The sequence below is a fragment of the Morus notabilis genome, unplaced genomic scaffold, assembly GCF_000414095.1.
Source record: "Morus notabilis unplaced genomic scaffold, ASM41409v2 Scaffold54, whole genome shotgun sequence".
NCBI classification, from domain to species: Eukaryota; Viridiplantae; Streptophyta; class Magnoliopsida; order Rosales; family Moraceae; genus Morus; species Morus notabilis.
The window spans coordinates 237,161-308,977 of record NW_010365453.1 but is presented as its reverse complement, the minus strand read 5'-3'; the positions used below and the strand labels follow the sequence as shown (position 1 = coordinate 308,977).

The following is a 71,817-nucleotide window of genomic DNA, read 5'->3' as shown; positions in this document are numbered from 1 at the left end:
AAAATGAAAACACCTTTTTTTCGTTTTCTGATTTCCACAAAAAGACAAAAACGTTTTTGGTTTTGTTTTTTAAAAAAAATTGCACCAAACACGTTTTTAACACCCGTTTTCATTTTTTTGCTTTGAAAACCGTGAAAAACGAAAATGAAAACGGAAACAAACAGGCCCATTAGTGTATCATCCCCATAGGATATCCATAATTGACTTGAGGTCAAGTTCCGTTTTACCTTCTCGATTACATTTATCTTATGTTCCATTATCACACCATCGGAAAAACACTATTCGTATCATTACAAATAGTAAACCATTAGATAACATAGAGTAGTCTAATGGCCGAGTGCTCGTATTTTTCAATCCATTGATAATGCATAAGACGATATCATTGACTCTTTATAGGAGCTATGGATTCCACTATCTCTGAATAACAAATCTACGCATACACGAGTCATACCCCCAATGTACCGGCAAGTGTACCTTTACATAATGTCAGGATGTCTCCCTTTAGTACATCAAAGGATACAAGTCAAGAATACGGGTTCATCATACATCTCAAGATTAAGATGACAACATGTAATTCGTCAAAAGTGAATTATTTTATTCAAATAGAATTATTAATTAAAACAATTCAACTTTGGTGCGATCCAATATAGAGTTCACCATTAGAAACTATATCAATGTCTCCACCCATGGAGTCCCACCTCTGACGACCAAGACAAGCCGTCTCTGTTAGGAAGTAGACAACATAACAATTTTAACATGAATAAAGCGCCTAACTTTATTCGCTCGATTGTGGATCATAAGATTTAGACTATTATCTTTAGATTCTTATCTTCCACATGTTCTTCACATTACATGAATGACCTAAAAATTTAGAATGACAATCTCAGACTTTCAGTTTGTTTATCATACATTCAACTATTATATGTCTGTGACGTGCTTTTATCTTAGAAGTTTCAAAAGTCATTTGCCAATTTTACTGTACATGGACCAATGGTCATAAATCAAAAGTTCGGGCAGTAAATTCGGGAATCAAAGGGAAGATACAATGCACATAATTCGAGGACTAAATTACCCTAATGATAACATTACTTTTTGTAGTATAGTAAACACTAGAATGGAAATTGAAGTGTTTCTCATAACACTATTTAATATTGAAGTAAACACTGAAAGGGGAATTGAAGTGTTTATCTTAACTTTTCTTTCTAATTCTACCTTTCCATTTGCATTCCTTTATGGTCAGTAAATGTGCGCTAAGATCATGAAAATAGCAGTGACAAAAAAAAAAAAAAACGCGTTTCTAGTTCTTGATGTCTCTGCTTTAATGGTAGTATAAGTTCGTGAATAACTAACAGCCTATTGACTAGGATGCAGGTCTTCTGCTCGGTGTAACCACTACAAGAAAACTAACTTTCTGCAACTAACAAATCTAAAACAAAAAATTATTTGGTCGCAAAAGTGGCTTTCTGCAACCAAAGATTGGTTGTCAAAAATCAATACCGAAGCTAAAATATCAGCAACCAAATTTGCTCACAAAAACATAAGAAACAGCGACCAAAAAATATTTGGTCGCAAACAAGAAAAATTTTGCAATTAAATAAAATTAGGTCGCCGATAATGAATTTTTTGCAACCAAAATTTGGTTGCAAAAAATATATTTTTGCGACCACAAATCCTTTGGTCGCAAAATGTTAGTGTGTGCAAAATTACTATCTCCCACTTGATAATTTCTAGATTTGCGACCAAAAACTTAGTCGTTGATTGAACGTTTTCGCAACCAAGATAAATTTGGTCACAAATATTATATATTTTTTTATTTTTTATTTGTTCTTATCTTGCACTTTAATCATATTTCCCCTTAATCTAATAAATCAAAAAACATATTTTAAAACAATCGAGTGCTGTTTTGGTGTAAAATAAATAAATTTTACACTAATAGGCGCGTAAAATAAATACTAAAAATTATAAATTTCAAAATAAGAAGACAATTAAATTGTATTCAAATTTATTAGTAACATGTTACAATTTACGACCAAAAGTTTATTTGGTCGTAGAAACTCTTTTTCTGCGATCAAACTTTGGTCTCAGATGTCCATTATCTGCCAGCAAAGAAAAGTTTGTGCAGAAGGGCATTTGTTTGTTTGTTTTTTTTTTTTTTTTTTTTTTTTTTTTTTTTTTTTTTTTTTTTTTTTTTTGCGACCAAATACTTATTTGGTCGCAAATTCTCTTCAAATGTGTTTTTTGTTGTTGTATTTTTTGCTTATTTATGATGTTTTATATTGCTAATTGATTTAAAATAGTGAAAGTCACCTTTTAAACATAATCATCTATAATTGTTTAGTACGATTTTAATTTAAAAATAGGAGTTCAAGTAAATGTGTTGAAGAGTTTATAAGTAGTAAGTAGTTAGATACATGTTATAGTTATAAGATTAATATGTTTTATGTAGTCAACGCTTCTAATTGATTTCAAATTATCATGACTAATTATTTTTTGAGTAATGAGTGTAAAATAACTACTAAAAATTATAAATATCAACATACGAAGACAATTAAATTGTATTCAACTTTATTAGTGAAATGTTACAATATGCGACCAAAAGTTTATTTGGTCGCAGAAACTCTTGTTATCGACCAAACAATTTTAAGGTAGAGAACGTTTTACTTGGATTACACGGCTAGCTATCGATTAGTATGGTCTTTGGCTAGGACTTGTCACCTTCATCAGAAATATTTGATCAAGTGTTTGTCAATGTTGAACATATATGATCAATCTGATCACCCTTATTTTACGATATAATTGCTTAGATTACTCTATTAGTTAGTTTGAAAATTGACCAAGACTTTCCTATTCCTTTTAAGAAATTAACTCAATAGTCAATTATGCTCTAAAACACTAATTGTAGGGACAACATAAACTATAATAGAATAGGTGCATGGTCAAATAATTAAGAACTAAAATAAGAAGTGATGTGTACAGCAACATGTTTTTTTTTTTTTTTGTTTTTTTAACTAAACAGATAAGGCTCTCCAACGAATTCTTGCAGTCTAATACTTCTTCCAAGTCAACAAATTAAGGCGTCTAATATCAGCTAACCAACAATGGGATTAATTCATTAAAGGACTCCAATATTTAGCCTTTTTAATGAATTTTGTCTAAAAAATAATTGTTGAAATGCAAAAGGTATATCATTTTACATTCAAAGAAAAAAAGTATCTCTTTCAAGGTCTCTCTGTTAAATACGACAGAAGATGGTAGCCTAACAGTAAAGGACGACCGTGATTGGGTCTCTCTGTTAAATACTGCTTTTTCCTATTAAGCAAAGTTTTCAAGAAAAAAATGCTTTCTTTTAAAGAAATTAGTGGGTTATCAAGCAAATCATTCTGACGGGCACTTACGAGCCCAATACGATAGGCCCTTAGAATTTCAAAGATCTAATGTGGGTCCAATGCCCGCATTGATTTAAGAGACTCCGTTGGAGTATAAATTTCAGAGGCCTAAGAGTTAGAAGGCCATGAATAAGTTTCTAGGCCGAATTGGACCTTAATATCATAATAAGTCCAATAAGAAAAATTATAGAGAATAAGTTACTAGATTGGGTAATTAATTTTCAATCTAGACATAAGTATGTTAAAGGGCAATTAAGGAAAATAAGATTTTGAGGATTTAATAAAATGATCCTTATAATAAATTATCATTCAATAAAGGTTAAGGAATACATGCCTTAAGTAAAGGGCTAGATTTCCTTCATAACCTGCTAAAATAGAATAGCAAATGACAGATAATCTCACACTCTCAATGGGTGTTCATTTTCAGAAGTAAGCAAGTAAGAGAATAGGCTGTTTGGCGAAAAGTGGATTCCAGCTCTGTAAAATCAGGTAAGTAGGAATCTCGTCTACACCATGAATAGATTTTAAAGAAAAAAGTTACGCATGTTATATGTGCATGTTTATGCTTTAAGTATTGTATGCGATCCCATGTCATACTGCATACACCTTAATAAGTCCAGAGGAACTTATAAGAATAATCTCAGTTGAATGCTGTACCAGCCTCTAAGAGAGAGGTGACTCAGGCTCCCAAGGGAGAAGAAAAAAAATATAATAATGTCCTCTGAGAGGGAGGCATTCAGTTCAGTTATAATCACGGTGTCATGGGGGACCTTGCAAACCCTCACGTCCTGATGATTGCGCGCAAGTGGTACGAACACTCGGACCCATCAGTAAGAAAGATAAGATAAGATAAGATAATAAGACACTGATAAGACATCATAATTAAGTATAATCAACTCATGCATATTTATTCATGTGTACTTACAGTTATTTTGTGAGAGATAGTTCCTAGTTGCTGAGCGAAAGCTCAATCAGATATGTTCATGCTGTAGGTAAGAAACCTATAAGCAATTCTTGAAGGGCAATGGCGAGCGGCGGATGAATGGTGGAGATGGGAATAGATACCGCTCACACTTAAATCTTCCGCAGTAAGTTTAAGTAAAATCATGTATATGTCTATATGATTCAAAGGTTTCAAGCATGTATGTTTAAAAAGTCTATGTATATATGTATGTGAAGAAAACCGAGGTTGTAGCTAACAACCCTAGTCTTGAGTATTTAAGTTTTAGAACGTTGCAATAGTGCATGCAACAAATAAATGAATTTTAAACATAACGATTTAAATGATTAATTTTAAAAGGACTTTAAGATGTACGTGAATTTAAGATTTCTTACGAAATCTGTTTTAAAGTCAAATTAGACGGCCCGATTGAATTGGCTAGTTTTAGAAAGGCTTTTAAAGAGTATTTGAAACAAGAGTTCAAATGCTGCTCCGTCTGAAGGATATTTCTAGATGGTTTTATCTTAATTAAAATTAAGAAAAGCTTTATTTAGTGATTCATTCTTTTGAAATTATTGTTACGAATTATGAAATTATTCCTTCTTATATTAAAAAAAGAATGTTCCACAAATTTTAAGAAATTTCAATAAGTACAAGTTAATTTCAGCTACAATAGCGGCCTCTTAAGAGGGTCATCACAGTAATAATGTGGGAGTTCTTGCAAAAAAGTTTGCTATAATTATACCTTATCGGGCTAGAAACAGTGAAATGCTCATATCATTTTTTGAAGATGATGCAAGCTCTGTAAAGGGAAGGTCGCCTTTATCTGAATCCGTCTCTAGGAAATAGCCGGGTGGTAATTTGGGCTGAGGTAACTCACTATCACTTCCCAACATCACAACCACAGACGAGATGTTTGGTCTATCCACCGGACTTTGTTGTACGCATAATAGCCCAACATGAATGCAACGCAACACTTGTTTTACATTGTGTTCTGCTTCCCTTAAGTGCTTATCAAGCATGTCAATTGACTTTCCTTCTTTATGCAATTTCCATGCCTGGAAAATTGCAAAAAAAAAAAAAAAAAAAAAAAAGTGTCGTTACTGATAAATTTAGATAGTACTTTCACGTAATAAGTTGTAATGAAGCTTTTTGAAAATTACATGTCCAATGAGGGTAAGGCCATGATTTTGAAGGTGAAAGCCTGTGCTCTTTTTTCCACTTACAATCTCCAACACTAATATACCAAAGCTAAAGACATCTGACTTTACTGAGAATAAGCCATGAATTGCATATTCGGGTGCCATATAGCCACTACACAATATCATTAGATAGTGAGACAAAAGAAGATCATATTTTTGTCGGACTGTAATTTGTATTTATTTTTTTAAAAAAAGGAAAGTAAGAAGAATACTAACTAGGTTCCGATTATTCTGCTTGTCTTTTCTTCAGTTTGGTTTCCTCTAAAACTTCTGGCTAAGCCAAAGTCTGAAATTTTGGGATTCATCTCATTGTCAAGCAAAACATTACTGGCTTTGAGGTCTCTATGTATTACTCTCAATCTAGAATCCTGGTGAAGATATTGAAGTCCTCCAGCAATTCCGCATATGATGTAGAAGCGCTTTGACCATTCGAGTCCTTTTCCTTGCTTTTGATCTGTCAATGATTTTTCCAGTTTAATGAAGCAACACTATAGAAAAAAATTCATTATGTGATCTAGGTGGATTCTGTTTCTGACCAAAAATGAAAGAGTCGAGGCTTTTGTTGGGCATATATTCATAAACCAACAATTTCTCTTCTTCCTGAAGGCAACAACCAAGAAGCTTCACAAGATTTCGATGTTGAAGCTTGGCAATTAGTTTTACTTCATTTTTTAGCTCTTTTACTCCTTGTGCAGAACTTATTGACAGCCTCTTGACTGCAATTTCTTGTCCTTTTTCTAGCTTTCCCTGTAAATCACAAATATTAGCAAAAGAGTAACATATTGTTATTTTATCTTGGATTAATTTAACTGGCGCCCTTAAACTTTAGAATCATTCCCAATTTACAAACTGAACTTTAAAAATAATCACTTTACATCTCAGATTTTAAATTAATTCCATTTAGCCCCCTCTATTGGAATTCCTGTTAAAAAGATACAAAAAAAAAAAGGAATAATGTAGTCACATAGTATTTTTGTTAAAAACAAATTGAAAAAGACCACATGACCACACTTAATTCCCACTTTCTCCGTTTGATTTTAAGTGAAATTCTAACAAAAGGGGGAAGGTCATAGATTTTAAAGTTTGGGGTGTAAACAAGGAATGACCCCGAAGTTCTGCAGGTACCATCTAGCCCTCTCTATTGGAATTTTTGTTAAAAAGATACAGAAAAGATGGGATAATGCAGTCACATAGTATTTTTATTAAAAACAAATTGAAAGAGACCACATAACCACATTTAATCACTTCTTTCTCCGTATGATTTTAAGTGAAATTGTAACAAAAGGGGCAATGTCATATATTTTAAAGTTCGGGGTGTAAACAAGGAATGACCCCTTTTTTTTTTCAGCAGGTACCGGTGAGATTAACCCTTTTTACTTTTAGTACCTGTAATATTTCAGACAAACTAAATACGAAAAAGTCAAACACTCAATACACCAGGACTAGATATACGTCATTTTTTTATTCTATTATCAAATTTAGATATCAGAAGCTTACTCTATATACGGGTCCGAAACCGCCTTCTCCAAGCTTATTGTCCATTGAAAAATTTTCAGTGGCAGCTATTATAGAAGATAGGTTGAACAAAGGAAGTTCCAGGTCTTCATCTTGGTCTCCATCCTGACTTATTGTTTGAATTCTATCTGTTTTGTCAAACATAATTATACGAATGGCTTGAAAATTTGATTTTCATGTTAGACGACATATGCATGTACATGTACACATGTATATATAAATACACACACATATATATATGTGAAATTATGCTAAAAACCCGTGTAAGACATATGAGTTATGAGCTTTTACACATAAAAGAACATGTAGAAGACCTCACTTTCCATTTTTTATATTGTTAAAGATTAAAGATACCATGGAACTAAGGCAAGGTGACTCAAACCAAAATTGGAATAACAAATAATCATACTCTAACTGTAAAATAAATAATCTTTAAAATTTGCAATAGTTGTTTTTTTATGAATTGTTCAAGTAGAATGCAAGATGAGTTGTCGTAGGCAATCCAATTTTCATTGCTGTTGAAGTGCACACAAGAGACTCTCTTAGGGCTCGCGCGCACTCTGTGAGCAGTTAGAAATAGTCAAACGCTTCGGGGAAAAAAAAAAAAAAAAAAAAAAAAAAAAAAAAACTCAAAAGTCCAGCGGTAATTTTTTCAGAGTTTATGCATGTATTATTTTATTTTATTAATTATATTTAAATTAAAGCCTGTCTTAGGTGTATTTCTTGAAAAACAGAGTAAGAATTAACATAATCCAAATAACGATTATTACCTTTTGAGACTCTCCTGCAAATGCAATAGCCAAGTAGGACCATCCCAGAAAAACATCCAATGATAGCTACCATGATCACAGCTCTCTTCTTCTTACCAGCTTTTCCTTTTTCTAAGTTATTTTGAAAATAAAGAAAATCAAATCTAACTGTAGCTAGAAGATTTGAGACTGAAGACAATATTGAATATATCTATAATTATTGTCATATCTGAAAATAATTACGCTCATACCTAGCTCTAAATGTGACATACGTATAAATAGATCTTGTCCACCATCTGAACATGTCCTAATATCCATCAGATCACCAAACCAGATGGCACAACCACTGCCTCGCCCTCTGATATCGGAGTTTGTATACGCTGTACAAGAACAGTTGCTTAAACATTTGGCCCTGCATTCCTCTAAATTCATACTCTTATTCACCCAAGAATGTGTTGTATCTGGCACTTTCAATTCCGAAAATTTGATGAACCCATCTTCATTTTTCTTTGTACAGTTCAATGGATTATTCCGTACACATCCCTCCGACCAGTCCATCAAATTCCATTTCTCTTGAGACTTGGGCTTGAATCCTCTTAGGCATTGACAGATCGGATTGTTGTTTATAATACAATTCGCATTGGCTCCACAGACACCATACTTATCACAGTCATCTCTAGGTACTGATGAGTAAAGCTTCCAAGTTTGATCCGCCTCTATGTAGATAATGCGCTCACGAAGACTTGTGGTTTGGTTCATAACTATTATTGAGATCACGGACCTATTCTTGAGGTTGTATGTGTAATACACCTCATCATCATTATATACAAACTCGAAACTATAAAGTGGGTTTTCCCTTATTTCCGGTGAGCCGCTAAAACGCATGCCATTCCAAGGTCCGGTGCGGTAGAACTTTGCTGAGCCTTTCCGGAAATAAGCTTCAGGGAACGTATGAAGTTGTGGATCAAACTCAAACCCAACAGTGAAATCTCCAGGACAAGGGTCATCCCAGCTATTCCAAGCCGAGAGACGCCGATTAAGAGCCGTCCTCAAATCCCACCCGAATTTGAAGTTTGGCAACATTGTATCTGAGGGATAGTCAAAGCTTTGCCACAAATAGGTCTCCCTATTTCTATCTTCCCCATCTCTTAGTACAAGATTTCCAGAATCTAGAAGCTCTACTATTGGTTTTTGGGCTTGTTTCGATGAGTTTGTTGACCACACAACACTCTTATTCTGAGACAAAAGCACAAGATTGCCTGTGTTGCTTATGGTCAACAAGCCAGAGGAATCATTTATGGGGTTGCAGCGGTTTGCGACCCAAACGACTCTTTGAACTGGGATGTTCTTGTACCAAATTCCCACATAACGGTTCGTAGAATTTCCTGGAGTAAAGAAACCAAGCTCAAAGGTTCCTTCTTTAGAAACCAAAGTCGTGCCATCGCTTATAGATTCCGATGGATCAATTCTATTAACTGCCGTGGAAATTGTGTGGAAGAGAAAAAGGAAAACAACAGCAATTCTAAACATTAAAGTGGGAAAACTGGCCATTTTGTTCTATTTCTCCGACTTCCTACATTAGGTGATGTAAATTGAAGGCAGAAAACATCTTGTGATGTAACTTTGAGAAGGTAGCTTGGAGCACAGGGGAAGGCAGGTGTCAATTTGCAGTATCCAGTCTTCTTCAGGCACCATTCACCAGCGCATTTTTTATTCGAATGATTAAAGAATGGTTGACAAGTTCATTTTTTTCTTCTAATTTTGATTTATGAAAGAAAATGCATGCTAGTGTCCACTTGACCGCCGAAAAGTCACATTTGAACATTTCATTTCCAAATATTAAATCTTCCTCAATGTGTACATGAAGTAAACTACTATGGTATATTATATAGGATTGGCGACAACCCTTTAAAATTCTAACGTTTTTAAACTACATAGACATCACTATCAACAATGACATCTTGCATAACTTACTACTTCTTCCAATTCAGATAAGGACTACTGTGGGACATACAGGTTCTAGATGTATCATGAAAAGTAATGATATAAGTTTATTAGCTAAATTTATGAACAGGGATGTTATATTGTACAATTTTTGAAACACCCCCCACTGATTTAGTGCATCGTTAGTCCCTGAATTATGTGTATTCTATCACTTTGATTCCTGAAATTTTAATTTTGACAAATTACTCTCTAAGCTTTTGATTTTTGACTATTTTGGTCCCTATATAACAAAATTGATGGTAGATTTTAGAAATTTCCCATGGATAATTGCTTATACACGAATAATAACTGAAGATTGCACAAAAATAGTTATATTAAATACAAAATATTCTCTTTATTGTTATTATATCTTAGAAGTTTCAAAAGTCATTTGCCAATTTTACTGTGCATGGACTAAAGTGGTCATAAATCAAAAGTTCGGGCAGTAAATTCGGGAATCAAAGGGAAGACGCAATGCACATAATTCGAGGACTAAATTACCCTAATGATAACATTACTTTTTGTAGTATAGTAAACACTAGAATGGAAATTGAAGTGTTTACCATAACACTATCTAATATTGAAGTAAACACTGAAAGCGGAATTGAAGTGTTTATCTTAACTTTCCTTTCTAATTCTACCTTTCCATTTGCATTCCTTTATGGTCAGTAAATGTGCCCTAAGAGCACGAAAGTAGCAGTGACAAAAAAAAAATAAAATAAAATAAAACCGCGTTTCTAGTTCTTGATGTCTCTACTTTAATGGTATAAAATGAGTATAAGTTCGTGAATAATTAACATGCCTATTGACTAGGATGCAGGTCTTCTGTTCGGTGTAACCACTACAAGAAAACTAACTTTCTGCAACCAACAAATCTACAACAAAAAATTATTTGGTTGCTAAAGTGGCTTTCTGCAACCAAATTTTGGTTGTCAAAAATCAATACCGAAGCTAAAATATCAGTAACCAAATTTGCTCGCAAAAACATAAGAAACAGCGACCAAAAAATATTTTGTCATAAACAAGAAAAAATTTGCAACCAAATAAAATTTAGTCGCTGATAATGATTTTTTTGCACTCGAATATATTTTTTATTTTTTATTTTTACTTATCTTGCATTTTAATCATATTTCCCCTTAATCTAATAAATCAAAAAACATATTTTAAAACAATCGAGTGCTGTTTTGGTGTAAAATAAATAAATTTTACACTAATAGGCGCGTAAAATAAATACTAAAAATTATAAATTTCAAAATAAGAAGACAATTAAATTGTATTCAAATTTATTAGTAACATGTTACAATTTATGACCAAAAGTTTATTTGGTCGTAGAAACTCTTTTTCTGCGATCAAACTTTGGTCTCAGATGTCCATTATCTGCGACCAAAGAAAAGTTTGTGCAGAAGGGCTTTTGTTTTTTTTTTTTTTTTTTTTCTTTTTGCGACCAAATACTTATTTGGTCTCAAATTATCTTCAAATGTTTTTTGTTTTTCTTTTTTTTTGTATTTTTTGCTTATTTATGATTTTTTATATTGCTAATTGATTTAAAATAGTGAAAGTCATCTTTTAAACAGAATCATCTATAATTGTTTAGTACGATTTTAATTTAAAAATAGGAGTTCAAGTAAATGTGCTGAAGAGTTTCTAAGTAGTAAGTAGTTAGATACATGTTATAGTTATATGATTAATATGTTTTATGTAGTCAATGTTTCTAATTGATTTCATATTATCATGACTAATTACTTTTTGAGTAATGAGTGTAAAATAACTAGTAAAAATTATAAATTTCAACATACGAAGAGAATTAAATTGTATTCAACTTTATTAGTGAAATGTTACAATATGCGACCAAACAAGGTAGAGAACGATTTACTTGGATTACACGGCTAGCTATCGATTAGTATGGTCTTTGGCTAGGACTTGTCACCTTCATCAGAAATATTTGATCAAGTGTTTGTCAATGTTGAACATATATGATCAATCTGATCACCCTTATTTTACGATATAATTGCTTAGATTACTCTATTAGTTAGTTTGAAAATTGACCAAGACTTTCCAATTCCTTTTAAGAAATTAACTCAATAGTCAATTATGCTCTAAAACACTAATTGTAGGGACAACATAAACTATAATTGAATAAGTGCACAGTCCAATAATTAAGAACTAAAATAAGAAGTGATTGGTACAGCAACATGTTTTTTTTTGTTTTTTTAACTAAACAGATAAGGCTCTCCAACGAATTCTTGCAGTCTAATACTTCTTCCAAGTCAACAAATTAAGGCGTCTAATATCAGCTAACCAACAATGGGATTAATTCATTAAAGGACTCCAATATTTAGCCTTTTTAATGAATTTTGTCTAAAAAATAATTCTTGAAATGCAAAAGGTATATCATTTTACATTCAAAGAAAAAAAGTATCTCTTTCAAGGTCTCTCTGTTAAATACGACAGAAGATGGTAGCCTAACAGTAAAGGACGACCGTGATTGGGTATTTATAACGTGAAGGCTTTTTCCTATTAAGCAAATACTGCTTTTATAGCGTGTGAGACAACCCCTTTAATAATGCCCGGGGCATGTGCTGACGTTGGTCATCACCTATAAGTAATGCCATCGGATCATGCTTGTTCTAGTGGACTATTTATTTATTAGGAATATAGTTAACTCTATGGAATATAGTTACTCTACCATTTTTTGTGCATTTAAAATGGCTATGTTCTTGAGATTTTCATCTTTTTAGTTTAATTTTTTGTATTTTAACGTATTTTATTTTATTCAAGTTTAATTTTTTTATTCTAGTTTAATTGCATTTTAATTTATTTGGTTTTAGTTTATTTTATTTTGTTAGTTTGACATTTACTTTATTTTCTTGTTATTTAATAATTTCCCTTCTAACCATTTTATTTCCTTAATTTCTATATTTTAATTAAAGTGGGACAAATTGGAAAGGTGTAGCTTGTCCTACTAACCCTCACCTTATTTGTGCATGGTTTGCACATTTTCCATGTAAAATTTTTACCAGTACACTCCTTCCATTGAAATTCAGCCACAATCATCATGGCCCTTGATTGCTAACCACCGTGTATCTAGACCATTCAATTTTATTCTACCTATTTATCCTAATTGCTTTGATCAAATCTCTTTTGAACTTTATCGTAATTGCAGTCAAATTGCATACTAACAACGAATTTACTTATATATACTGAATATAGGACATGTATAATTTGTTTGGAATGAGAAAGATCATAATCAACACAACAGATTTTATCGAGGTTCGGGCAAAGAATTTACCCTACGTCCCCGTTGAGCTCTCTCACAAGAAGCTCTTCCAATATTAGATCACAGATTACACCCTCACAACTCACAATCTCAGAGAGACAAACAATCCGCTCAAAAACCAATTACAAGAAAGAATCCCAAGAACGTTTACAGGACAAAAACCCTAGAAACTCTCTGTTTTTCTCTCAGCACCCAAAACGCCCAAATTCTCTCTTTCTCTCTCTACAAGTTGTTTTCGACTCTCTCTCTAGAAGTGAATAGAATTCTCTCGAAGAAGCCAAAATGAACTTACACATTAGAAGTCGAAATAGCCAGCACCGACTCATTAAGCCATCCACGTGTGAACTGTGATTGGCTGTACACTAGCTCTCTCTCTTGCAAAACGGCAAGTCGATTTGATCTAATAGTGAAGCTGATAATTGGATTGATGTCGTTTTATTTGGAATTATTCCTTCAATATTCATTATGAAAAATGAATGTCAAAATTACAATACAAAAGAAACACTAAAAACTACTAATCAATATAAATTTTCATTATTTAAATGATGATGTCATTATGAAAACGTATTGCTGTAAACCTACTGAGAAGAAAGCATTTTCATTATGTTAATGATAATAACATTATTGTTGAGGGTGAATTTTCGTCAACAAAAATAGGCCGGGTTACCTCTAGGTTTCCCGTCGGATTACCGGCTTTAATATAGGTTATGTGTAAGAGTTTTGTACCGAAGGTGTTTGATGTTTTTAGAAGGATGAGTAATTTGGGAGAATAATGCTTTAAAGTAAAGGAACACAAGAGATTTTATAGTGGTTCACTCTATAAAACCAGAGCTACATCCACTGTGGTTGTATATTCCTTTTGAGGTGATTACAATTTACATCAATTGCTTTTTTGTTCTTTTTTCTCTTTATTGGACGTGAACCCCCTTTCTGTATGGGGCTTTGCCTCTTTTATATTGGAGTTTCCTTCGCTGGGTGGGTTTCTTTTGTAGGCAGAAGCACTCAAGTGCTCTTCCTTTTTAGGCCCGGACGTAGCCCACTAATCACTTGGAGTACTGTTCACTCCGCAAATTTACTCTCCTATTACGGCTTTGTGTGTACCTGTAACCCTTTTCTGTCCCCCGTGGGGCGGCTCAAGGGTTTGTAATTAATGCTTGCATTGCAGACATCCCCCGTTACTGTACACAACTTGCCATGTTAGGCTCTCCCCCAAGGAGCATTCCCTTCGTCGCCAGAGTTGTTTAACCCAATTGTCCCTCTTGGCAGTCGATTTTATGACGAGGGATTTTTATGTTGATAGGTCGACGGTGCGATCTGTCGACGCCAGATGAAATCGACGCCCTAAGTTGGACTTAAGTTGGAGTTCTTACTTGGACTCTTCACAACGGGATGGAAGACAGTCCCAGACGTCAAGGGTTGTTGCTATGCGAGGAGAAGTTAAGGCCACATGTCATATTGTCATCCTTCCACGTGTCCCCCACATTTTCCCCCACAACAGCTACCCCCCAGGTCGAGGGTTTCTTTTAGACAGCCTCAAGCTTAGGTTCGGTCATTCTTCTGTGCTTCGGGTGTGGGAAACTGGTCCCGAGCCTTTGTCCGCAATGATGGTCTGGATGCTTTGGATTTTCTTAGGGAACGCAACCGTCGCGTCGGTCACTTTCCTATGCTGACGTGAGGCCTTATTTTGAAAGGACGTATGTGAGCCTTTGGATCGCGCCCCTTCATTTTCCCGCCTTCGTCTATCATCGTCAGATCTGGACGGGATTCCCTAGCCGTTGGATTCTATGAATTTCATCCGACGGTCAGGGGTCAAGGATTTTCTTCCCCTTAAATACCTTTCTGAACCGAGACCATTTTTCTCAAACACAAACATATTTTGTTTTCATTGAACTGCCGTTTGCTCTGCCGGAATTCTTCCCCGTAAACCCCCTAACTCGCATTCCTTGTGCTGCTTGGCATGTTGCGAAGCTGTCTTAGTCCCAGACTTTGCCCAGAATCCTTCTTACTGGTAAGCCTTATCACCCTTTGCTTGTATCGTTTCTTTACGGGTTTTTCCTATTGACTCATATGCATGTGTAAATATGGAAATTGTAGAGATGCATGTGTAAATATGGAAATTGTAGAGGTTAAAGAGACTTACTTCGTGTCATTTTTCTGCATAGGATAGTTCTTTTTCTGACTTTGTGGTTGTATGTACGCTTCTAGCTCCTGAGTTCTAGTAAACTTGGGCTATCATGAATACTCGCCGTTACCATTCTTATATGAATGGTCGACGTCACGTCGAGGCGTTTGAGCAGTCGTCGTTTAGAATGGCCGTCTTTTACTTCTTCCTCTCGACTTTAGGGTTTTAACTCGGTTCCTTGTCAATCACCAGAATAATGGCCCAAAACTCACCCCGTCGAGAGGATCCCTCCATCGTCCGTCCAGACTCCCTTTCTGTGGTCGAGATTTCATGGTCTTCTTCCTCTTCAGGCGTCGACTCCTTGCTGAGGGATGTAGAAGACGCCGAGGCCATGTATGGACCAGGCGACGATTTTGGTAGCGAGTTTGGTAGTGTAGAACAAATGTTAGATGAAGTGGTTGACCGAATTCCGTTTACAGGGGGCAGTGTAAGCGGGGTGGCTTCCTTGCGGGTGGATGCCCCCTTGGCTGCCACGAGCGGTGATCCAGACAGGCCTTTCTTTACAGCCGATGTCGTGACGTCGAGAGTCCGGAATAGGGACATTATCCGGGCGATGAAGGAAGGATGCAATGATGGGAGGTGGTTCGAATACCTCCTCCCGGACATGCATTTTAGGACTAGTATGCCTCCGACCAGATACCTTCTTGTTTACACCAGAGCCGTCACAGCGGGGATGACCCTTTTGGTTCATCCCTTTGTAAAGGATTATTGCCACTTCTATGGCATTTCCCTTGCCCAATTGGTGCCAAATTTCTGGTACTGCTTCGCCGGCACCTAGATTTTGTGGAGCCAGTAGTATGACATGGATCTTACTCTGGATGAGTTTAGATTTATGTACAGACTGTGTCATGTCACCAAGTGCGAGGGTGGTACTTTTTGAGTGGGCATGGGAGATCTCAGCCCAGATTTGACAAGCTAATACTGGGTATTTCCTCGTCGTCACATGGGTGGAAACCCATGTTTTTTATGATACGTGGGCCTTTTAATTTTCATCCTGACGACCGCTTGCCTCGCCGAAGGAAGGTGCAGGCATCGTTTGGGAACATGGGCGAGACTTTGATTCTCTTTCTTTTACCTTAGTTTGCTTCTTCCTTCTTTTTCGTCACGGCGGGGATAACCCTTCCGGTTCATCCCTTTGTAAAGGATTATTGCCACTTCTATGGCATTTCCCCTGCCCAATTGGCGCCAAATTTCTGGTAGTGCTTCGCCGATGCCTGGATTTTGTGGAGCCAGCAGTTTGACATGGATCTTCCTCTGGATAAGTTTAGATTTATGTACAGACTGTGTCATGTCACCAAGTACGAGGGGTGGTACTTTTTGAGTGGGCATGGGAGATCTCAGCCCAGATTTGACAAGCTAATACTGGGTATTTCCTCGTCGTCACATGGGTGGAAACCCATGTTTTTTATGATACGTGGGCCCTCTAATTTACATCCCGACGACCGCTTGCCCCGCCGAAGGAAGGTGCAAGCATCGTTTGGGAACATGGGTGAGACTTTGATTCTCTTTCTTTTACCTTACTTTGCTTCTTCCTTCTTTTTCGTACGCTGACAGTCTTTTTACTCTACAGTCAGTTAAGACCGGCCGAAGTTCACTGGAAATAGTTTGGCGAGGATTGAGAAGGCCTTCTCATTCCCGTCTGAGGTTCGCCACATTGACACCCTCCTGACCAAGGTCAATCTTCGAGGCGCTGGGTTAATTCTCGATCTCCCAAACCCTACTGACCTTGACACTGTCCATGAATATTTCCATTTAAGCGACGAAGGTAAACCTCTGATCCTAACGCCTTTCTTATAATGGCACTTGTCTATCCAAACATTGACTATATTTTTGTCTCGTCGTTTCTGTAGAAATGGCATCTTTGAGGATCCAGCTTCCCAGCAGTCAGCAGTCTCAGCCAAGTCAGCAGCCCCCACCAAGCTGACAACCCCCTTCTAAGGGAAAGGAGAAAGCTAGTTCTTCTTCCCAGGCGCTGAGGACAAAGAAGGCCACAAAGGGCCCTACGGTGTTAGAGGTGGACCATGTGCCGAAAAGGAGGTGCAAAGAGAAGACGTCGGTGGCAGAAACTTGGATGCTGACGATCCCCATTCTTGATGTTAATGTTCCTCCGGCGCCAAGGGAATGTGTGCTTATCCCGAGGGCAAAAATCATGGATCCCAATTTCCAAGTCCCAGATATCTCTGATGCCGAGATTGGGGCGATGCTGAAACTTCCCCCTCACTTCTCCCTTGTCTTCCAGGCTCTATATGAGTCTTTTCTCAAGCCGCACTGGATTGCTGCCACTCAATCTTCTTTGGTTGATCGTCAGCGGAAGCAGATCTCTTTCCAAATTCACTTAAGACTTGATCGAGCTGCCTTTCATTTTTACTGCTTTCACCGCTTGTATTTTTATTTTCTGACCTCTAATTTTTCAGGGCCTAATCTTCGCCATTCTTAACCTCCTCGACCTAGTGAAGGTTGAGGAGCATGATAAAGAGATGGATAGCGTAGAGGCCAAGCTTAACTCTCTTCCCGATGATGCTAAGACTAAGTGCGCTAATACCGCCAAAGAGAGAGATGTGGCCGTGGCCCAGCTGAAGAGTTTGAAAGGTAAACTGGCCAAGCTAACTACCTCGGTTGAGGACCTTACAAAGCAGGCAGATATATCTGAGATGAAGTTGGCAGAAGCAACTGAGGCGGTGAAGAGATGTTTTGCTGAGGGAAAAGCTGAGGGGAAGAAGGAAGTCGAAGCTGAGGCTGCAGCAACATTTGATGCCAAGTGTGCAGATATTATTGAGGAGTTCAAGTCTTCTCCGGAGCTCATCGACATTCGTACCAAAGATTTTCATTCCGCTGGTCAACAAATCATCGATTTGATAAAGCAAGAGCATCCTGAGTGGGATTTCAGCTTCCTTTATCATGCTCCTCCTCCTGCTAGTGATGACAACTCCTCCCCGCCCGGTGATGGTGATGACTCGGCGGCTGGCGGTGAGGCCTGAGGATTTTTTTTTTGTTTTACTACTGCCTGTAACTTATATGACATTGGATTGGACCTCCTTTTTATTTCATTTGTGTTTTCTAAAAAGACAGTAGATTTCATACCTTGCTCATTGTTATTATGCATTCGCCTCTCCCTCTTGAAGGAGTCGTTGTCGTTGTTGATTTTACCCCTTGGGGTCGTTTGTCTTTAGAAAATTCCTTAGAATTTTGCTAAGTGTTCGCCTCTCCTCCTTGGAGGAGTCAACGCTGATTTCACCCCTTGGGGTCGTCGTCTCATTTTTTAGTGATTCGTGGACCTCTGCCCCCATGTCTGTTTAATATACCTTAGTTTTTTAAGCAGACATGTTATTAAGGGGTGAATTCCTTTCCTTCTGCAAACACATCAATTTATTTAAACTGTAGAGAATGTACAATTGGGATGCGTAAGAATTACATACACTATTGGTAGTACAGCCTTAGCTGTTCTACATTCCATGGGTGTTGAATTCTCTTGCCGTCGAGACTTTCCAAAATGTAGGTGCCAGGACGCGACACTTTCCTTATGCGGTAGGGCCCTTCCCAAGTTGGGCCCAGGGGACCGGTATTTTTGGGCTTTGTACTCTGCGTTACCCTTTTCAATACTAGGTCTTCTGGGATGAACCTTCTTTGTCGAACTCTCTGGTTGTAATATCGTGCTGCTCTTTGCTGATAGGCGGTGAGACGTAGTTGGGAGTCGAGCCTCTTTTCTTCCAACAAGTCGAGTTCTCCTTTCATGCCTTCTGCGTTATCATCATCGTTGTGGATGACGGTTCTTAGGGTCGGCGTTTCAATTTCTATAGGGAGTACGGCCTCGACGCCATACGCCATGGAGAAGGGTGTTTCACCCGTAGTAGTTTGACTCGTCGTTCTGTATGCCCATAAGACCTTGGGGAGTTCCTCGGCCCATTTCCCTTTTAGATCGTCGAGTCTCTTTTTTAGGGTATACTTCAATATTTTATTGACTGCTTTGACTTGCCCATTAGATTGTGGATGGAGTAGCGCCGAGAAGTCTTTTTGAATGCCCAGGCTGTTGCAGAATCTGCGTGTTGAGGTATTGTCGAACTGTTTCCCATTGTCGGATACTATTGAGTGGGGAACCCCGAACCTGCACACAATGTTGTTCCACATGAAGTTGGTGCAGGCTGCTTCTGTGGTTGTAGTCAGAGCTTTTGCCTTTGCCCACTCTATATAGTAGTCTACTGCGACGATGGCAAATTTAAAGCCTCCAGGTGCAAGGTGTAATGACCCGATTAGGTCAACCCCCCATTTGGCGAAGGGCCATGGACTGAGAATGGAGGTTAAATTTTCTGGGGGTGCTCTAGGAATTGTGGCATACCTTTGGCACTTATCGTAACGTTGGGCATACTGGAAAGCATCCTTTTTGAGCGTAGGCCAGTAGTATCCTTGCCTCAAAACCTTAAGAGCTAAAGACTGCCCCCCAGTATGATTACCGCAGACTCCTTCATGGATTTCTCGGAGGACTTTCTGGGCTTCGTCATCATCCAAGCACCGCTGTAGAGGTGTTGAATAGCCTCGTCGGTAAAGCAAACCGTCGTATAATAAGTATCTGGCGGCTCTATACCTGATCCGTCTGGCTTCGTCTTTATTGTTTGGCAGTTGTGCATCCATTAGGTATTGGATGAGTGGCGTCATCCAATTTTCACCTATTTGGATGATTAGTGCCTTCGCTATTTCCTCAGTAGTCGGCCGCTCCAGTTCTTCGATAGGAACGACCCCTAGTGCGTCGAAATCTTTTGAAGATGCTAGCTTTGATAGATCATCGGCGTTTGCGTTTTCGGCTCATGGTATTTGAAGTATCTCGTAGTTTTTGAACTTGATGATTTCTTCCTTCACCTTTCTCAAGTACGTACCCATTTTCTCGCCGCGTGCTTGGTATTCTTCTTTCACTTGCCCGACGATCAATTGAGAGTCGCTGAAGATGCTGAGCCTCTCAATCTTTAAGTGACTGGCCAATCGCAACCCTACAATTAACGCCTCATATTCTGCCTCATTGTTCGACGCTTTGAATTTAAATCGAACCGCCGAGGTGATCTTGTGGCCTTCTGGGCTGATCAACAAGACGCCGGCTCCCGATCTTGTGGCCGCGGCACGTCTGGGGGCGGGACTTCATTTCTAACCGGGGGTGGACCTTCCTCCACCCCGTCATTCATTGGATGAGTGGCGGTCTCGTCCATCTGGCTGCCTTGGTTGATGGCCTCAATTCTTCTTCTCGGAGGCATGCTTGCTGACTATGTTGTTGTTGGGGGTCAAACGCGTTCGGTCCCCAGCGGAGTCGCCAATTGTTGACGGTGAATTTTCGTCAACCAAAACAGGCCGGGTTACCTCTAGGTTTCCCGTCGGATTACCAGCTTTAATATAGGTTATGTGTAAGAGTTTTGTACCGAAGGTGTTTGATGTTTTTAGAGGGATGAGTAATTTGGGAGAATAATGCTTTAAAGTAAAGGAACACGAGAGATTTTATAGTGGTTCACTCTATAAAATCAGAGCTACATCCACTATGGTTGTATATTCATTTTGAGGTGATTACAATTTACATCAATTGCTCTCTTGTTCTTTTTTCTCTTTATTGGACATGAACCCCCTTTCTGTACGGGGCTTTGCCTCTTTTATATTGGAGCTTCTTTCGCTGGGTGGGTTTCCTTTGCAGGCAGAAGCACTCAAGTGCTCTTCCTTTCTAGGCCCAAACATAGCCCACTAATCACTTGGAGTACTGTTCACTCAGCCAATTTAGTCTCCTATTACGGCTCTATGCGTAATGTAACCCTTTTCTGTCCCCCGTGGGGCGGCTCAAAGGTTTGCAATTAATGCTTGCATTGCAGACATTCCCCGTTACTGTACACAACTTGCCATGTCAGGCTCTCCCCCAAGGAGCATTCCCCTCGTCGCCAGTGTTGTTTAGCCCAATTGTCCCTCTTGGCAGTCGATTTTATGATGAGGGATTTTTATGTTGTAAGGTCGACGGTGCGATCTGTCGACACCAGATGACATCGACGCCCTAAGTTAGACTTCTTACTTGGGCTCTTCGCAACGGGATGGAAGGGAGTCCCATACGTCGAGGGTTGTTGCTATGTGAGGAGAAGTTAAGGCCATGTGTCATATTATCATCCTTCCACACGTCCCCCACATTTTCCCCCACAACAATTATGAAGAAAACATTTTCATTATGTTAATGATAATAACATTATAAAATAGAACCAATATATAGGTCGCAATAAATCTGAAAAAATTAAAATCCACAAAAAACAATTCGTCAAACAATTATTATTATAATACTAATAAACTCGGCTATGAACTAAAAAATAACGATTTTTTCATTTTTTTTTAATGATGATGTTATTATTAAAGAGAATGAATGTAAATCTTGCAAGAAAATTGAAAAAACAAAAAATAAAATAAAATAGAACGCAGTAAAACATTGCAATCTGCCAAAACCCCCCAAATAAGTGAATCAGATGAATAAAAAAGCAAAAAATTATGGCAATGTCAAAAAAAAAAAAAAAGACAAAGAAAGAGACAAAGAGATGTATAGAACCTTACCAACAAATGTTGTACAAATCATTTGTTTTTGCAAATCACTATTCACAGAGACGCATAGAACTTACCGACAAAAGTTGTACGAATCTTTTGTTTTTGCAAATCACTACCAACGCAGCTAATGTATTGATAAAATCAACAAGAAGACAAAACCGACTGTTATCTCCTAGCACACCCAACAATTTTATCCCTTACAACTATTCAGGTTGGAATCAGCAACTATTCACACCTAACTTTAAAAAAAGAGTGGAAAAAAATTTGATAATTTAGAGTAGAAATATTAAATCAAAAACTTATTATAGAATATTAATTGAGGTTAAAATGGAAAGTCAAAATGCACTATATTATCAGAAAAAATCAGCCACATAATAAAAAAATGACCATATAAAATCAGCCCACATAATAAAAAAAATCACCATATAAAAAACATGCCTATGAGTGCATCCGGCATTAGATGTGTTTTATATCTAGAAATAGACATTTTTGTAATATTGTATATAAGTGAGTATTTTTAGATTCAAGACTTTAAAAGTAGGCATTTTATGTAATTAATTTAGGAGAATATTTACAATGGAGCATGTTATTTACTCTATCAGTTTTTAACTGTAGTACATCCGGTATTAGATGTGTTTTATATCCAGAAATTGACATTTTTTTAATATTGTATATAAGTGAGTATTTTTAGATTCAAGACTTTAAAAGTAGGCATTTTATGTAATTAATTTAAGAGAATATTTAAGGTGGAGCATTTTATTTACTCTATTGGTTGGAACAATTATTTTTAACTGTTAGATTAGCTTTTTAACTGTCAAATCTCTACAAGTCCATATTAAAAAATTATAGTGCACCAAATAAAATTATTCTTATAAATCTGACCATTAAAAAATTAATCTAACAGTAAAAATATCATTCTGACTAATGGTGTAAAATACCCTGCTCCAGTCTAAAACTCCCATATTACAGGGACAATCCAACGTTTACGCTGCAAATTCTGTGAGGGATAATACTCTAATAGTAACCCATCAGGCCCAATAGGGTGGGCTCATCACCCCTTTGCGAACACGCATGCCATGAGTTTTAGCTTCATCCAAACGAGTTGTTTTATGTGAGAAGTACAAAAATATCACTCAAATGATGTAATTTTTACATTATTGCGTCCCAAATACCACTCAATTCACTAAAAGTTTTAATATTTTATCAAACTATTTTTTTTTTCAACAAAGATATACGGATTTCTTCGAAGAGTATTCTGATAGAATATTATTCTTTTTAAATCATCAAAAATAACATAAATGTAAAGTTATTGGATTTTGATGATATAACACGTAATTTTCTCTTGTTTTATATCCTATTTTGACATGTCTCCTGAACTTCATATTAATAGGTTGTTTATATCCTGCAATTCTATTCATAATTTAGTAGTTATAAGATTGTTTTTTATTTAAAAAAAATCCCCTAAATTATGGTACTTATACCAATATATTCAAATATCCAATCAAGTGGACCACAAGTACTTTTGCATTTTGATCACAATTTTGCATGCTCAAAAAAATGAAAATTCAAATCAAAGCTGCAACCTTTGGTATTATCATTTTACTATGAAATGATTTACAGTTTTACACACTTTATATCTCCTTAACTACTGTTCCAATTTAATGGAGAAAACCAGTTTAACTCAATTTGAGTAGTGATCACAGTTTGAACTCGTATTTGGTATGCACGTAGTCCGAATTATATTCCTGTTTGAACTGAATTAAAAAATTCAAACCATTTTTAGATAGTAAAAATGTGCCATTCTCTCTACTTTTTATACCTACCAAACACAAATTCGAATTTTGTTTCCTATCAAATTAAAATTTTAACTGTACATCTAAACGCCAATTCGAACTACAATTTAGATTACATAGTTCAAATTCTTCTGTCAAAATAGAAAAGCTCAAATAAATAAATTTCGAATCAACGAACTAAACGGGGCTATATAACTAAATGATACACATATTTTATACCCCTTTCATAAGTAAGTGCAATATAACTGAATACATAAATAATTATATCTAAATGAGAAAACAAGTGTCTCCAAACACTTATCTAATAAAAAAAACCATCCTAAAACTTTCTCCTTATTCTGGAGAAACTTGTTTTCTTATTTAGTTATTTATGTATTTTATTTATAGTGAATGGTACAGAATAGTAAACTGGAGACACTTGTTTTCTTATTTAGGTATTTATGTATTTTATTTATAGTGAATGGTATAGAATAGTAAATGGTATTTAAAGTGCGAACAGTACTTACTATATGAAATGCATAATATTTTATACGAAATTCTTTCCATTTTGTACTGTTTTTTTTTTTTTTTTTTTTTTTCTTTGTGGGTAAGCGTACTCTGTTGAGTTATTAGATACTACACGGCACTGCTTAGTAAATATAGCATATCCAGTTGATCACCAGTCCCGATCTTTTCATGATTTTATCACTATCACATACAACACGACAAAAACATGTTGCTATGATCATGCAATAGGCCTCAAGTGTTGTTGCGGTCACTGTTTTTAGAAAATAAATTAGGCATAATCTCTTGAGAATCTATTTCCATGAAATAGCCTGGTGGTTTTGGCTACCAAAAACATGAGAACAAATAGGTAATATCATTGAAATAGCCTACTGTGAATCAAGAGAGAACGGATCATTCATCAGTCAGACATTATATATAATAATGTGGTAGATCTTGCAAAAAAGTTTGCTATAATTGTACCTTATCGTGCTACAAGCTGTGAAATGCTCATATCATTTTTTGAAGATGATGCAAGCTCTGTAAAGGGAAGGTCGCCTTTATCTGAATCCGTCTCTAGGAAATAGCCGGGTGGTTTGGGCTGAGGTAACTCACTATCACTTCCCAACATCACAACCACAGACGAGATGTCTGGTCTATCGACCCGACTTTGTTGCACGCATAATAGCCCAACATGAATGCAACGCAACACTTGTTTTACATTGTGTTCTGCTTCCCTTAAGTGCTTATCAAGCATTTCAATTGACTTTCCTTCTTTACGCAATTTCCATGCCTGGAAAATTGCCAAAAAAAAAAAAAAAAAAAAAAAGTGTCGTTATTGATAAATTTAATTACTACTTTTGCGTAAAAACTTGTCATGAAGCTTTTTGAAAATTACATGTCCAATGAGGGTAAGGCCATGATTTTGAAGGTGAAAGCTTGTGCTCTTTTTTCCACTTACAATCTCCAACACTAATATACCAAAGCTAAAGACATCTGACTTTACTGAGAATAAGCCATGAATTGCATATTCGGGTGCCATATAGCCACTACACAATATCATTAGATAGTGAGACAAAAGAAGATCATATTTTAGTCAGAATGTAATTTGTATTTAATTTTTAAAAAAAGGAAAGAAAGAAGAATACTAACTAGGTTCCGATTACTCTGTTTGTCTTTTCTTCAGTTTGGTTTCCTCTAAAACTTCTGGCTAAGCCAAAGTCTGAAATTTTGGGATTCATCTCATTGTCAAGCAAAACATTACTGGCTTTGAGGTCTCTATGTATTACTCTCAATCTAGAATCCTGGTGAAGATATTGAAGTCCTCGAGCAATTCCGCATATGATGTGGAAGCGCTTTGACCATTCGAGTCCTTTTCCTTGCTTTTGATCTGTCAATGATTTTTCCAGTTTAATCAAGCAACACTATAGAAAAAAATTCATTATGTGATCTAGGTGGATTCTGTTTCTGACCAAAAATGAAAGAGTCGAGGCTTTTGTTGGGCATATATTCATAAACCAACAATTTCTCTTCTTCCTGAATGCAACAACCAAGAAGCTTCACAAGATTTCGATGTTGAAGCTTGGCAATTAGTTTTACTTCATTTTTTAGCTCTTTTACTCCTTGTGCAGAACTTATTGACAGCCTCTTGACTGCAATTTCTTGTCCTTTTTCTAGCTTACCCTGTAAATCACAAATATTAGCAAAAGAGTAACATATTGTTATTTTATCTTGGATTAATCTAACTGCTGCCCCTTAAAATTTGGAATCATTCCCAATTTGTGAATTGATCTCTAATTTTAAATTAATCCCATTTAGCTCCCTCTATTGGAATTTTTGTTAAAAAGATACAAAAAAAAAAAAGGGATAATGCAATCACATAGTATTTTTGTTAAAAACAAATTGAAAAGACCACATGACCACAAAAAATTTCATCTTTCTCCGTATGATTTTAAGTGAAATTCTAACAAAAGGGGGCAAGGTCAGAGATTTTAAAGTTCGGGGTGTAAGTGAAATTCTGTGAAAAAGATACAAAAAAAAAAAAGGGATAATGCAGTCACATAGTATTTTTGTTAAAAATAAACTAAAAAAAGACCACATGACCACATTTCATCCCCTCTTTCTCCGTATGATTTTAAGTGAAATTCTAATAAAATGAGGCAAGGTCACAAATTTTAAAGTTCGGGGTGTAAACAAGGAATGACCCTTAAATTCAGCAGGTACCAGTGAAATTGACCCGTTTTACTTTTAACACCTGTAATATTTAAGACAAACTAAATATGAAAAAATCAAACACTCGCTACACCAGGACTAGATATACTTCATTTTTTCATTCTATTATCAAATTTAGGTATCAGAAGCTTACTCTATATACGGGTCCGAAACCGCCTTCTCCAAGCTTATTGTCCATTGAAAAATTTTCAGTGGCAGCTGTTATAGAAGATAGGTTGAACAAAGGAAGTTCCATGTCTTCATCTTGGTCTCCATCTTGACTTATTGTTTGAATTCTATCTGTTTTGTCAAATATAATTAGACGAAATGGCTTGAAAATTTGATTTTCATGTTAGACGACATATACATATACATGTACACATGTATATATAAATATATATATATATATATATATATATGAAATTATGCTAAAAACCCGTGTAAGACATATGAGTTATGAGCTTTTACACATAAAAGAACATCTATAAGAACTCACTTTCCATTTTTTATATTGTTAAAGATTAAAGATATCATGGAACTAAGGCAAGGTGACTCAAACCAAAATTGGAATAACAAATAATCATACTCTAACTGTAAAATAAATAATCTTTAAAATTTTCAATAGCTGTTATTTTATGAATTGTTCAAGTAGAAATGCAAGATGAGTTGTCGTAGGTAATCCAATTTTCACTGCACTAATGAGTGTGCTGTTGAAGTGCACACATGACACTCTCTTATGGCTCGCGCGCACGCTGCGAGGAGTTAGAAATAGTCAAACGCTTCAGGAAAAAAAAAAACTCAAAAGTCCAGCGGTAATTTTTTCAGAGTTTATGCATGTCTTATTTATACCTTGAAGACAAAGAATCAAGGCATAATTGCACACCAAGCAGAATTTTATTTTCTAGAAAAAAAAAAAAAAAACCAAAAGCAGTTTCCGGCTAATTAAACTGATTTTTTGAGGATTCATCTTGTATTCTATTTTCTTTAAAAAAAACCAAGCAGGTGATTGGGATGTGCTTAAGACTTCGGTAATGCTTAATATTGCTACGTTTGTTCAAAATAAATAAATAACAAAGCACAAAAACAAAATTGTCCAATCAAAGGTGTATCAGAAAACTTGAACCACATTTAAACAATAATTAGATGAGGAATACGTGTTAGGATAATTGTTTCTGGAGTGACTGTTGCTCTTTTATATGGACTCTTCACATGTTGCCAAAATAAAGTGTCACTTTCATTTGGGTTGGTCCAAAGTCAACAAATGTGGCCATATTTCTCTCAGACACGACAAAAATATTTTTTTTTTTTTGTTTTTTTTTTTGAAGGAAAACGAAAACAGAGTAAGAACAAAGGTTATTACCTTTTGAGGCTCTCCTCCAAACGCAATAGCCAAGTAGGAGCAACCCAGAAAAACCACCAATGGCAGCAGCCACTATCAGCACTGCTCTCATCTTACTATCAGCTTTTCGTTTTTCTAAGTTATTTTAAAACCCAAAAGAAAATCAAATCAAATTGTAGCAAGAAGATTACCAAAAAAAGAAAAATTGATGACATTTTTATGAAATAATTACGCTCATACCTAGCATGCGTATAAATAGATCTTGTCCACCACTGGAAAATTGCCTGATGTCCATCAGATCACCAAACCAGATGGCACAACCACTGCCTCGCCCTCTGATATCGGAGTTTGTATACGCCGTGCAAGAACAGTTGCTTAAACATTTGGCCCTGCATTCCTCTAAATTCATACTCTTATTCACCCAAGAATGTGTTGTATCTGGCACTTTCAATTCCGAAAATTTGATGAACCCATCTTCATTTTTCTTTGTACAGTTCAATGGATTATTCCGTACACATCCCTCCGACCAGTCCATCAAATTCCATTTCTCTTGAGACTTGGGCTTGAATCCTCTTAGGCATTGACAGATCGGATTGTTGTTTATAATACAATTCGCATTGGCTCCACAGACACCATACTTATCACAGTCATCTCTAGGTACTGATGAGTAAAGCTTCCAAGTTTGATCCGCCTCTATGTAGATAATGCGCTCACGAAGACTTGTGGTTTGGTTCATAACTATTATTGAGATCACGGACCTATTCTTGAGGTTGTATGTGTAATACACCTCATCATCATTATATACAAACTCGAAACTATAAAGTGGGTTTTCCCTTATTTCCGGTGAGCCGCTAAAACGAATGCCATTCCAAGGTCCGGAGCGGTAGAACTTTGCTGAGCCTTTCCGGAAATAAGCTTCAGGGAACGTATGAAGTTGTGGATCAAACTCAAACCCAACAGTGAAATCTCCAGGACAAGGGTCATCCCAACTATTCCAAGCCGAGACACGCCGCTTAAGACCCGTCCTCAAATCCCACCCGAATTTGAAGTTTGGCAACATTGTATCTGAGGGATAGTCAAAGCTTTGCCACAAATAGGTCTCCCTATTTCTATCTTCCCCATCTCTTAGTACAAGATTTCCAGAATCTAGAAGCTCTACTATTGGTTTTTGGGCTTGTTTCGATGAGTTTGTTGACCACACAACACTCTTATTCTGAGACAAAAGCACAAGATTGCCTGTGTTGCTTATGGTCAACAAGCCAGAGGAATCATTTATGGGGTTGCAGCGGTTTGCGACCCAAACGACTCTTTGAACTGGGATGTTCTTGTACCAAATTCCCACATAACGGTTCGTAGAATTTCCTGGAGTAAAGAAACCAAGCTCAAAGGTTCCTTCTTTAGAAACCAAAGTCGTGCCATCGCTTATAGATTCCGATGGATCAATTCTATTAACTGCCGTGGAAATTGTGTGGAAGAGAAAAAGGAAAACAACAGCAATTCTAAACATTAAAGTGGGAAAACTGGCCATTTTGTTCTATTTCTCCGACTTCCTACATTAGGTGATGTAAATTGAAGGCAGAAAACATCTTGTGATGTAACTTTGAGAAGGTAGCTTGGAGCACAGGGGAAGGCAGGTGTCAATTTGCAGTATCCAGTCTTCTTCAGGCACCATTGACCAGCGCATTTTTTATTCGATTGATTAAAGAATGGTGGACAAGTTTATTTTTTTTTTCTTCTAATTTTGATTTATGAAAAAGATGTATTTGACCGCTAAAATGTCACATTTGATCATTTCATTTCCAAATATTAAATCTTCCTCAATGTGTACATGAAGTAAACTAATATGGTATAAACTTCAAAATAAGAAGGCAATTAAATTGTATTCAAATTTATTAGTAACATGTTACAATTTACGACCAAAAGTTTATTTGGTCGTAGAAACTCTTTTTCTGCGATCAAACTTTGGTCTCAGATGTCCATTATCTGCGACCAAAGAAAAGTTTGTACAGAAGGGCTTTTTCATTTTTTTTTTTTTTTGCGATCAAATACTTATTTGGTTGCAAATTCTCTTCAAGTGTTTTTTTTCTTTTTTTTTTTTTTTTTTTGCGATCAAATACTTATTTGGTTGCAAATTCTCTTCAAGTGTTTTTTTTCTTTTTTTTTTGTATTTTTTGCTTATTTATGATTTTTTATATTGCTAATTGATTTAAAATAGTGAAAGTTTAAACACAATCATCTATAATTGTTTAGTACGATTTTAATTTAAAAATAGGAGTTCAAGTAAATGTGCTGAAGAGTTTATAAGTAGTAAGTAGTTAGATACATGTTATAGTTATATGATTAATATGTTTTATGTAGTCAACGCTTCTAATTGATTTCAAATTATCATGACTAATTATTTTTTGAGTAATGAGTGTAAAATAACTACTAAAAATTATAAATATCAACATACGAAGACAATTAAATTGTATTCAACTTTATTAGTGAAATGTTACAATATGCGACCAAAAGTTTATTTGGTCGCAGAAACTCTTGTTATCGACCAAACAATTTTAAGGTAGAGAACGTTTTACATGGATTACACTAATTGTAGGGACAACATAAACTACAACAGAATAGGTGCAAAGTTCAATAATTAAGAAGTGATTGGTACGGCAACATGTTTTTTTTTTTTTTTTTTTTTTGACTAAACAGATAAGTCTCTCCAACGAATTCTTGCAGTCTAATACTTCTTCCAAGTCAACAAATTAAGGCGTGTAATATCAGCTAGCCAACAATGGGATTAATTCATTAAAGGAATCCAATATTTAGTCTTTTTAATGAATTTTGTCTAAAAAAATAATTCTTGAAATGCAAAAGGACGACCGTCATTTTACATTCAAAGAAAAAAGTATATCTTTCAAGGTCTTACTGTTAAATACGACAGAAGCTGGTAGCCTAACAATAAAGGACGACCGTGATTGGGTATTTATAACGTGAAGGCTTTTTCCTATGATGACAGAATTGATGCGCTTTTCGTTGAGGGGTAGGGCCTGCCATCAATGACTTAAGCAAATACTGCTTCTTTAATAATGCCCGGGGCATGTGCTGACGTTGGTCATCACCTATAAGTAATGCCATCGGATCATGCTTGTTCTAGTGGACTATTTATTTATTAGGAATATAGTTAACTCTATGGAATATAGTTACTTTACCATTTTTTATGCATTTAAAATGGTTATGTTCTTGAGATTTTAATTTTTTTAGTTTAATTTTTTGTATTTTAACGTATTTTATTTTATTCTAGTTTTATTGCATTTTAATTTATTTGGTTTTAGTTTATTTTATTTTGTTAGTTTGATATTTACTTTATTTTCTTGTTATTTATTGATTTCCCTCCTAACAATTGTATTTCCTTAATTTGTATATTTTAATTAAAGAGGGCTAAATTAGAAAGGTACTGGAGCTTGTCCTACTAACACTCACCTTAATTGATGCATGGTTTGCACATTTTCCACGTAAAATTTTTACCAGTACATTCCTTCCGTTGAAATTCAGCCACAATCATCGTCATCATTTTTTTACAACCATCATGGTCCTTGATTGCTAACCACCGTGTATCTAGACCATTCAATTTTATTTCCCCTAATTATCTACCTATTTATCCTAATTGCTTTGATCAAATCTGTTTTGAACTTTATCGTAATTGCAGTCAAATTGTATACTAACAACGAATTTACTTATATATACTGAATATAGGACATGTATAATTTGTTTGGGATGCTTAAATTATTGTTACCGTAGTTTCATTGCACCAGAAGAATATCCGATGATGGCTATTTCTTAAACTTTCTATAAATACCATAGATTATCTAATCACGCATTTGGATTTGTATATTGCAATGTCACATAATTAGAAATCTATCATTTCTGTTATTATATCTTGGTGCATCATAAAAAGTTATTTCACTTCATAACTTCATATAACCGGATTCATTGAATTTTTTTCATTCCGTGATTCATTGCATTAAAACATTGAACGCATTTCATGTAATTTCACCGACTGGAATTTAATAAAACATGACACACGATATATATTTCATTAATTATCGTCACAAAATACATTGATAGAGTTCAAATGAGTATCAAGAAATTCATTGTCTAAATCTTGATAAATTTCTAACATCTATACTAATTGATTTCTTAGAGATTACAAGTTCATATAAACTAATAACGTTAATGTTTGGATTTCTTACCTAAAGTTTGCTATAGTTAGACATTAATCGAGCCTTATCTAGGGCTGAGAAGGGAAGTGCTCATATCATTCGTCGAAGATGATTCGGGGTCTCCATTCGCCGAATGCATCTCTGTGAAATAGCCGGGTGGTTTGGGCTGAGGCAGCTCACTCTCACTTCCCAACATCAAAACCACAGAGGACATGTTTGGTCTATCCATCGGACTTTGTTGCATGCATAAGAGACCGACATGAATGCAACGCAACACTTGTTTTAGATTGTGGTCCGATTCCCTTAAGTGCTTATCAAGCATTTCAATTGAATTACCCTCTTCATGCAATTTCCATGCCTAGAAAATTGAAAATTCTATAAGTGTCATTATTGACAATTTGAATTTTGACAATTTGGATGTAATAACAGCTAGTGAAGCTTTTTGACAACTTACATGTCCAATGAGGGAATTTCGATATTGAAAGCCTCTGCTTTTCTTTCCACTTACAATCTCCAACACCAATATACCGAAGCTAAAGACATCTGACTTTATTGAGAATAGCCCATCAAATGCATATTCGGGTGCCATATAGCCACTACACAACATCATTAGATGGAAGCAAGAAATGAACAAATGTTATTGGAGGTACTTTATATGCAATGTTTTTTTTTAAAAAAATAATAATAAAAAGTATGAAAGAATAATACTCACTAGGTTCCTATAATTACTCTGGTTGTCTGTTCTTCTGTCTGATTTCCTACAAAAGGTCTTGCCAAGCCAAAGTCTGAAATTTTAGGATTCATCTCATCGTCAAGTAAAACATTACTAGCTTTGAGATCTCTATGTATCACTCTCAATCTAGAATCTTGGTGAAGATATAGAAGTCCTCGAGCAATTCCGCAAATAATTTTGAAGCGCTTTGACCAATCTAGTAATTTTCCTTGATTTTGATCTGTCAAAGTGTTTTCAAAGTTAACGAAGCAAAATCAGAGTAAAAGTTATTATGTAATCTAGGTGGATTGGGATTCTTACCAAAAATGAAAGAGTCGAGGCCTTTGTTCGGCATATATTCATAAACCAACAATTTCTCTTTTTCATTAATGCAACAACCAAGAAGCTTCACAAGATTTCGATGTTGAAGTTTGGCAATTAGTTTTTCATTTCTTAGCTCATTTAATCCTTGTAAAGAACTTATTGATAGCCTCTTCACAGCAATTTCTTGTCCATCTTCTAGCTTACCCTGAAAATCTCAACCATATATATTTTTATTGTCAATGTGTTGCCATGCAACATCCATACTTTTTTTTAAAGGAACAAAATTATTTCGGTACCCTCTGCTATCACAGAACATCTCACTGGTACTTTTTGTATTTTAAAACACATTCTTCAGTACCCTAAAACCGATTTTGGAACATTAAATGTCCACTATACGCTTCAAACTGGACAACACACAAATATATATATATATATATATTTAAAAGTTAGGAAAATACTTAAAACATTTAAAAAATAATCAAAATAAGTTAAATTATTTTTAGAAAATATTTTTAAAGTTATTAATTTCTATTTAGTTAATGAAAATTGTAGTTTAGACATTGTATGTGTCAAAAATCAATCTCATGATACTAAAAGAACGTTTCTTTAAAAGTGAAGGTACGTTTTTATATTATTAAAAACACATGGTACTAATGAGATGTTTTTCTGTAACAGAGGGTACCAAAACGATTTTTTCTTTTTTAAAAATTGAAAAAATGCTGCAGAATTTCTTAGGCGCGCAACATCTTATGGAGCTGCTGGAGCTGTTAGCCCGCTCTTGGATGCGAAGAAAACAAAAAAAATGAAACATTTACGGAACAAGGCCTAGATATTTCCCTTTTTTTGTTTTGTTCTCAAATTTGCGTATCAGAAACTTACTCTGTATACCGATCCAAAACCACCTTCTCCAAGCTTATTGTCCTCTGAAAAATTTCCAGTGGCAGCAATTATAGAAGACAGGTTGAACAAAGGAAGGTCCAGATCGTCTTCTTCGCCTCCATTCTGACTTATTGTTTCATTTCTAGCTGTTTTGTCTAACATACAATTAGACGAAATGGCATCATGAAAACCAGGGCCAGCTCAAAGATCATATGGGGCCTTAGCCAATTAATAATTAAGCATATAGGTAATATTTATTAATATATACCATAAAGTGTGAAATTTATAGAATCTTATTCTTTTTAATACAATGTTCAATTTTAAAAATACAAAATAAAGAAATTGGTTACTCTAAGTTTTATTAAGGATTTTTTTTTTTTGGCTAGCAAACTTCTTTTATTTCAAAACTTTCTCCAGGATAGGCTATGCTTTAAAAGTTAAAAAAAACTGCAAGATTTAATGCATGAGAGATAACCAATATTAGTTGTGAAGTGCATCAAATTAACCATAATCATTGGGTAACAAAACGTGTAATGATTTTTCAAGTTTTTAAGTCTGTAAGTAATATTTAATTAAAAAGTTTTTGTTTACTATAATTTCTACTAGTTATATGTGTGTGTATTATGAATGTATCTTTTATAGTTGCATAAGTGTAGACACAGATGTATAAAACCTTAAAAGAGTAAGGACAATCTTAGGTAGAAATCCAATTTTTCAAGTTTATGTTTTTCACAATATTTATGTTTTTGTTTTTATTTTGCTGAAAATTCCATTACACTCTTAATACACATAAAGCTGAGATCCTTAATTATCTGTATAAATACACATTTGAAATTTGACACACATGTACTGCTGGCCTTAATTAAAAAAGAAAATGAATAGAGGCCTTTATAATTATCATGTGTGAACCATTATATATAATGTGGTTAAAAATGTGGGACCTTGAGCCTGCACCGATGAAAATATGATATTCATGTCGAACAAAAGATATATATGAGGACCATTTGTCCTTAGGTAAGGACAAAACCAGAAGTTTTAATTTGTTCGGAGGGCTTGGTTTAAATGGAAGTTTCAAACTAAATTAATTGTTGTAAATATTGAGAATCTCATCATTTTTCTCTTACTATTTGATTCTTTATTATCTAATTTTCCATTAATCCATGGATTTTTTTTTCCTCAAATATATGAACTCGAGTCATATTGTATGGTGTTTTTGTTTGTTTGGGTTTTTTTATTTGAAATTATAATGGATACAAGCAAACAAAATTACATAATAAGATATAATTAAAAGTAAAATACAAGTGTAAATGAAGTTTTTTAAACATTTACATATAATTTCAAATCATTAAAAAAAAAAGGGAAGGGGAGGCAAAATATTAACATGTCTGGGGAAGGGGGGAACTAAAAATTTTATAAAATATACTAGTTGAACTCCACGTGCTACGTATGTAGGGAGTAATCTATATGTTAAGTTTTAATTACCAAGTTATTATTAAAAAAATATAACATCTGAGTATATAAATCTCAAAAAGGAACCAAAATGAAAAGAAAAATAAAGTTTTTGCGTAAGAAGTTTAAAAAAAGGTCACAAAAGGACAAAAATGAAGAAGTAAATATGCTTTAGGGCAAAAGACACCAAAACAAAAAAAAAAAAAACAAAAAAAGCTTAAGGACAAAAATTAAAAAAAAGGGCAAGAAAAGGACGCAAATTGAAAAAAATAAGTATTAGGGCAAAATGGACAAAAATGAAAAACAAATCAAGTTCGAGGCAAAAATAGAAAAGGGTAAAAAAGGATAAAAGCGGAGAAATAAAAATGTTTCGGACAAAAGGAACTAAAACCGAAAAAAAATAAAATATTAGGACTAAGACAAAAGAAGGGTAAAAAAGGAATACCAAAACGACAAAAAAAATTAAGTTTCAATGCAAAAATAAAAAGAAAAGATAAAAAAAATGACCAAACTGAAGAAGTAAATAAGTTTTACGGCGAAAGGAACTAAAATGATAGGAAAATGAAATTTTAAGATAAAAATAAAAAAAAAAGATCAAAAGGACTAAAATAAAGAAATAAATATGTTTTAGGACTCCATTGCTGAAAAAAATATCTAGGTATGATAACATCGGCCAAAAAAAATTAATTTTGGTAAACGAATCAGAAAAAATTAAAAAGGGAAAGAACGAAAACTATAAAATTTTGATTGAAAAAGTGAAAAGGCCAAAGAAGAGATTGAAAGTAAAAAAAAAAAAGAGAAAAAAAAACCATCAGAAGAGATGAATAAAAAAAATGCTCAAGGGGCCAAAACGTGCGTTTCAATCAGAACGCATGTTTCGGTTGACGTTACTGTTCATTGAACAGTAACGGTTTTGAAAACTATTATGTATAGTTAGATAATTGGGACTACTTTGATACGTGGTCACTTTGAAATTATAAAAAGATTGAGCGTTAAATAATAAAAAATAGGGTATAAAACTATTAATTGAAAATTATATAATGGGACACTTGGGCTGCGGGCCATGAGCCCCCCCAAGTGGAGAATTTACCATTGTACAAGTCTAGACTTTTCTCTTTAAAAATTCTTTTGTTGTTGTAATTATTTGACTAAAAAAGTTATAAATCAAAAATAAAGAATAAAAATCTTGACTCATGTATTTTTAAAAAGTATTTATCAAGATTACTCCGTCATGTCCTGTCAACAGATTGTTTCTTTTTTCTTTAACATATGCACAACTCATATGTATATCAATTCTTAGTGTAGTAAATAGAAAGTTTTTTACACTGTTTTTAAATAAATAGAATATTTTTAAAACGATTAACCTAATAAATACCATATTTATTTACCTGGTGTAAATCTAATATTTACCATAGTATAAATACAATCTATATATACCAATAAATACTCGGCATATTGTATTTACGCTTGGTAAATAAATATTTATCATTAAATATGTTATTTACTTTAATGGCTTGGTAAATAAATATTTATCATTAAATATGTTATTTACTTTAATGGTTTTAAAAATATGTTATTTACTTAAAAAGCAGTTTTTAAAATATGTTATCATACCAATACCGTAATAAGAATAATCTGTAAAGTACTTGGAAGTAGTTTCCTGATTGCGTTTCTCCATTTATGAGATTGTTTTGTTCAAGTTATTTTGCTAATTATGTCTCTGTCACTGCAGCTCATCTTTATTATAATTATTATTATTATTTTCTCTTGGCAGGAAATTGACTTGAAAGTAGAATAAAAATTATTACCTTTTGAGCCTCTCCTGCAAAAGCAAAAGCCAAGTAGGAGCATGAGCATCCCAGAAAAACCTCCAATGACAGATGCGGCCACTATCGCTGCTCTCATCTTATTCCCAGTTTTTCCTTTATATGTTGTCATGACACATTATCAAATTTCTATATTTGACAATAACTGTTGATAGAAAAGTAACAAAATGAAAAGTCGTCTATATATAAACATACATAATGATATTATGTGAAATAATTAGGCTCATACCTAGCTCTGAACTTGGCATGCGAATAAACAGATCTTGTCCACCATTGGGAATTTGCCTGATATCCATCAGATCACCAAACCATATGGCACAACCAGTGCCTTGTCCTGTGATATCAGTATTTGTAAAAGCCGCACAAGAACAGTTGCTTAAACATTTGGCCCTGCATTCCTTTGTATTCATACTCTTGTTCACCCATGAATGTGTCGTATCCGGCACTTTCAACCCCCAAAATTTGATAAATCCATCATTATCATTCACCGTGCAGTTCAGTGGATTATTCCTTGCACATCCTTCAGACCAGTCCATTAGATTCCACTTCTCTTGAGACTTGGGCTTGAATCCTCTAAGGCATTGGCAGAACGGGTTTTCGTTTATGTCACAATTTGCATTGGCTCCACACGCACCGTACTTATCGCAGTCATCTCTAGGAAAACTTGAGTAAGGTTTCCAAGCTTGATCTGCTTCGATCCATGTAAGGCGCTGACGTAAACTTGTGGTTTGGTTTATAACGATTATTGAGATCACCGAGTTATTCTTCAGGTTGTATACGTAATACGCCTCATCGTCATTATAAACAAAGTTATAAGTATAAAACTGGTTTAGATTTTGTTCCAGTACGCCACTGAGACGAATTCCATTCCAGGGTCCGGTGCGGTAGTACGTTGTGTTTCCCTTTCGAAGATAAAATTCTGGGTATGTATGAAGCTTTCGATCAAACTCAACCCCATAAGTAAAGTCTCCAGGACAAGGGTCCTCCCAATTCTTCCATGCCGATAATCGCCGGTTGAGACCCTTCTTTAAGTCGCATCCAAATTTCATCCCTGGTAATACTGTATCAGAAGGATAATCAAAGCTTTGCCACAAATAGTTTTCCGAGTTTCTATCTTCCTCGTCTCTTAGTACAAGATTTCCAGAATCTAGAAGCTGCACTAATGGCTTCTTGGCTTGTTTCGATGAGTTCGTCGACCAAACAACGCTCTTGTTCTGATACATGAGCACAAGATTGCCTGTGCTATTTACAGTCAACAAGCCAAAGGAGTCATTAATAGGGTTGCATCGGTTTGCAACCCAAACGACAGTTCGGATTGGGATATTCTTGTACCAAATTCCCACATAACGATTCTTGGAATTTCCGAGACTGAAGAACCCAAACTCAAAGCTTCCTTCTTTAGAAACCAAGGTAGTACCATCACTGATTGATTCAAATGAATGAATACTATCAACTGCAGAGGAAACTGTTTGGAAGAGAATAGGGAAAATAATGGCAATTATAAGCATAATAGTATTAAAAACGGCCATTTGTTTCTATTTTTAGCACTCTTTTCTGTAGGTGGTATATGTTGAAGGTAGAATATTGGCGTGTCATTCGGCTTTGCGGACACGGCAAACAATTGAATGGTATGCAAGTCTTTGGCATGGTGTCAACTTCATGACCAAGTAAACTCGCTATGGGACAATTTGCATAATATAATAGTGAAAACTAATACGAAAATGCATGTCAGTTTTCAGTTGACCGGAGGGCATAGTTGAACATTTTATCTCCAGCCAATAAACTAACATGTTTCTTTTTTGCTTTCTATGCACCATAATGTTTTAAACTGCATGGATATATATTCAACTTTAACCTCTTTCAAGTCAAATAAGGGCTACAATTTGCCATACAGGCTCTGAAAGAAAAGTAATTGAGCTAAATTTAACGGCTAAATTTACTGCTGATCAGAGATGCATTATAGCGCCAAAGTTGTGCCATCGCTTATAGGTTGGGATTGTAACACCTCGAGAAATTAAGTGATATTAATTAAGATAATTAAGATTTATTAGTGTGTCTAATCTGGTATAATTAAATAATTATTTTTATTAAATGTTTCTGACGTGTAAATTTAAAAAATTCCAAGGAATTTAAATGTTTTCAGTATTTATATTTTCACCTCAGAAGTGTGTATAGACACATTTCCTGAACCGTTTTCTTAAATATTTTGACACATGTTTTTCTTTCATTTTTCTTTTTCTTTTCCTTTCTTTTCCTTCCCATGCACCCTCACTCTCCCTTTTTCTCTGTCATTTTTCACTCTCTCTCCCTCTCTCTCTCGTTCAAACTCTCTCTCTCTAATTTTTCACAAAATCAACCGGATTTCACACCAAAGAAGAATTTTAAGGAGTTTTCAACGTCAAGAGAAGGAATTGAGGTAAGATTTCTGAAAACTTCTCTTGAAGCTCAAATTTTTCGGTTAGAAAACCTATTTTTAGCTCGAAATGGATTTTGATGGATTTCGGGTAAAATCACGGTGGAAATTGGGGATTTTTGGTTCTTTGGACTGGATTTATCATTTGGAACCTATATTTGGTAATTTTCCTTTGAAAAATCTCGAATCAAACTCGGATTTACAAGTTTTTGAGCTGATTCGGCGAGTTTCTTCGCCCTGTAGATTCCCACAGGCTGACCGGTCCGGTTGACCGGTTCTTTCTCCACCAGCCGACCGGTGGAGAACAACCTCTCTGTCACCGGTTGACCAGTGCACACGAAGTTTGAACCGATTTTTGTCTAAAACCCTGTTTTGACCCTGATTTTCAAAGAGAACCCAAATTAGCTTCATTTGGGGACCTAAAGTAGATTGATTGGCATCATTAATCCATGTTTTGAGATTAAAACCCTTGGAATGATGATTTGAAACATGAAATGATTTTTGAAACTTGTAATTGGATTAAGGCACACTAATAGGAAATCGAGGTGTATAATTGAGATTGATTTGCTTTAAGAGTGAGAATTGAATCAAATTGAAGGCTTTGAGGAAGCAAAAGCGGGAATAGCGTAATGCTAGCCACAGGTTTGGTACCTGAGAGGTAGGATTTCTTGTCCTTTTCTTTGATAGCCTGTTGTAAAGAGTTTTTGGCCTTGTAAATGTTTTTAGGAGAGGACATGTTTGCGGAAGAAAAGTGTTTTAACACTAGCTTGATTTTAGCTATTGGAATTATAATGAACTATTTCAGAAGTTTAATGAATGATTTCTTAAGATAAGATATCTTACGAAACGGTAAGCCCGCTGATGGCCTAGATAGGATATGGAGAGTGTATCCTTGGGGGCATAACCCAAAACCCGGACCGGGGCACTAAGGTGGTGATAAGGCTTGTGCTTGTGGTTGCGTATGTAATTTATCATAGTATAAATTACTTGCTGATGCCTGTAATACGAAATTTTCAGTTTATATTTCCTTTCAAAAAAAGGATGTGAGGTTCCGGCTGTTGTGTTGGAGCTGATTATCTTTATTCACTTACTTATTCATTTATTTACTTATTTATAAAGTTTATTTCAAAGTACATCCTACTGGGCCTTCCGCTCATGTTTTATTTTGTTTCTATAAATATTAAACCCCTCCCAGGTGATGCTAGGATCAATACTGAGTAGCTGAGTTAGTTGCTACCATCTGATCAAGTGAGGACATTGCACTCTTCCATCCTTGTGTACAAATGTAAGGACTGTAAATTCTGAAACTCTAAACCTTAAGTTTTTAGACGGTGGTTAATGTCTGTAATGTTAATTACATATTCATGTATGTATAATATTGTATATCCTATGGGTGAAGGCCTGAATGACGCCGGAGGCTTAGTTTTTGAACCTCTTTTATCGGAAAGTGTGAAAGTCCCCATCACTTTCTTCTAATTTAATTTAAGTAAAACGTGGGGCTTGTTTAGAAATTTCTTTAATAGTTTACTTTGATTTTATTATTATATTTTTAGATGTTTAATTACTTTCCTAATCATGTTTAACTTCTAAATGAGCCTCCACGTTAATTATATCAACTGCAGAGAAAATTGTGTGGAAGAGAAGAATAAGGAATGTAAATGCCATAAGCATAAGTGAAAACGGCCATTTTGTTTTTTATATCTTGCTTTCCCTGCATAGAGGAAATTTTCCTTCTACGAAACAATTACAAGAATATCCATTATTTTTCATCATCCTATTATTTTGGCTATTTTGCATAGACACCTCCTCAACTTTATGAATTTGGCAATTTGGTCCCTTAACTTTTTTTCTTGGCAATTCACCCCTTAAAGTTTGAAATTTGTTGCAATATTTGTCAAATTGAAAACAAAGTTAAAAATTTAGACAGTATCTTTCACGCGAGTGTTTAATAATGATAATTCTGGTATTTTTACATGGAATTGAACCCTTTATACATATCATGAAAGAGAAATTTTTTGAAATTGGGGAGCCCCAATTTGTCTCCAAAAATGGTTAACTCCCAATTTCAAAAACTTTTTGCTCGTGACGCGTATATGAGGATCAATTATTACCCTCATTAAACACTCACATGGAAGATACAATTTAAATTTTTAACTTCGTTTTTAATTTGACTAACATTGCAACAAATTTTAACGTTTAAGGGGTGAATTGCCAAGAAAAAAAGTTAAAGGACCAACTTGCCAAATTCATAAAGTTGAGGGGGTGTCCATACAAAATTGCCTATTATTTATGCCACCAAAACAATATTCTTGTAGAATACAAAAACTATTCTGCCTGAAAAAATATTCTGATTGAATATGACGTACCAGTACATTAAAGACAAATAATAAATTTAAAATTAATGGTAGAAATAAAATAGTGTTATCTTTTTTATGGCATTCTTGAAAATGTCCTTTTTTTTTTTTTTACTATTAAGGTAGAATAAGAAATTGCACCGCTAGCTATTGACTGGTCTTTGGCTAGGACTTGTCACCTTTAAGATAAAAAATGATCAAGTATTCATCAATGTTTAGATTACTTTATTAGTTAGTTTAATTTTAATATTGACCATTTAAGAAATTAAATACTCAATTAAGTTGTAGGGACAACACATTTAAACTATAATAGAGTAGGTGCATGATGCAGCAACATGGTTTTTTTTAACTAAATAGATAAGGCTCTTTAACGCCTTCTTCCAATTTAATATCAGCTAACCAACAATGGGATTAATTAATAAAAGCATTGCTATGATTGGTACTGATCGCCTTGACCTTACGAAATTAAAGACAAATCCAGTATATTGTTTAACAGTAATTATGCCTATAAAAATAACATGGGGCCTTCAAGTGGACAAAGAGGTAACTGAAGTGTAATTCTGGAATTGTGTAACGATTCTTGATTTAACCTAAAAGGAGGTGGGTTTTCTCAAACAAAACCAGTTTCAAACCCAGCCTCTGGCATCACATTAGGATCCCCCACAGGAAAATCTATTTTTTTGTATATACATAAACAAAACAGAAAAGTAATACACTGACATCAACCACAGTCTAGTAGAATTTAAGGTTACAAATCATAATTTACACATGCCTTTGTAATAAGCGGAAAGGAAGGAAGTAAACTACAACTTTTTCTCTTTTGGAGTTCGTGCTAGTGTCACTGGTAGTCACTATCTACTCGGCACTATTTCTAGTGTCGCCTGTGAGGGGTTTAATACATTGAAAACAGAGAAAAAGTGAGCGAAAGACCCAGTAGGATATAATTTCATAAAACTTTATCAATACACAAAAGCGCATGGTCCAAACATATGATTCGAAACCAAACATCCTTTTTAATGAAAGGAAGTAATCACAAATTTCAAGTTTCATATTACAGTAAGTGATTTCAAGATTATGAAAAATCACTTACCTTATCGTAAAGCCATAATATCACCACCGAAGTAGCCCGTATGAGTTTCAGGACCTCCCCTAAGGATATGATTTCCATACCCCAATCTCTAGGCCATCATGCGTTTGACTATTTCTAAAAATATCTCATTTTAAGAAGATATTACTTTAAATCCTTCTTTAAATCTCAATGATATCAAATACGTTTTATCTTTAAAACGTTTTCATATGCCAAAATCAATTTGAATAGGGTTATCAAGGATATGGACAAGAATATCCTACCTCTCGGATATTTTAGTCTACTGATAACTTCACGTTGTCCAACCATCTATTCTTGAAGCTTCACGTCCAATCATGCCGCTAGCTTCTTCATCAAAACAATGTTTTAGGATTGAGACCTCACCTCCAAAGAATCTAGCTTAATTATGTACGATTGTATCATACTAGTGTGCCTTGACTCAAAATCAAAGTTTATAAACAAATTTCATAATTCAAATCATGATTCTTTGATAATTGGAATTCAAACAAGAAAAATGGAATGGTACACGGATGAATGTGGCTAATCAACTTACTTTGAGATCTCAAGTGAAGTTGAGTTGGTTTTCCATTGAGTTTTGGGGTCAAAAACAGGTTTTACAACACTTTTGGGATAGAGGAAGTGCAAACCGGTCGACCGGTGACAGTGGAGTGTAACTCTAAAGGTTGACGGATACTCCTTACTGTCATCAGCAGCGATAATCTGTGCTTCCCTGGTATACCGGTCAGGTAACTTGCTTACCCTCCCACTACGATGAGGTGCCACAGGAGTTTGATTAGAAATCGTCATCTTATCTCTTAGCGTTCCAACAACTCTTGTCGGTTGTGGTCCAATCTCATTGGAAAGTAACTTTTTCAGAATTGCTTTGCTTCTGGCTTGAAAACTATCATATAGTCATGCTCCAGAAACGTGACATTTATCGATAAAAATACCTTTTGATTTTTGTTACTAGATAATAATCCTCTTCTTGTCGCCGGTGCATATCCCAAAAATATGCATATTTCCGATCTTGGTTCCAACTTTTCAGTCTTTTGTTTCATCACATGAGCCGGACACCCCCTGTAGCGACCCTCTTTTGAGGCCGCCACTGTAACTAACTTTTTAACTTGTACTTACTGAAATTTCTTAAAATTTACGGAACATTTTTTTTTTTAAGGGTCTTATTATAAACATAAAATACGAAATTGCTTTCTTAATTAAAATATTCAAACCTTAACATATCTGTTTCATAATCATAATTAACAAAACTATTTGTAACATAAAGCTGATTGCGGAAATATTTGCGAGTGGTATCCATATCCCGAGCCCCACCTCGTTCGTCCACTCGCCAGCAGTCCATCAGGCTTTATATGCCGGTTGCTTACCTACAGTATAAACATTCTATAATGAGCTTTCGCTCAGCAAGTAGGAACTATCTCCCACAAAATAACTGTAAGTTCACATGAATAAATATGCATGAGCCAATTATGCTTAATTATGATGTCTTATCAGAATCTTATTATCTTATCTTATCTTTCTTACTGATGGGCCCGAGTGCTCGTTCCACTTGCGCGCAATCATCGGGACGTGAGGGTTTGCAAGGTCCCCCATGACACCGTGATTATAACTTGAATGCCTCCCTTGAGTCGGAGGACATCATTATATTTTTTTTTCTCCCTTGTGGAGCTTGAGTTACCTCCCTTCACACTCAACATTTAACCAAAATTTTTGGCTATAAATCCTTGAAGATGGCCGGCCAAGTGAAGAGAAAAGTGAAGGAAGAAATGTCATGATTTACTTTCAATCATTACTATCACATCAATCCTCTAGCACACTCAACATTTAACCAAAATTTTTGGCTATAAATCCTTGAAGATGGCCGGCCAAGTGAAGAGAAAAGTGAAGGAAGAAATGTCATGATTTACTTTCAATCATTACTATCACATCAATCCTCTAGCACACTCAACATTTAACCAAAATTTTTGGCTATAAATCCTTGAAGATGGCCGGCCAAGTGAAGAGAAAAGTGAAGGAAGAAATGTCATGATTTACTTTCAATCATTACTATCACATCAATCCTCTAGCACACTCAACATTTAACCAAAATTTTTGGCTATAAATCCTTGAAGATGGCCGGCCAAGTGAAGAGAAAAGTGAAGGAAGAAATGTCATGATTTACTTTCAATCATTACTATCACATCAATCCTCTAGCACACTCAACATTTAACCAAAATTTTTGGCTATAAATCCTTGAAGATGGCCGGCCAAGTGAAGAGAAAAGTGAAGGAAGAAATGTCATGATTTACTTTCAATCATTACTATCACATCAATCCTCTAGCACACTCAACATTTAACCAAAATTTTTGGCTATAAATCCTTGAAGATGGCCGGCCAAGTGAAGAGAAAAGTGAAGGAAGAAATGTCATGATTTACTTTCAATCATTACTATCACATCAATCCTCTAGCACACTCAACATTTAACCAAAATTTTTGGCTATAAATCCTTGAAGATGGCCGGCCAAGTGAAGAGAAAAGTGAAGGAAGAAATGTCATGATTTACTTTCAATCATTACTATCACATCAATCCTCTAGCACACTCAACATTTAACCAAAATTTTTGGCTATAAATCCTTGAAGATGGCCGGCCAAGTGAAGAGAAAAGTGAAGGAAGAAATGTCATGATTTACTTTCAATCATTACTATCACATCAATCCTCTAGCACACTCAACATTTAACCAAAATTTTTGGCTATAAATCCTTGAAGATGGCCGGCCAAGTGAAGAGAAAAGTGAAGGAAGAAATGTCATGATTTACTTTCAATCATTACTATCACATCAATCCTCTAGCACACTCAACATTTAACCAAAATTTTTGGCTATAAATCCTTGAAGATGGCCGGCCAAGTGAAGAGAAAAGTGAAGGAAGAAATGTCATGATTTACTTTCAATCATTACTATCACATCAATCCTCTAGCACACTCAACATTTAACCAAAATTTTTGGCTATAAATCCTTGAAGATGGCCGGCCAAGTGAAGAGAAAAGTGAAGGAAGAAATGTCATGATTTACTTTCAATCATTACTATCACATCAATCCTCTAGCACACTCAACATTTAACCAAAATTTTTGGCTATAAATCCTTGAAGATGGCCGGCCAAGTGAAGAGAAAAGTGAAGGAAGAAATGTCATGATTTACTTTCAATCATTACTATCACATCAATCCTCTAGCACACTCAACATTTAACCAAAATTTTTGGCTATAAATCCTTGAAGATGGCCGGCCAAGTGAAGAGAAAAGTGAAGGAAGAAATGTCATGATTTACTTTCAATCATTACTATCACATCAATCCTCTAGCACACTCAACATTTAACCAAAATTTTTGGCTATAAATCCTTGAAGATGGCCGGCCAAGTGAAGAGAAAAGTGAAGGAAGAAATGTCATGATTTACTTTCAATCATTACTATCACATCAATCCTCTAGCACACTCAACATTTAACCAAAATTTTTGGCTATAAATCCTTGAAGATGGCCGGCCAAGTGAAGAGAAAAGTGAAGGAAGAAATGTCATGATTTACTTTCAATCATTACTATCACATCAATCCTCTAGCACACTCAACATTTAACCAAAATTTTTGGCTATAAATCCTTGAAGATGGCCGGCCAAGTGAAGAGAAAAGTGAAGGAAGAAATGTCATGATTTACTTTCAATCATTACTATCACATCAATCCTCTAGCACACTCAACATTTAACCAAAATTTTTGGCTATAAATCCTTGAAGATGGCCGGCCAAGTGAAGAGAAAAGTGAAGGAAGAAATGTCATGATTTACTTTCAATCATTACTATCACATCAATCCTCTAGCACACTCAACATTTAACCAAAATTTTTGGCTATAAATCCTTGAAGATGGCCGGCCAAGTGAAGAGAAAAGTGAAGGAAGAAATGTCATGATTTACTTTCAATCATTACTATCACATCAATCCTCTAGCACACTCAACATTTAACCAAAATTTTTGGCTATAAATCCTTGAAGATGGCCGGCCAAGTGAAGAGAAAAGTGAAGGAAGAAATGTCATGATTTACTTTCAATCATTACTATCACATCAATCCTCTAGCACACTCAACATTTAACCAAAATTTTTGGCTATAAATCCTTGAAGATGGCCGGCCAAGTGAAGAGAAAAGTGAAGGAAGAAATGTCATGATTTACTTTCAATCATTACTATCACATCAATCCTCTAGCACACTCAACATTTAACCAAAATTTTTGGCTATAAATCCTTGAAGATGGCCGGCCAAGTGAAGAGAAAAGTGAAGGAAGAAATGTCATGATTTACTTTCAATCATTACTATCACATCAATCCTCTAGCACACTCAACATTTAACCAAAATTTTTGGCTATAAATCCTTGAAGATGGCCGGCCAAGTGAAGAGAAAAGTGAAGGAAGAAATGTCATGATTTACTTTCAATCATTACTATCACATCAATCCTCTAGCACACTCAACATTTAACCAAAATTTTTGGCTATAAATCCTTGAAGATGGCCGGCCAAGTGAAGAGAAAAGTGAAGGAAGAAATGTCATGATTTACTTTCAATCATTACTATCACATCAATCCTCTAGCACACTCAACATTTAACCAAAATTTTTGGCTATAAATCCTTGAAGATGGCCGGCCAAGTGAAGAGAAAAGTGAAGGAAGAAATGTCATGATTTACTTTCAATCATTACTATCACATCAATCCTCTAGCACACTCAACATTTAACCAAAATTTTTGGCTATAAATCCTTGAAGATGGCCGGCCAAGTGAAGAGAAAAGTGAAGGAAGAAATGTCATGATTTACTTTCAATCATTACTATCACATCAATCCTCTAGCACACTCAACATTTAACCAAAATTTTTGGCTATAAATCCTTGAAGATGGCCGGCCAAGTGAAGAGAAAAGTGAAGGAAGAAATGTCATGATTTACTTTCAATCATTACTATCACATCAATCCTCTAGCACACTCAACATTTAACCAAAATTTTTGGCTATAAATCCTTGAAGATGGCCGGCCAAGTGAAGAGAAAAGTGAAGGAAGAAATGTCATGATTTACTTTCAATCATTACTATCACATCAATCCTCTAGCACACTCAACATTTAACCAAAATTTTTGGCTATAAATCCTTGAAGATGGCCGGCCAAGTGAAGAGAAAAGTGAAGGAAGAAATGTCATGATTTACTTTCAATCATTACTATCACATCAATCCTCTAGCACACTCAACATTTAACCAAAATTTTTGGCTATAAATCCTTGAAGATGGCCGGCCAAGTGAAGAGAAAAGTGAAGGAAGAAATGTCATGATTTACTTTCAATCATTACTATCACATCAATCCTCTAGCACACTCAACATTTAACCAAAATTTTTGGCTATAAATCCTTGAAGATGGCCGGCCAAGTGAAGAGAAAAGTGAAGGAAGAAATGTCATGATTTACTTTCAATCATTACTATCACATCAATCCTCTAGCACACTCAACATTTAACCAAAATTTTTGGCTATAAATCCTTGAAGATGGCCGGCCAAGTGAAGAGAAAAGTGAAGGAAGAAATGTCATGATTTACTTTCAATCATTACTATCACATCAATCCTCTAGCACACTCAACATTTAACCAAAATTTTTGGCTATAAATCCTTGAAGATGGCCGGCCAAGTGAAGAGAAAAGTGAAGGAAGAAATGTCATGATTTACTTTCAATCATTACTATCACATCAATCCTCTAGCACACTCAACATTTAACCAAAATTTTTGGCTATAAATCCTTGAAGATGGCCGGCCAAGTGAAGAGAAAAGTGAAGGAAGAAATGTCATGATTTACTTTCAATCATTACTATCACATCAATCCTCTAGCACACTCAACATTTAACCAAAATTTTTGGCTATAAATCCTTGAAGATGGCCGGCCAAGTGAAGAGAAAAGTGAAGGAAGAAATGTCATGATTTACTTTCAATCATTACTATCACATCAATCCTCTAGCACACTCAACATTTAACCAAAATTTTTGGCTATAAATCCTTGAAGATGGCCGGCCAAGTGAAGAGAAAAGTGAAGGAAGAAATGTCATGATTTACTTTCAATCATTACTATCACATCAATCCTCTAGCACACTCAACATTTAACCAAAATTTTTGGCTATAAATCCTTGAAGATGGCCGGCCAAGTGAAGAGAAAAGTGAAGGAAGAAATGTCATGATTTACTTTCAATCATTACTATCACATCAATCCTCTAGCACACTCAACATTTAACCAAAATTTTTGGCTATAAATCCTTGAAGATGGCCGGCCAAGTGAAGAGAAAAGTGAAGGAAGAAATGTCATGATTTACTTTCAATCATTACTATCACATCAATCCTCTAGCACACTCAACATTTAACCAAAATTTTTGGCTATAAATCCTTGAAGATGGCCGGCCAAGTGAAGAGAAAAGTGAAGGAAGAAATGTCATGATTTACTTTCAATCATTACTATCACATCAATCCTCTAGCACACTCAACATTTAACCAAAATTTTTGGCTATAAATCCTTGAAGATGGCCGGCCAAGTGAAGAGAAAAGTGAAGGAAGAAATGTCATGATTTACTTTCAATCATTACTATCACATCAATCCTCTAGCACACTCAACATTTAACCAAAATTTTTGGCTATAAATCCTTGAAGATGGCCGGCCAAGTGAAGAGAAAAGTGAAGGAAGAAATGTCATGATTTACTTTCAATCATTACTATCACATCAATCCTCTAGCACACTCAACATTTAACCAAAATTTTTGGCTATAAATCCTTGAAGATGGCCGGCCAAGTGAAGAGAAAAGTGAAGGAAGAAATGTCATGATTTACTTTCAATCATTACTATCACATCAATCCTCTAGCACACTCAACATTTAACCAAAATTTTTGGCTATAAATCCTTGAAGATGGCCGGCCAAGTGAAGAGAAAAGTGAAGGAAGAAATGTCATGATTTACTTTCAATCATTACTATCACATCAATCCTCTAGCACACTCAACATTTAACCAAAATTTTTGGCTATAAATCCTTGAAGATGGCCGGCCAAGTGAAGAGAAAAGTGAAGGAAGAAATGTCATGATTTACTTTCAATCATTACTATCACATCAATCCTCTAGCACACTCAACATTTAACCAAAATTTTTGGCTATAAATCCTTGAAGATGGCCGGCCAAGTGAAGAGAAAAGTGAAGGAAGAAATGTCATGATTTACTTTCAATCATTACTATCACATCAATCCTCTAGCACACTCAACATTTAACCAAAATTTTTGGCTATAAATCCTTGAAGATGGCCGGCCAAGTGAAGAGAAAAGTGAAGGAAGAAATGTCATGATTTACTTTCAATCATTACTATCACATCAATCCTCTAGCACACTCAACATTTAACCAAAATTTTTGGCTATAAATCCTTGAAGATGGCCGGCCAAGTGAAGAGAAAAGTGAAGGAAGAAATGTCATGATTTACTTTCAATCATTACTATCACATCAATCCTCTAGCACACTCAACATTTAACCAAAATTTTTGGCTATAAATCCTTGAAGATGGCCGGCCAAGTGAAGAGAAAAGTGAAGGAAGAAATGTCATGATTTACTTTCAATCATTACTATCACATCAATCCTCTAGCACACTCAACATTTAACCAAAATTTTTGGCTATAAATCCTTGAAGATGGCCGGCCAAGTGAAGAGAAAAGTGAAGGAAGAAATGTCATGATTTACTTTCAATCATTACTATCACATCAATCCTCTAGCACACTCAACATTTAACCAAAATTTTTGGCTATAAATCCTTGAAGATGGCCGGCCAAGTGAAGAGAAAAGTGAAGGAAGAAATGTCATGATTTACTTTCAATCATTACTATCACATCAATCCTCTAGCACACTCAACATTTAACCAAAATTTTTGGCTATAAATCCTTGAAGATGGCCGGCCAAGTGAAGAGAAAAGTGAAGGAAGAAATGTCATGATTTACTTTCAATCATTACTATCACATCAATCCTCTAGCACACTCAACATTTAACCAAAATTTTTGGCTATAAATCCTTGAAGATGGCCGGCCAAGTGAAGAGAAAAGTGAAGGAAGAAATGTCATGATTTACTTTCAATCATTACTATCACATCAATCCTCTAGCACACTCAACATTTAACCAAAATTTTTGGCTATAAATCCTTGAAGATGGCCGGCCAAGTGAAGAGAAAAGTGAAGGAAGAAATGTCATGATTTACTTTCAATCATTACTATCACATCAATCCTCTAGCACACTCAACATTTAACCAAAATTTTTGGCTATAAATCCTTGAAGATGGCCGGCCAAGTGAAGAGAAAAGTGAAGGAAGAAATGTCATGATTTACTTTCAATCATTACTATCACATCAATCCTCTAGCACACTCAACATTTAACCAAAATTTTTGGCTATAAATCCTTGAAGATGGCCGGCCAAGTGAAGAGAAAAGTGAAGGAAGAAATGTCATGATTTACTTTCAATCATTACTATCACATCAATCCTCTAGCACACTCAACATTTAACCAAAATTTTTGGCTATAAATCCTTGAAGATGGCCGGCCAAGTGAAGAGAAAAGTGAAGGAAGAAATGTCATGATTTACTTTCAATCATTACTATCACATCAATCCTCTAGCACACTCAACATTTAACCAAAATTTTTGGCTATAAATCCTTGAAGATGGCCGGCCAAGTGAAGAGAAAAGTGAAGGAAGAAATGTCATGATTTACTTTCAATCATTACTATCACATCAATCCTCTAGCACACTCAACATTTAACCAAAATTTTTGGCTATAAATCCTTGAAGATGGCCGGCCAAGTGAAGAGAAAAGTGAAGGAAGAAATGTCATGATTTACTTTCAATCATTACTATCACATCAATCCTCTAGCACACTCAACATTTAACCAAAATTTTTGGCTATAAATCCTTGAAGATGGCCGGCCAAGTGAAGAGAAAAGTGAAGGAAGAAATGTCATGATTTACTTTCAATCATTACTATCACATCAATCCTCTAGCACACTCAACATTTAACCAAAATTTTTGGCTATAAATCCTTGAAGATGGCCGGCCAAGTGAAGAGAAAAGTGAAGGAAGAAATGTCATGATTTACTTTCAATCATTACTATCACATCAATCCTCTAGCACACTCAACATTTAACCAAAATTTTTGGCTATAAATCCTTGAAGATGGCCGGCCAAGTGAAGAGAAAAGTGAAGGAAGAAATGTCATGATTTACTTTCAATCATTACTATCACATCAATCCTCTAGCACACTCAACATTTAACCAAAATTTTTGGCTATAAATCCTTGAAGATGGCCGGCCAAGTGAAGAGAAAAGTGAAGGAAGAAATGTCATGATTTACTTTCAATCATTACTATCACATCAATCCTCTAGCACACTCAACATTTAACCAAAATTTTTGGCTATAAATCCTTGAAGATGGCCGGCCAAGTGAAGAGAAAAGTGAAGGAAGAAATGTCATGATTTACTTTCAATCATTACTATCACATCAATCCTCTAGCACACTCAACATTTAACCAAAATTTTTGGCTATAAATCCTTGAAGATGGCCGGCCAAGTGAAGAGAAAAGTGAAGGAAGAAATGTCATGATTTACTTTCAATCATTACTATCACATCAATCCTCTAGCACACTCAACATTTAACCAAAATTTTTGGCTATAAATCCTTGAAGATGGCCGGCCAAGTGAAGAGAAAAGTGAAGGAAGAAATGTCATGATTTACTTTCAATCATTACTATCACATCAATCCTCTAGCACACTCAACATTTAACCAAAATTTTTGGCTATAAATCCTTGAAGATGGCCGGCCAAGTGAAGAGAAAAGTGAAGGAAGAAATGTCATGATTTACTTTCAATCATTACTATCACATCAATCCTCTAGCACACTCAACATTTAACCAAAATTTTTGGCTATAAATCCTTGAAGATGGCCGGCCAAGTGAAGAGAAAAGTGAAGGAAGAAATGTCATGATTTACTTTCAATCATTACTATCACATCAATCCTCTAGCACACTCAACATTTAACCAAAATTTTTGGCTATAAATCCTTGAAGATGGCCGGCCAAGTGAAGAGAAAAGTGAAGGAAGAAATGTCATGATTTACTTTCAATCATTACTATCACATCAATCCTCTAGCACACTCAACATTTAACCAAAATTTTTGGCTATAAATCCTTGAAGATGGCCGGCCAAGTGAAGAGAAAAGTGAAGGAAGAAATGTCATGATTTACTTTCAATCATTACTATCACATCAATCCTCTAGCACACTCAACATTTAACCAAAATTTTTGGCTATAAATCCTTGAAGATGGCCGGCCAAGTGAAGAGAAAAGTGAAGGAAGAAATGTCATGATTTACTTTCAATCATTACTATCACATCAATCCTCTAGCACACTCAACATTTAACCAAAATTTTTGGCTATAAATCCTTGAAGATGGCCGGCCAAGTGAAGAGAAAAGTGAAGGAAGAAATGTCATGATTTACTTTCAATCATTACTATCACATCAATCCTCTAGCACACTCAACATTTAACCAAAATTTTTGGCTATAAATCCTTGAAGATGGCCGGCCAAGTGAAGAGAAAAGTGAAGGAAGAAATGTCATGATTTACTTTCAATCATTACTATCACATCAATCCTCTAGCACACTCAACATTTAACCAAAATTTTTGGCTATAAATCCTTGAAGATGGCCGGCCAAGTGAAGAGAAAAGTGAAGGAAGAAATGTCATGATTTACTTTCAATCATTACTATCACATCAATCCTCTAGCACACTCAACATTTAACCAAAATTTTTGGCTATAAATCCTTGAAGATGGCCGGCCAAGTGAAGAGAAAAGTGAAGGAAGAAATGTCATGATTTACTTTCAATCATTACTATCACATCAATCCTCTAGCACACTCAACATTTAACCAAAATTTTTGGCTATAAATCCTTGAAGATGGCCGGCCAAGTGAAGAGAAAAGTGAAGGAAGAAATGTCATGATTTACTTTCAATCATTACTATCACATCAATCCTCTAGCACACTCAACATTTAACCAAAATTTTTGGCTATAAATCCTTGAAGATGGCCGGCCAAGTGAAGAGAAAAGTGAAGGAAGAAATGTCATGATTTACTTTCAATCATTACTATCACATCAATCCTCTAGCACACTCAACATTTAACCAAAATTTTTGGCTATAAATCCTTGAAGATGGCCGGCCAAGTGAAGAGAAAAGTGAAGGAAGAAATGTCATGATTTACTTTCAATCATTACTATCACATCAATCCTCTAGCACACTCAACATTTAACCAAAATTTTTGGCTATAAATCCTTGAAGATGGCCGGCCAAGTGAAGAGAAAAGTGAAGGAAGAAATGTCATGATTTACTTTCAATCATTACTATCACATCAATCCTCTAGCACACTCAACATTTAACCAAAATTTTTGGCTATAAATCCTTGAAGATGGCCGGCCAAGTGAAGAGAAAAGTGAAGGAAGAAATGTCATGATTTACTTTCAATCATTACTATCACATCAATCCTCTAGCACACTCAACATTTAACCAAAATTTTTGGCTATAAATCCTTGAAGATGGCCGGCCAAGTGAAGAGAAAAGTGAAGGAAGAAATGTCATGATTTACTTTCAATCATTACTATCACATCAATCCTCTAGCACACTCAACATTTAACCAAAATTTTTGGCTATAAATCCTTGAAGATGGCCGGCCAAGTGAAGAGAAAAGTGAAGGAAGAAATGTCATGATTTACTTTCAATCATTACTATCACATCAATCCTCTAGCACACTCAACATTTAACCAAAATTTTTGGCTATAAATCCTTGAAGATGGCCGGCCAAGTGAAGAGAAAAGTGAAGGAAGAAATGTCATGATTTACTTTCAATCATTACTATCACATCAATCCTCTAGCACACTCAACATTTAACCAAAATTTTTGGCTATAAATCCTTGAAGATGGCCGGCCAAGTGAAGAGAAAAGTGAAGGAAGAAATGTCATGATTTACTTTCAATCATTACTATCACATCAATCCTCTAGCACACTCAACATTTAACCAAAATTTTTGGCTATAAATCCTTGAAGATGGCCGGCCAAGTGAAGAGAAAAGTGAAGGAAGAAATGTCATGATTTACTTTCAATCATTACTATCACATCAATCCTCTAGCACACTCAACATTTAACCAAAATTTTTGGCTATAAATCCTTGAAGATGGCCGGCCAAGTGAAGAGAAAAGTGAAGGAAGAAATGTCATGATTTACTTTCAATCATTACTATCACATCAATCCTCTAGCACACTCAACATTTAACCAAAATTTTTGGCTATAAATCCTTGAAGATGGCCGGCCAAGTGAAGAGAAAAGTGAAGGAAGAAATGTCATGATTTACTTTCAATCATTACTATCACATCAATCCTCTAGCACACTCAACATTTAACCAAAATTTTTGGCTATAAATCCTTGAAGATGGCCGGCCAAGTGAAGAGAAAAGTGAAGGAAGAAATGTCATGATTTACTTTCAATCATTACTATCACATCAATCCTCTAGCACACTCAACATTTAACCAAAATTTTTGGCTATAAATCCTTGAAGATGGCCGGCCAAGTGAAGAGAAAAGTGAAGGAAGAAATGTCATGATTTACTTTCAATCATTACTATCACATCAATCCTCTAGCACACTCAACATTTAACCAAAATTTTTGGCTATAAATCCTTGAAGATGGCCGGCCAAGTGAAGAGAAAAGTGAAGGAAGAAATGTCATGATTTACTTTCAATCATTACTATCACATCAATCCTCTAGCACACTCAACATTTAACCAAAATTTTTGGCTATAAATCCTTGAAGATGGCCGGCCAAGTGAAGAGAAAAGTGAAGGAAGAAATGTCATGATTTACTTTCAATCATTACTATCACATCAATCCTCTAGCACACTCAACATTTAACCAAAATTTTTGGCTATAAATCCTTGAAGATGGCCGGCCAAGTGAAGAGAAAAGTGAAGGAAGAAATGTCATGATTTACTTTCAATCATTACTATCACATCAATCCTCTAGCACACTCAACATTTAACCAAAATTTTTGGCTATAAATCCTTGAAGATGGCCGGCCAAGTGAAGAGAAAAGTGAAGGAAGAAATGTCATGATTTACTTTCAATCATTACTATCACATCAATCCTCTAGCACACTCAACATTTAACCAAAATTTTTGGCTATAAATCCTTGAAGATGGCCGGCCAAGTGAAGAGAAAAGTGAAGGAAGAAATGTCATGATTTACTTTCAATCATTACTATCACATCAATCCTCTAGCACACTCAACATTTAACCAAAATTTTTGGCTATAAATCCTTGAAGATGGCCGGCCAAGTGAAGAGAAAAGTGAAGGAAGAAATGTCATGATTTACTTTCAATCATTACTATCACATCAATCCTCTAGCACACTCAACATTTAACTAAAATTTTGGGATATAAATCCCTAAGGATGGCTGGCCAAGTGAAGAGAAAAAGGAGAAAAAAAAAACTAATCATTAGTCCTATTCACCTCTCTCATCACATCTCATCAAATCACACACACTAACCTACCCCTTGTACTTTTGTCCATTCCCTTAAGTTACTCATTAAAACTGTCCAAAATCATACTGACAGTTATTTTCTCCTGTATACGGGTACTGGATGCTAGTTTGTACTGTGCTGGGAGATTCTTAAAATTAAGATTCTCTAACTGTATTTGTACTGGAAATTCTTCCGTTTTAAAGTATGGTGAGAATTTATCGATCGAATTTACTTGATCGGAAAAATGTGAACCTAACGTGAAATCTGCTACAGAATTTAGGAATGTAGATGTTAATTCCATAAATCCTTCAATCACAAAATGTACATAGTATAATGATTTTCCAGGAAAATCCTTGACTTGAATACATGAATTATATTATTAAAATTATGGAATTTTTCTTGGTCACTGCACCCCCATATGCGAATATGCTTCAAAACTGGCTTTCGACCATTCCACAACTCTAGGGGTGTCATTGGTATAGACTTAGATGGTACTAGATTCAGAATATATATGGTGGTTCTTAGGGCATAACCCCAGAATGAAGTAGGCAGTAAAGAATAACTAAACATTGATCTTATCATGTTGAGCAAAGTCTGATTTCTCCTTTCAGCAACACTATTATATTGTGTTGTACCGGGTGTAGTCAATTGGAATACCACACCTTCTTCAATCAAGAAATCCGGGAACTCTTTGTCTAGGTATTCACCCCCTCGATCTGATCGAGGTGTCATGATTGATTTACCTAATTATTTTTCAACTTCTTCTCGAAACTTTCTAAACTTTCCAAAAGTTTCAGATTTTTGCTGCATTAGGTAAACATAACCATATCTCAAATAGTCATCAATAAAGGTGACAAAATATTCGTAACCTCCTCTTGATTGGACGTTTAACGGTCCACATACATCCGAATGTATCAGTTGAAGAGGTTCTGAGACTCTTTCTCCTTTCGACGTGGAAGCCCTCTTGGTCATTTTGCCTCCCAGACAAGATTCACAGACTAGAAGCTTACTAACTTTTAGTTCGTGTAAAGGGCCATCATTTACCAGTCTTTCAATCCTGTTTAGGCTAATATGACCAAGTCTAAAATGCCACATATATGTGTTATTGTCGTGAGAAATTCTTTGCTTCTTATTCTTAGGTTTGGTAACTTTTGAACATTTCAACATTACGCAGTGAGCCAAGCATCGGTTTAAATGGTATAAACCGTTTTCCAAATATCCAAAACAAATATCGGAACCATTCCGAAAGATGTGGACTAGATTATTATTAAAGGCAATTGTTCAAATAATTTGGAATTAAAAATAAAATTTCTCTTTATGCCTAGAGGGAAATAAACATTGTTCATAATAAGGTATTTCAACTAAAGTCTAACTTCTCCCACTGCTTTTGCTGATACCTTCACGGTATTCCCACTTCCACATGTAGTCCCCGAGGGCAAGTTCTTTGTAAGAATTAATATTTTGCAAAGAAAACCAAACATGATTAGTTGCTCCTGAATCAACTATCCAGGATGACGAATCACCCTCTACTAAAGATGTTTCTAGAATTAGTAAATCTTATTTACTTTGATTCTTCTTCTTTGTTTAAGTGGAAACAATTTCCATTTAAGGGCTAAGACTTAATAAAGAAACTAAAACATGATTAGTTATTTCCGAATCTAGTATTCAGGATAAGGAATCACTCTTTTACTAAAACATGTTTTTAGAACTAGCAAATCATATTTGCTTGAGTTCCTTTCTTTATTTCGGGAAACAATTTCCTTATAAGAACTAAGACCTAATAAAGAGAACAAACATGATTAGTAACTCTCGAATCTACTATCCAGGAATAGGAATCACCCTTTACTAAACATGTTTTCAGAACTAGCAAATCGTATTTGCTTGATTCTTTTCCTTTATTTATGTGGAAATTACTTTCCTTTTGTCGTTTGGTTAGGGCCCTTACAGTATTTAGTCATGCCTTTTATTTTATGGATTTTCAGATATGGTATCTGATGACTGCATTATCTCATAAGTTGTCTCCATGCCTTCATGCTTCTTGTGAATTACCAAGCACAACCCTAGCTAACAGTTAGCTACAGTGGTTTCGTTAGGGACAGGAGGACAATCCTCCATTTGGGACAAACTTATATTCATCACATGAATGTAAGTTGTTTATGTTACTTTACCACTTTGCATAGTTTATCTCTAGTCAGTGTTTCAGTTTTATGTAGTGAGATTATAGGATTTGACATATTGCTGAAAATAAATAGAATATTCATCTAATCAATTTATGTGCATGAATATCAAAACATGTGAATGTTAGGCACAATTAAATACGATGCATGATGCACATGAAAAATACATAAATCATGTTTTAATATTAGGTGCCAAAGATAATCCAATTTACCACGAATATAATGCTACCATTGTGACAACCCTAAACTTTTGATCATCATCTTATATTCATACTTAACATTACTTAACATCTACTACTTTCTAATTATAACCTCCTAAATATTCAGGCTAATTTTTTTTTTACCATTCATACGTCTAAATGCTGTAGCATTTTGCCAGTATTTTGTTTTTCACCACTCATACGTCTAAATGTTGTAGCATTTTGCTAGCATTCGGTTTTCAACCATTCATACATCCAAATGCTGTAGCATTTTATTACATTAATCATACCTTGTGACTAGAAGTTGCTATGCATAGTCTCACTGTCTCGTAAACTCAACATTCATTACATAAGTCATCTATATTCATAAAACACTATTTACTTTTTACACATAAAGTTCAACAGCGTTTCCAAAACACGTGATGCATCCATAACCCACTTGCCCACACTCCGCTACTACATCCTCTCTGCATGCCAAGCAACAAGTTTCAGGGAGCCAGGGCCTTACCCGAGCTTCCTACAACATGAACAAACTTAATGAGCATTCGCGAGCAAGTATCAATAGGTCATAACAGATGCAATAATTATGCATACCCATATATGCATTCATGTGATATATCCTAATACATTCTATACTACTAAAACATGTATGGCTTATGTTCTTCTTCTTTCATTACATACTTTGTTTTGCTTTCGTCTCATTTTAGTCGTTCACATTGTGTTTTCACATTATGAACGACTTTCATTTTGTGTTTCTCATTCTTTTCATATTCTTTACATATACTGTACATTTATATGGAATGGTTTCTATTTTTCATTTTCTTGTCTTTTACTTTTTATGGGCCCTGTCCTATTGCACCATAGTGCGCATAACCAATGAGGAGTGGGGTAGCTAACCAATCCAACTTAGTCACGGTTTCATTTCTTTCATAGTCTCATAATAACCTTTCCTTCGAAGGCTGGTACAAACAGGATGTTTGGTCTCTTACCGTTTATCAATTTTCTCATTGAAACAGTAACTTTAATTAAATCTTATGAATTTGTGCATTTTATAGCAATTTATCATGAGATTGACTTTTCGTTAAAGTTTAACTTTTTCTATTAACTTGACTTCGACTTAAAATCGATACATACTTTTCCCATAATAAAGTTCTATGACTACTTAAGTCTTGTAGATACATGCATAACATTGTATCTAACATTCAGGAGTCATCTTTCACATTCTAGCATCCATTTAGTCTACAATATGTTCAGATTGAGCAACATAGAGAAATAAATTTACTCGTGTTGTAGACAAGAAAAACTACTGATACTTACCAAAGTTTCGCTAATGATGCGTCCTTTGTCTCACTTGACGCTTTCTGACTTCAATCATTAATCGATCCTATTGCATAAATTTCCGATCGTTAGATTCAAAATCTAAGATCAATAATTACATTGAAATTTAATTCAGAAAGGTCTACAATCTTTATGTTTGGTATTCAATCCCAAAATATTTCATATCTCAAGAATTTGCACTAAAACCGTGCTCTGTCTTCAGTCCGGGCCTAATTTTTCAGTTTTGGTCCAAAACTATGAATTCTCATTATGTTCGATTTCTATACATCACCCATTATCAAATCGACTTACTTTTCATATCTCAATTCCTTATTCCTCATGAAATCGGTTTTAACTTAAAGTCTCAAACTAAATTTCGGCAGAATTCCGCCTATTTTCCCTGTTTCCTGAGCTAACCTTAGCTCGTTTTATCCGTTATTTCTACCATCAAACACCATTCACATACTTTCTCTTTCAATTACATCACGATCTAGGGTTTCCTCATATTTCCATAAAAATGCTCCATATATACCAAGAATTACTAGAAACAAAAGCTTAATAACCTAGAATTCATCATTAATTCACTAGTTATCAAGTTCCTTAAATTTTTCTTCATGCTTTCTACCACATCCCACGTGCAGCCATAGTCAAGAAATAAGAAGGAAAACTTGAATTCTCAACTTAGATAATGAAGAACAAGCTTCAGTGATGCGAACTAGCAATGTCGTTTTGTCAATTTCGATCAAAACTCGTTTTTCTCACTCTGGATGAATTTTTTTCTCTTCCTTTCTCATTGGCTGAGTTCCCTCTGTTCTTAGCATGAGAAATAAACATTTCTCACGTTTTATCCCTTTAATGAACCGACCATCCATAAAGCAAGAGTCCAAAAAATAATTTTTGACTTTTCCAAGGACCTCTTTGCAAAATTCAACAAAATATCCTAAAAATATATTTCATTTTCTTATCCTCCAAGTTTCGCCAGCCACCTTACATGCCACATGCCTCAATCTTAGCCACTCATCAATTTAATTACTTTAAATCCTAGCCATCCATTCATAATTACTATCTCATTTCTGTTCCATTTAATTTCTTGTCCGGTGTGTGTTTTATCTGTGTTTTTCAGACAGTTGGTCAACTTAGTCAATCTTGACCATTCTAGACTAACTTTTTGAGGGAGACGTTTTGGTCAACTCTTGGTCAACAAATTTTGACTTGGTCAACTCAAGTCAGTCGAAACCCCAATTTTCTCGGTTCGGCATTCCGAACCCCTTTTTCGTCTGTTTTTCGTTCCGATTGTTTCTAAAACCCTAGAATTGATGTCTTTCAATTCTTTTCCATTTCTTAAACTTAATATTCATGTGTTTATCCACTAGTGGGGTTATCACAACATTCCATACTTCTTTCTTAAATACAGTCCAAAAATCGGTAACTGCATCGTAGTTCAGAAATTTCTGAACTTTAGCTTATAACTTGCTATTCCATACTTATATCAACAAATACTTATCATAATAGTATTCATATTAATCATACAAAGGATTCTAGGAAATATTATCCTATACAACAATTTTGATAAATTTCTCAGTCATGACAACCGTAGTGTAGGACAAAATATCACAAATTGAACCGAGACTTTCTCAATTAATAAATATAATCAAAATATCTAATATTTTCATATTTATTAACTACCGTTATTTTGGTCAAAAATATAATCAACAAATTTGATTAAATTTTCATGAGTGTAACCCATCGTTTTGGATTTTACGGACTTAACTCCTGAGTGTCACCGTAGGGTAAGTCAAACCGAAAATACATCTTTGAATCCTATCCCTAGGAAGTCAACCTTCTTATTGACCAAAAAGAACACTTTCCATAGGAAGTACAGAATCGGTGCCGCTGCAAAGTCCCTTTCGAATCTCACATTGTTGAACTAATGATGGAGACCAGTAGGTTGTATTGTCATACAATCCTCTCCAGTCATTATTTTGTAAATATGTATTTTATTTGAAAAACATCTCATGGTTTTTAAATCCCGATAAATAATCAATTTATTTTTTGGATATGTGAAATTCTAAAATTTAACTCTTAAATTTCACATATAACATTATTTTACAAATAAATTTTGCAACTTAAATAAAATTAATCATATTAAATCAATTTTAGCGCATGGTTATTATTTTATTTTATTTTTCTAAAACTCTTTTATAATAAATAATAAAAAAAAAAACACGCGTGTATGCGTGGCATGTTATAAAACAAATGAGTAGGCACAACATATCTATATAGCAAATATAATTACAACCAAGTCGAATATATAAATAATTACATGGACATATAATATTCATGAACATATATTATATAATTATCAACCTCAAATATAAATATATGCAATCGGCTATTGAGATGGAATTTGACTGGGTCCTATGGAAAATATAATTACAACCAAATCGAATAAATAAATAATTACAATAATTATTTTCATCCATCATATCAACGGGTCTTTGATTCTTGAATTCTTCGTTCATCTACTTCGTTCTTCATCTTCAAGTCAGATTTCCCATTCTTCGGGGTCTGGAACTCTTCCAGGCCCTTTGGCACGCAAAATGAGGGTTTCAAAAACCCTCGGGCCCGTTCATGGCTCGTTGGCTGCTTCTGACGGCGCTTGCCGCGTGCTGGTCTGGGCACGCGCTATGAGGGCTTGGGTGTGCACATGGGGTTGGCTGCTTGCTGAGCGCATGCGCGGGTTGGTCACGCGGGGGCGGGCCGCGAGCTGTCTGCGCGCGCCTAGGCGCGCCCTGCCTGTTGTTTGGGCACTGGTCTCGATAGATCTGGGGTTGTTTCTAGGCAGCTTCAAACTCGATCTTCCGGGATTCTTTTTTATTCAAAATTAAAACCGTAATTCTACCCAAATCGTAGAATTACAATAATTCTAATTACCGAATAAAAATTACAAACAATTTAATTGAACAAATTTAATGCGATCCATAGAACCATATAATTAACGACCAAATCCATCATCCATACATTCATCAATATGAATTAAATATAAACATCCATAAATGCAAGTGCCTACCCATCACATACATACATAATTAAGTATCACATATTTAATATATTAATTTCGATTATCAAATAATCGAAGCATAAATTAATATTGTCTATAGATCGCTCTAATACCAATTGTTGGTTTCCGAATCGAATTTGAATGCAGAAGCGTGGGGTTAGCGGATCTTCTATAACAAAAATTTTTATAAAACCTTTGAGATACTTTAGCGATTATATTAATTTATGCACGAATAAATTAATCTCATTAATTTATTTATCAATAACCGGATTGGGAATTATAGCTAGCGACCGATTAGGATGATAACTTGAGTTCTTTGACCTCGAACAATCCTCGCTCCAATGCTTTGTTTAGAAAACCCAAGCCTTTGTTGTCAATTCCTTGACTCTACGAAGACGTGTGTGTGGGCACACCTAAAACAAAATGGGTTAACAAAACATTCAAGAATTTCTACGAACACCAACGTATGCACGACGTGGAATTTTTAGAGAAAAATTTTTCCTCTCACAACACTTGTGAAAAACATCCTCTATAGAAAAATAGAAGCAAACAATTATATAAAAAATTGTTTCCAAAAATTGTCTCACAATTTTCTACCATCTCTTTATTTATAGAATAGTAGTTAGACTCCTAGAAGAAGTCTCATCTTTATCTCTAAGATAAAACTTATCATTTATCTCCCATTTGAATTTGGAACAAAATCTCCCTTCCTTTATCCACTAATGGCCGGCCAAGATAGGAGCTTTTATCCATAGGGTAGGTGCCAAATACAGATAGGGAAGGAAGAGAAAATCATCATTTATCATGTAGTTCAATTTTGACTCATATTGAAATTTCAATTTAAGTCAAACTCAAATTAATTTGAATTCTAAATTGAACAACTTATCAAATAAGTTTAAATTGATAATTCTATATTTGTTCACACTATGTGTTCACACTAGGTGTTCACACTGTGCCTTGCGTTCACACTATGTCAACACTTTCACACGAGTCATCCGAAATTCAAATTTAAATTTAAATAATAATTACTTCTTAATTAATTATCCTTGAGTGTTTAATTTTAGAATTCCATAATTCTAAAATTTCTATTTTACCCTTAGTATTTTGTAGAATTACAAGGACGACACGGGGACTCATGGACCTATAATTTCATGCTCCAATAAAATTAATAATTAATTAAACACTTTAATTAATTAATTAATCTTATTAATTCTAATAGTTACTCCACTATAAACTTGGAATTGCACTCTCGTAATTATAGATATAAATTCCTTCTAAGGCGTCGAGTGTCTGTGTGATGTAGTCACTACATATAGATCATAATTAGAGCTAAGTTAAATCCGTTAACCTCTCTAATTACATCTTTATCCTTGAGTTCCATTGATTCTCTAATGGACAGTGCTTCATAAAATACATTCATGAATCGGAGCTCTTACTGGTCCAAGTAACGAATCAACCCTCAAGAGAATTATTTATCTACTTCTTTCTCAAGAAGGAATAAATTCCATCTCATATAATAACATTCCTGGCAACCTACTGTAATGACTGAGAAAATCCTAGAATTAAATAATGTAAATTTATTTATTTAAGTCAATGACTTTTCTCAGTAATATACTATCATATTTTGTGACTGAAAGATTTATGGAAATAATATCAATATTTCTAAATTATGTACCAAGTTTTATGATTAGTTCATATTTTAAGAACCAGTGAATTCAGTTGATAAATTCTTACCGCAATTAAGGTGGAAGAATTCTCAGTGCATATACAATTGGAGACTCCTAATCTTAGGAATCTCTTAGTGTAGTATAATAGTAGCGTCTAGAGAAACACTATGACATTTAAAGAGAAACCCCTTAAATTCCAAACAAATAAGAGGAAATTAAAGGGGTGGGGTTTCAGAAAAGAAATTCAGGTGCAATATGAGTTCATAAGTTGACAAAGTCGGGAACTGAAATTTCCTGTCAACTAAGTAAATTCTCAAAAAGTCAGTATGAAGTAATAAGAATAGCTATAAGAATAGAACATTAAAGGGTGATATTGCAAATTTTTCTTTGTTTACCTAAATCACTCATAACCATATTAAAACAACCAAAAAACTTGAAGATATTACAAATTATCCAATTTCAGGACATTAAATAAGTGAGTCAAAACTCACTTATCAAATACCCCCAAACTTAAACAATTACTTGTCCTCAAGCAAAACAAAAAAAAAATTAAAGAGAGGAAAGAAAACAGCGAAAAATGAGAATAAAAAACTATGCATGAGCCAAGTTTCAAATTGATAGCCAAGAACATTTATCTCAAAGGTTAAAAGTACCAAAGCTCGAAGGAAATGCGTAACACCAAAGTTGTCTAGAATTTCAACTCTCAAGCTAGTAACGATTCAAATAAGATTCCCTCAATGTGAGTGTGTGCACAACCAAGACCACTTAATCAATGATAGCACCCGGATAAATTTATGCAATTAGGCGGTAATGTAAAGGTCACTCATACAGTTCTAGGTAATTCCATAAGCTCATCTTTTGTGCTACTCTCCACTAATGTAGTTTGAGGTAAAATTGAGGATCATTAGGGCTTCTTAAGGGTTGTAATGCAAGGCTAGGGTAGAAATATGATGAGAAAGATTCCCTTTTTTTTTTGTTGCTCAAAATCACCCTAGGCATATGTTGCGTTACTGAGGTCTTTAACCCAACCTTATCCACTTCTTGGAATAAATTCTCTTTTCAATCACCACGTCACTCTTTGTTTTCAATTAGGTATAAAATATGTTAATAGATAATTTTTTTTTTTTTTTTTTGTATCAAATGAAACTAACTACAAAGAAAACATGGTAAAGCATCAATAAAACATCCTCCCACAAGCAACATTCACCCGAACTCCAAATTCCAAGCAATGACTCTAAATGCGCAAATGCATGCTCAATATGCCTAAGGGTGATGGGTGAAGTGTCGGGGGTATCAATTTATGGTTAAACTCAAGAAATGAGGGTGATGAAAGAAAAGGCTAGAAAGCTCAAGTGGGGTTAACTAACGATAAAAATAAGGGTTGGCTTCAAAGGCCCAAACGATTCAAGAGAATGCCTAAGTCATCTCCTCAACAATACCTAGCCTAGGATTTCGCCTCGAGTAGCACTAGGATGAGTTCTAGAACTCCTTTTTGAGATGCACTCCCTAAACTTATAAACAACATTGTCCTCAATGTTTAAATAATCAATTTAAGCACAAGGGAACAATAATACATACCGGGGAGGCGAGACAATCTCGCCTCCTAATGTGGTCGGCGAAGATGATAAGGGCATAGTGGCATATACTCAGGTTGTTGTAGGCCTTACTCCATAAATTGGATCTTGAGGCTCATTTATTCCAATGCTCGTCAAAGAGTGCCTTCCGCCCATAGTACATATCATACAACACGACATATGGGTCTTGATTCTTGATGCCCTCAAGCTTGGTAGGATATGGAATTAATTGGCTCATTCGCTCAACTTGACTTGGCTCAGGCTCATAAGCTTGGTAGGCTTCAATTGTGATGACCCTCCTGGGTGGTCGTCACCGTAACTGAAATTAACTCGTTCTTACTTGGATTTCTTAAAATTTGTGAAACATTTTGTTTTTTAAATATAAGAAGGAATAATTTCATAATTCGTAACAATAATTTCAAAAGAATGAATCACTAAATTTCTTAAAGCTTTTCTTAATTTCAACTAAAATAAAACCTTCTAGAAATATCCTTCAAACTGAGCAGTGTTTGAACTCTTGCTTCAAATATTCTTTAAAAGCCTTCCAAAAACTACCCAATAAAATCCGGCCATCTAATTTGACTTTAAAATAGATTTCGTGAGAAATCTTAAATTCAAGTACATCTTAAAGTCCTTTTAAAATCGACCATTTAAATCGTCATGTTTAAAATTCGTTTATTTGTTGCATGCACTGTTGCAACGTTCTAAAACTTAAATACTCAAGACTAGGGTTGTTAGCTACAACCTTAGTTTTCTTAATATACATATGTACATATACTTTTCAAATATACATGCTTGAAACATTTGAATCATATATACATATACATGATTTTACTTAAACTTACTGCGGAAGATTTAAGTGTGAGCGGTATCCATTCCTATTTCCACCATTCATCCGCCGCTCGCCATTGCCCTTCAAGAATTGCTGATAGGTTTCTTACCTACAGGATGAACATATCTGATTGAGCTTTCACTCAGTGAGTAGGAACTATCTCTCACAAAATAACTGTAAGTACACATGAATAAATATGCATGAGCTGATTAAGCTTAATTATGATGTATTATCATAGTCTGATTACCTTATCTTATCTTTCTTACTGATGGGCCTGAGTGTTTATACCACTTGCGTGCAATCATTGGGATGTGAGGGTTTGCAAGGTCCCCCACGACACCGTGATTATAACTGAACTGAATGCCTCCTTCTCAGAGGACATTACTATACTTTTTTCTTCTCCCCTGCGGAGCTTGAGTTACCTCCCTCTCAGAGGCTGGTACGGCACTTAACTGAGATTATTCTTCTAAGTTCTTCTTGACTTATTAAGGTTTATGCAATATGACATAGCATAGCATACTATAACATGAAATGTACTTAAACACATATAATTTGAGTGAAATGCTTAAGTGTATTCAGTATGACATAGCATAGCAAACATAACATTAAATGTACTCAAACACATATAATTCATATGCACTGCTTAAGTGTATGCAGCATGACATAGCATCGCATACAATACTTAAAGCATAAACATGCATATATAACATGTGTAACTTTTTCTTTAAAATTTATTCATATTGTAGGCGAGCTTCCTACTTACCTGATTTCCAGAGCTGGAATCCACTTTTCGCCAAACAACCTATTCTCTTACTTGCTTACTTCTGAAAATGAACACCCATTGTGAGTGTGAGATTATCTGTCGTTTGCTATTTTATTTTAGCAGCTTATGAAGGAAATCTAGCCCTTTACTTAAGGTATGTATTCCTTTCATTTACTGAAAGATAATTTACAATAAGGATCAGTTTATTAAATCCTTAACATCTTATTTTCCTTAATTGCCCTTAACATACTTATGTCTATGTTGAAATCAATTATCCAATCTAGTAACTTATTCTCCATAATTTACCTTATTGGACTTGTTCTATCACTAAGACCAAATTTGGCCTACAGACTTAGTAACGGCGTTCTAACTCTTAGACCGTTGAAATTTAGACTTAAGTGGGGTCTCTTAAATTAATGTAGGAGTTGGACCCACATTCAATCTTCAAAATTCTAAAGACCTAACATTTTGGACTCGTAGCTGCCCGTCGGGATGTTTTGCTCGAAAAAGTATTAAGTTTTTTAAAAGAAACCATTTTTCTTAAAAAATTTCTTCACGAATATTCCCGTTTAAACAAGGTCTAACACTATTATATTTTACTGAAATCACATCTCGGGTTCTTTGATAAACTTTTGTTAAAAACCAACACTGTGTTAGTTTTGTTCAGTTAAAACTATGTAGCTTCTGAAATCTGTGATTTACTGCATCATAGAGTCAGATTTTGAAACTCTGTTCTTCTCGACAATTTGCATCTCGTCCAGATCCAAAATTGCCATTTTTACAGAAAGTCAAAATTTAGCTTCTAAAGGCCACGTTTGGCTGAAAACAGTGGCTGCAGTTTTTTTTCGAAACTGTGTTGAACAGCTGCACCGTTTTTTAAAAATGGCTTAAAAGTTGCATTTCGAGTCAAAATTGAGTTTTGTCACAGTCATAGAAAAACATTTAAAACATCGAGAACTATAAGTTCAAACTTTGAAACACTGAAAAATCCCGCTCTAGGGTCCTCATTTTCACGTTCAAAATAACCAGAAAATTTTACCTCTAAAACAAAAATAGGCAAACTTAAACCAACGATAAACATACCAAATAATGCTAATCAAACTAACCTCCAAACTAACATAAAACTCACACACCCTTATTACAACTTATTTTCTCAAGAACCACAAATTACATCCTTGATTCACAACTTAATTTTGGTAGGAAAATAGAGGAGAAAGGTTTAGAATTTATACCCTTGAAGAAAATCTTTGGTTAGGCTCCTCCTAAAACACTTGATCACCTTCTTCTTCCTCTAAGGTTTGTTAATAGCTTGAAATTAGAAGAGTATAAGAAAATTTGAGATGAATATTTTTAAATCTCAAACTTTGCTAGAACATAAGAAAGAGAGGGTTTAGAGTTTATACCCTTGGAGAAAATTCTTGACTAGACTCCTCTTAGAACACTTTAATCTTCTTCTTCTTCTTCTAATGTTTGCTAGTGCCTTAAGGTTAGGAGAGTGAGAGAGAATTTTGAGAAGCAATGGGTAGGCAATGGCTGGTTTTGGTGTGTGGAAAAGGAGAGGAAATGTGCAAAATGGGCTAACTTAATGCTTGCACTAATGGTCTAACATTTATAGACTTAGCTCTTAATTAAGCCTATCAAGCTAACTTAATTAGTAAAGTTTTTGGTTAATTTCCCCTTGCTTGGCCGGTTTGGGTTCTTCAAGAGAGAAGTGAGGTAAGCTTTCTTGCCAAATAGTTGATTTGATTCATCTCATCATGAAGTCTTCTAGCACACTCAACTAACCAAATTTTTTTCTAAAACCTTTTAACATGGCCGGCCAAGTGTAGGAAATGAGAGAAGAGTTTTTATCATGATTACTCTTCACTTACCACTATCCAATCACATCTCATGATTTCTCTTCACCTTCTACTATCAAATCACATCTCGTCCAACCAAACTCTAACCTACTCATTGTACTTTTGTCTAATCTCTTAAATTTCCCTTGCATCAGATAAAACTTATACTGACTGTAAGGAAGTCCTTAGCCGACAGGAAATTCTAGTTTCTGATGACTCTTTTTCTACTGCTTGTAAGGAAGCCCTTGCATCCGATAAAACTTATTTACTGTTCAATATTAATCCTCGGCTACTTCGATATTACATTAAATTCTTACTCGCGCAATATTTCAATATGTTTCAAGTCTTGAAATTTATTCTAGACTAAACAAATTCTAAACTTAAATTTTTGCATTACACCTCGGGAATGACATTGTTTCTAATGGTGTCAACTCCCGAGCTCACATTGTCCCCTTCTACTATAAGTATTTATCTTGTGACTTCAACCTAGCTGTCTAGCAATTAAGGATTTTCTCTTCTTTTAAAATGTCAGAGCATTTTTCTTTATACCCTGCTCACATCATGATGTGCTTGGAGATTCTTGAAATTAAGATTCTCAAACTATATACATATTGAAAATTCTTCCGTCTTAAAATACGTTGAGAATTTATCAATCAAATTTACTTGATCGTAAAACATGAACTTAGCATGAAATCTGCTACAGAATTTAGGAATACAAATGTTAATTCCATAAATCATTCAGTTAGAAAATATAGCATAGTATTTTCTAGGAAAATCGTTGGCTTAAATATATAAATTGTATTATTTAAAGTTTGGGATTTTCCCAGTGATTACATCAATGAACGGTGCTCGAGATGGTGGAGGAGGTGACGGCCACATTAGATCATCATAGATGTGCTCTTCTTTGATCAGTGGCGGCATAACAACCTGGATCTCAAAAGGTGTAGACTCTTGAACTTCATCTTGTGATTCCTCATCATCGATGAACACTTCTTAAGTCTCTTCCTCAATTGAATCATCATCATTGAACAAATCCAAGTTCCTCCTACTTTTACTCGGCTCCTCACGGTGGCTTTCAAACATTTTGGTGACTTGTGAGTCCCTTATTGCCACCATCCTTGTCATGGCTTCAATTGGATCATTTGAAGACACCTTCATTCTTGAAAACTCCACTTGAAGTCAGGCAAGCTCATCTTGTATGTTACGAATCTTCATCCTCTCCAACTTCTCTCTACTAAGCCTTATCTCCTCTACGAATTGGGTAAGAATCTCTTCAAGGTCTTAAGAAGACTCCACTTGCTGAGGTTGAGTGTCATACCATGGCTTGAAAAAGTTAGAATTCTCTTCCCAACCTTGGTTGTTTGGAGAATGATTCTAACACCAATTGTCATAATCAGCTATGTCTTTCAAAAACTAATACACTTCATTCGCCAATAATTGGTAGAGAGAGGTGGTACCATTTCCTCTTTCCACCCAAGTTTGTATTACAGTGTTTAACCCATCGAGGAAGTTTTGTAGTTGACACTCTTTTGAGAGACCATGTTCGAGGAGCCCAATGAGTAAATCCTTATATCTATCCCAAGCACTATAAAATGGCCATGAGTCTCGTTGAGCAAATCTTAAGAGGACTAGTCGATGTAACATCTCCAAGTACCTTGCAAAAATAAAGCATCACAATATTAGCAACAATTCCAAGCTACGGGCCCTTCGCATTCACCTTCAAGAACAAAAAGCAAACAAAAATTTAAAAGAATTTTAAAAATAGAAAAATAAAATAAAATAAAAATGTCTAAATTAAAGTAGGCTACTTCGTCACAATATTAGCCAAGTTTTAACAACAACCAATCCCCGACAACGGTGCCAAAAACTTGATCACTGCGAAAATATAACACCTATTTTCTACTCG

At 34.9% G+C, this 71,817-nt stretch overlaps 3 protein-coding genes across 3 annotated transcripts; all 3 read right to left on the bottom strand.

The window, feature by feature from the left end:
• Positions 1-5,072: 5,072 nt before the first annotated feature.
• On the bottom strand, positions 5,073-9,462 carry LOC21412091 (G-type lectin S-receptor-like serine/threonine-protein kinase At4g27290). The gene is made up of 7 exons (XM_024172231.1): positions 8,044-9,462; positions 7,814-7,924; positions 7,026-7,216; positions 6,065-6,275; positions 5,745-5,982; positions 5,490-5,640; positions 5,073-5,384 (listed from the first exon to the last, which is right to left on the bottom strand). Exons 1-7 carry the CDS (start codon positions 9,341-9,343, stop codon positions 5,073-5,075), a joined length of 2,514 nt encoding a protein of 837 aa, XP_024027999.1. The 5' UTR covers positions 9,344-9,462.
• Positions 9,463-24,158: 14,696 nt separating this feature from the next.
• On the bottom strand, positions 24,159-29,269 carry LOC112093559 (G-type lectin S-receptor-like serine/threonine-protein kinase At4g27290). The gene is made up of 7 exons (XM_024172243.1): positions 27,841-29,269; positions 27,628-27,741; positions 26,422-26,567; positions 25,529-25,739; positions 25,209-25,446; positions 24,955-25,105; positions 24,159-24,849 (listed from the first exon to the last, which is right to left on the bottom strand). The coding sequence occupies exons 1-7, from the start codon at positions 29,132-29,134 to the stop codon at positions 24,541-24,543; spliced, it is 2,463 nt and encodes an 820-aa protein (XP_024028011.1). The 5' UTR covers positions 29,135-29,269; the 3' UTR covers positions 24,159-24,540.
• A 2,606-nt stretch (positions 29,270-31,875) lies between these two features.
• LOC112093553 (G-type lectin S-receptor-like serine/threonine-protein kinase At4g27290) lies at positions 31,876-38,530 on the bottom strand. Its single transcript, XM_024172230.1, has 7 exons — positions 37,231-38,530; positions 36,984-37,097; positions 33,727-33,881; positions 32,845-33,052; positions 32,524-32,791; positions 32,266-32,407; positions 31,876-32,169 (listed from the first exon to the last, which is right to left on the bottom strand). Exons 1-7 carry the CDS (start codon positions 38,528-38,530, stop codon positions 31,876-31,878), a joined length of 2,481 nt encoding a protein of 826 aa, XP_024027998.1.
• Between the last annotated feature and the right edge of the window lie 33,287 nt (positions 38,531-71,817).

Excerpts from the sequence above, each read along its gene's own strand:
- LOC21412091 (XM_024172231.1), bottom strand. The coding sequence starts at position 9,343 with ATGGCCAGTTTTCCCACTTTAATGTTTAGAATTGCTGTTGTTTTCCTT. Across the intron at positions 5,983-6,064 it reads CCTCGACTCTTTCATTTTTG|ATCAAAAGCAAGGAAAAGGA; the intron begins GTCAGAAACAGA and ends AATCATTGACAG. Across the intron at positions 5,385-5,489 it reads GCCTTACCCTCATTGGACAT|GCATGGAAATTGCATAAAGA; the intron begins GTAATTTTCAAA and ends GCAATTTTCCAG.
- LOC112093559 (XM_024172243.1), bottom strand. The coding sequence starts at position 29,134 with ATGGCCAGTTTTCCCACTTTAATGTTTAGAATTGCTGTTGTTTTCCTT. Across the intron at positions 27,742-27,840 it reads TATACGCATGCTAGGTATGA|AAAAACGAAAAGCTGATAGT; the intron begins GCGTAATTATTT and ends AAAATAACTTAG. Across the intron at positions 25,447-25,528 it reads CCTCGACTCTTTCATTTTTG|ATCAAAAGCAAGGAAAAGGA; the intron begins GTCAGAAACAGA and ends AATCATTGACAG.
- LOC112093553 (XM_024172230.1), bottom strand. The coding sequence starts at position 38,530 with ATGGCCGTTTTTAATACTATTATGCTTATAATTGCCATTATTTTCCCT. Across the intron at positions 33,053-33,726 it reads GTTTTGGATCGGTATACAGA|GGTAAGCTAGAAGATGGACA; the intron begins GTAAGTTTCTGA and ends TGAGATTTTCAG. Across the intron at positions 32,170-32,265 it reads GAAATTCCCTCATTGGACAT|GCATGGAAATTGCATGAAGA; the intron begins GTAAGTTGTCAA and ends TCAATTTTCTAG.